Source organism: Lolium perenne, chromosome 5, assembly GCF_019359855.2.
Source record: "Lolium perenne isolate Kyuss_39 chromosome 5, Kyuss_2.0, whole genome shotgun sequence".
NCBI lineage: Eukaryota > Viridiplantae > Streptophyta > Magnoliopsida > Poales > Poaceae > Lolium > Lolium perenne.
Genome location: NC_067248.2, coordinates 23,680,326 through 23,749,957, shown reverse-complemented (window position 1 = coordinate 23,749,957; position 69,632 = coordinate 23,680,326). Strand labels below are relative to the sequence as shown.

At 46.2% G+C, this 69,632-nt stretch overlaps 7 protein-coding genes across 10 annotated transcripts; 5 read left to right on the top strand and 2 right to left on the bottom strand.

Moving 5' to 3' along the window:
• The first annotated feature begins 10,596 nt into the window (after positions 1-10,596).
• On the top strand, positions 10,597-14,038 carry LOC127298769 (uncharacterized). The gene is made up of 6 exons (XM_051328619.2): positions 10,597-10,924; positions 11,055-11,120; positions 11,961-12,111; positions 12,202-12,294; positions 12,366-12,429; positions 13,258-14,038. Exons 1-6 carry the CDS (start codon positions 10,707-10,709, stop codon positions 13,851-13,853), a joined length of 1,188 nt encoding a protein of 395 aa, XP_051184579.1. The 5' UTR covers positions 10,597-10,706; the 3' UTR covers positions 13,854-14,038.
• Positions 14,039-16,444: 2,406 nt separating this feature from the next.
• Positions 16,445-18,677, bottom strand: LOC127298770 (putative F-box/FBD/LRR-repeat protein At5g44950). Of its 2 annotated transcripts, none has more exons than XM_071819759.1 (3): positions 17,940-18,677; positions 17,373-17,507; positions 16,445-17,270 (listed from the first exon to the last, which is right to left on the bottom strand). In XM_071819759.1, exons 1-3 carry the CDS (start codon positions 18,579-18,581, stop codon positions 16,869-16,871), a joined length of 1,179 nt encoding a protein of 392 aa, XP_071675860.1. In that variant the 5' UTR covers positions 18,582-18,677; the 3' UTR covers positions 16,445-16,868. The 2 variants fall into 2 exon arrangements, with proteins under 2 accessions (XP_071675860.1, XP_051184580.1); XM_051328620.2 differs by having other exon boundaries at positions 17,610-18,676.
• A 6,576-nt stretch (positions 18,678-25,253) lies between these two features.
• LOC139831428 (F-box/FBD/LRR-repeat protein At2g04230-like) lies at positions 25,254-26,129 on the top strand. Its single transcript, XM_071820702.1, has one exon. It carries the CDS (start codon positions 25,326-25,328, stop codon positions 26,127-26,129), a length of 804 nt encoding a protein of 267 aa, XP_071676803.1. The 5' UTR covers positions 25,254-25,325.
• A 3,387-nt stretch (positions 26,130-29,516) lies between these two features.
• On the top strand, positions 29,517-30,813 carry LOC127298771 (F-box/FBD/LRR-repeat protein At2g04230). 2 transcript variants are annotated; one of them, XR_007850128.2, is made up of 3 exons: positions 29,517-30,263; positions 30,470-30,572; positions 30,673-30,807. XR_007850128.2 is itself a non-coding variant. In XM_051328621.2 (3 exons), exons 1-3 carry the CDS (start codon positions 29,616-29,618, stop codon positions 30,684-30,686), a joined length of 678 nt encoding a protein of 225 aa, XP_051184581.2. In that variant the 5' UTR covers positions 29,517-29,615; the 3' UTR covers positions 30,687-30,813. The 2 variants fall into 2 exon arrangements, 1 of the variants encoding a protein (XP_051184581.2); XM_051328621.2 differs by having other exon boundaries at positions 30,470-30,485; positions 30,673-30,813.
• A 9,044-nt stretch (positions 30,814-39,857) lies between these two features.
• Positions 39,858-48,095, top strand: LOC127298772 (protein NETWORKED 1D). 2 transcript variants are annotated; one of them, XM_051328622.2, is made up of 6 exons: positions 39,858-40,108; positions 41,505-41,730; positions 42,851-43,201; positions 43,282-44,603; positions 44,695-46,464; positions 46,783-48,095. In XM_051328622.2, the coding sequence occupies exons 2-6, from the start codon at positions 41,625-41,627 to the stop codon at positions 47,863-47,865; spliced, it is 4,632 nt and encodes a 1,543-aa protein (XP_051184582.1). In that variant the 5' UTR covers positions 39,858-40,108; positions 41,505-41,624; the 3' UTR covers positions 47,866-48,095. The 2 variants fall into 2 exon arrangements, with proteins under 2 accessions (XP_051184582.1, XP_051184583.1); XM_051328623.2 differs by lacking the exon at positions 39,858-40,108 and adding an exon at positions 40,412-40,547.
• A 641-nt stretch (positions 48,096-48,736) lies between these two features.
• LOC127303170 (aspartic proteinase nepenthesin-1-like) lies at positions 48,737-50,138 on the bottom strand. Its single transcript, XM_051333934.1, has 3 exons — positions 49,951-50,138; positions 49,619-49,898; positions 48,737-49,267 (listed from the first exon to the last, which is right to left on the bottom strand). The coding sequence occupies exons 1-3, from the start codon at positions 50,136-50,138 to the stop codon at positions 48,737-48,739; spliced, it is 999 nt and encodes a 332-aa protein (XP_051189894.1).
• A 346-nt stretch (positions 50,139-50,484) lies between these two features.
• Positions 50,485-51,266, top strand: LOC139831427 (uncharacterized). The gene is made up of 2 exons (XM_071820701.1): positions 50,485-50,941; positions 51,181-51,266. Exons 1-2 carry the CDS (start codon positions 50,485-50,487, stop codon positions 51,264-51,266), a joined length of 543 nt encoding a protein of 180 aa, XP_071676802.1.
• Positions 51,267-69,632: the final 18,366 nt, after the last annotated feature.

Below are 69,632 nucleotides of genomic sequence, written 5' to 3'. Positions count from 1 at the left end.
CTTTCTTAAGAGTTTCAAAAGCTTCCTTACAATCATCATCAAAAACAAATGGTACATCTTTTTGAAGAAGATTAGTAAGAGGCTTTGAAATCTTGGAGAAATCTTTAATAAATCTCCTATAAAACCCAGCATGACCAAGAACACTACGAATACCTTTAACATCCCTCGGATAGGGCATCTTCTCAATTGCTTCAACTTTAGCTCTATCAACTTCAATACCTCTCTCAGAAATTTTATGTCCCAATACAATTCCTTCATTAACCATAAAGTGGCATTTCTCCCAATTAAGAACAAGGTTAGTTTCTTCACATCTCTCGCAAAACTTTATCAAGGTTTCGCAAACAACTATCAAAAGAATTCCCATAGACGGAAAAATCATCCATGAATACCTCTACAATACTTTCACAAAAACCATGAAAAATAGCAGACATGCATCTTTGAAAAGTAGCAGGAGCATTACATAAACCAAAAGGCATGCGTCTATAAGCATAAGTTCCATATGGACAAGTAAAAGTGGTTTTCTCTTGATCTTTAGCTTTAACAACAATTTGTGAAAATCCAGAATAACCATCAAGAAAGCAAAAATGAGTATTTTTAGACAATCTTTCTAGCATTTGATCAATAAATGGTAAAGGGTAATGATCTTTCTTAGTAACTTTATTAACTTTTCGAAAATCAATGCACATTCTATACCCTACAACTACTCTTTGAGGGATGAGCTCATCATTATCATTAGGCACAACAGTCATTCCTCCTTTCTTGGGAACGCAATGCACAGGACTAACCCATCTACTATCAGCAATAGGATATATAATACCAGCTTCAAGAAGTCGTAATACCTCATTTCTTACCACTTCCTTCATCTTCGGAATTAGACGACGCTGATGTTCAACAACAGGCTTTGCATCATCTTCCATATTAATAGCATGTTGGCAAATAGAAGGAGAAATCCCCTTCAAATCATCAAGAGTGTAGCCAATAGCTCCTCGGTGCTTCTTCAATATTTCCAATAACCTTTCTTCCTCAATCTCTGAAAGCTTAGAACTAATAATAACATGATATATTTTCTTATCATCAATATGAGCATATTTAAGATTATCAGGCAAAGGCTTTAAATCAAAAACAGGATCTTCCTTTGGTGGAGGTGTTGTACCCAAATCTTCCACCGGTAAATCATGCTTGAGAATAGGTTGGCGAAGAAAAATTTCCTCAAGCTCATATCTTTATTTCATAAAAACTTCACTCTCGCTATCCTCCAAATGTTGCTGCAAAGGATTATTAGGAACAAGAACAATAGATGCACATTGCTCCATTTTAAAATCATTACTAGGCAAGTCAGCTTTATAAGGAGTTTTAGTAAATTTAGAGAAATTAAACTCATAAGATTCACCAGCAAATTTAGTCAAAATTTTCTCTTTCTTGCAATCTATAATAGCTCCACAAGTATTTAGAAAAGGTCTACCAAAGATAATAGGACAATAATCGCTAGCAGCAGAACCAAGTACCAAAAAGTCAGCAGGATATTTAATCTTACCGCATAAAACTTCCACATCTCGAACAATACCAATTGGAGAAATAGTTTCTCTATTAGCCAGCTGAATAACCACATCAATATCTTCAAGTTCACAAGAATCAATTTCGTGCATGATCTCCGTGTAAAGCTCATACGGAATAGCACTAACACTTGCACCAATATCACATAATCCATAATAGCAATGATCACCAATTCTAACAGATAGCATAGGAACACTAGCTTGTTTGGGTTTATTAGGATGTGAAACAATATTAGAAGCATCTTCACAGAAAATAATATGACCATCCTCCACATTTTCAGTCACAAGATCTTTAATTATTGCAACAGTAGGTTCAACTTTTATTTGTTCTTCGTGTTCTACAGGTTTTCTTTTCACTTTTATGAACCGCACTATTTATAACAGAGTACTCCTTCATTTTAGCAGGGAAAGGAGTTTTTTCAATATAAGCTTCAGGAATAATATGATCAGCTTCAACTACAACACATTTATTAATAGATGAATCAATTTTATCTTTATACGGTTCATGATACTTATCAAAATTCTTCTTTGGCAATTCATAATGAGAGGCAAAAGCTTTATAAAGATTTGCAACAACTTGAGAATCAAGACCATATATAGCACTCATATTATGAAATTTATCAGTATCCATAAAAGCTTCAATGCATTTATAATCATAAATTATACCTGATTCTCTATCCTTGTCGTTCTCCCATCCTTCAGTATTTTCTTGGATCCGATCAAGAAGGTCCCTTTTAAACTCTTCTTTGTTGCGTGTAAATGATCCAGAACAAGAAGTATCCAGCAAGGTCTTGTCTTGAAAAGAAAGTCTTGCATAGAAATTATCAATAATAACATTACCAGGAAGCTCATGAATGGGGCATTTGAGCATTAAAGACTTCAATCTCCCCCAAGCTTGGGCAATACTCTCTCCATCATGAGGCCAAAAATTATATATGCGATTCCGATCCTTATGAATTTCACTTGGAGGATAGAACTTAGAATAAAACCGGGGCACAATATCATTCCATTCAAGAGAATCCCCATTATCCAGTAATTTATACCAATGCGCCGCTTTACCAGACAGCGATAAAGAGAATAGTTTCTTCCTCACTTCATCCATAGAAATACCTGCACATTTGAATAACCCGCATAATTCATGCAAAAACAGTAAATGATCACCGGGATGGACAGTTCCATCCCCTTCATAGCGGTTATCCATAACACGTTCAATAATTTTCGTAGGTATTTTATATGGTATCACTTCCTCACCTGGCGCCTCATCTACTACCGTTGCAGTAGTAGTAGATTTCCCAAATAAAAATTGAAGAGAAGATCTCTCCATGATGACTTATGGCAGCAGGCAGAAATAAAATCAGCACAACAGTAAAGGTTTTCCTTACCAATTCCACTTACCAATAGCGCTTCACTCCCCGGCAACGGCGCCTTAAAAATAGTCTTGATGACCCACAAGTATAGGGGGTGTATCGTAGTATCTTCGATAAGTAAGAATGTCGATCCCAACGAGGAGCAGAAGGTGTTGACAAGCAGTTTCGATGAAGGATTCACTGTAAATGCTCACAGACAAGTATTCAGGGGGATTTGATGTAACAATTGAATAAAGTACGAGTAAGTAAAGTGCGAGAGTATCAATTGCAGCGAGTGGCCCAATCCTTTTTAGCACAAAGGACAAGCCGGTTTGTTTACTTATAATTACCAAACGTTCTCGAGGACACACGGGATTTTAGTCTAGTGCTTTCGCTACATACGGCTAAATAATCTTCATTGTTATGATAAGTGTTGTGTGGGTGAACCTATGCTAATGTACCGCCCTTCCTAGGACTAATACATACTTGTGATTATACCCCTTGCAAGCATCCGCAACTACAAGAAAGTAATTAAGAATAAATCTAACCACAGCCTTAAACTCTGAGATCCTCGCGATCCCTCCCGCATCGATATACCAACGGGGTTCTGTGTTTCTGTCACTCCGGCAACCCCGCAATTAGCAAACGAATACAAGATGCATTCCCCTAGGCCCATAAATGGTGAAGTGTCATGTAGTCGACGTTCACATGACACCACTAGAAGAATAACACCACAACTTAAATATCACACCATTGAATATTACTCAACCATAATTCACTACTAACATTTAGACTTCACCCATGTCCTCAAGAACTAAACGAACTACTCACGAGACATCATATGGAACATGATCAGAGGTGATATGATGATGAATAACAATCTGAACATAAACTTGGTTCAATGGTTTCACTCAATAGCATCAACAACAAGTAGAGATCGATACCGGGAGAGTTTCCCCTATCAAACAATCAAGATCAAACCCAAATTGCTACAGCGGTGACGGTGTCCAGCGGTGATGACGGCGGTGATGATGGTGGAGATGATGATGATGGTGATGGCGATGATGTCCAGCTCGATGACGGTGACGATGGCATCGATTTCCCCCTCCCGGAGGGAATTTCCCCGGCGGATTCCTGCCCGCCGGAGAGCTCTTTTCTCTCTGGTGTTCTCCGCCCCGCAGAGGCGGTTGTAACTCTTCGCGAGGTACCCTCTCGTGGCTTAGGTTTTCGGGACGAAGGATTTCGCGAAGAAAAGGAGGCGAAAGGGGTCGTGGGCCCCCCCAAACCACATGGCGGCGCGGCCAGGGCATGGGCCGCGCCGCCCTAGGGTGTGGGCCCACCCTGGGTCCTCCTGGCCCCTCCTTCTGGCTTCCTTCGTCATCTTGAAAAATAGGATTTTTGGTATAATTTCCTCCCACAGTTGATCTTCCGAAATATTGCGTTCTGACGGTGCTTTTTCCAGCAGAATCCTGGCTCCGATGCTTGATCCTCCAATAATGATGAAACATGCAAAATAGATGAAATAACATAAGTATTGTGTCCCAATATGAAATATATCAATGAATAACAGCAAATTATGATATAAAATAGTGATGCAAATTGGACGTATCAGCTGCCCATTGATATAACCTCGCAAGTACAGGGCCTTCAGATGTCTGTAGCTTCTTTCTCGTGGCTTCTCAAAGATAACTGGCCGTGGGCCGCAGTCAAGTTGTGCCACGGGTGCCTCGTCCAATCCTGGAGCACTAAACTCCGTCGGAAGGATGAACACCATGTTTGTGCCAGCCGATGTTTCATCATCGGCTTTCCTTTGCTTGGGGCGCCACTCCATTTTTTGTGGTCGACCCTCTTCATCCAGGGTTCGTTGAATTTTCGCGGTCAGATCAGGCCGCGCCTTCCTTAGCGTGTGCAGGTATAACCTTTCGGCTTCCTCCAGGCCACGCAGTCGCTGAACCCTACGCTTTTGGGAACGGCTGAGTCCATCAGGGTACCACCTTGGCCGGTGGTACCTGTCTTCTTCTTCATCATCGTCTTCCAAATCCTCGAGATCTTCCACCCGAGGGGACTCAGTGTGCTTGTTCCGAGGCGGGAGAGGCCCTAGACGTTTGAATACGGACACGTTAGCTGCATCCTTTCTCTTCTGTCTACATTCTGGGCAGTTGCCGATTGTAGGCAATCGGCTCATTCCTGAATCCCAGCAGTGTCTGAAGAAGGGGCAGTCTCAGTGCCTATCCTCGTCGTCTTGCTCCCTTGACTTTTCCTTGGCGTGGCGCTCATATCTCTCCTCGTCGCGATCATGCCGACGACGTCTCCTGGCGTCCCTAGCCAGACGATCTCTTTCATCATCGTCGTTGGGTCGTCGGCGTTGGTCATATTGACTCACATACTTGTTGAGGAGGTGATCAGAGAGAGGCCGTTGATATCTCACGTTCCTCACTTCTCCCTCTGTGATGTAGCGCTTGCCATCGTGACGGAGCCGATCGCGTGGAACGGCTTCCTCTGTATCCTTGCTACGAGAGCAGCTGCCCTCGTCTCCGTCCTTACCAGAGTGGTGTCCAGGTCCTACCATGTTGATGTTGAACGAGAATCCTGGCTGGCACCCTCCAGGGTAAGTGCACTCCACCATGTTAACGGCGGGGAAGGGGTGAGTGTCGACTTTCATGGCGTATCGGTTGAAAATTAGACGTCCTTGTTCTATCACCATTTGGATCTGCCGACGCCACACCCTGCCGTTGGTGGTATGGGAGAACGAGTTATGCCATTTGCAGAATGGCTGTCCGTACCGCTCCCGTACCGTGGGGATTTGGACCCCTACAGGTATCTTCAGCAGCTACACCTGGAGTAAGAGGTCGAAGATTTGCTCAGTTTTAGTCACGTCAAAATCAAACCCTCTCGGGCGGACCTGGTGGCTTAACCCATTTGCAGGGACACCGGGGTTGCTCCCCGAGTCCATTCAGCCACTGCTACCTCTTGATCTCCCGCAGAGCCTTCGTCTTCATCTCGCCTCAATCGGGACTACCGCACGCTTGAATTTGTCCTGGTACAAGTCCGGGTGGCGCTGTTCATATAACGACGCTTTCGAACCATGTGCGCCATGAAGGGTAGTCCGCTTAGGAGGCCATATCCTTGATTGGTGATGCAAGGCCCACCACCGCCAACTCGATCGCTTCTTTTTCAGTCACACGAGCCGAATAACATCGGTTCCTAACAAGTCCGAAGCGCTGGACCTATTCTCGCTACGCTTTCTCCACGCTTCGACGTACTTGTGCTAGGTCGGCAATGCCGGCCTCGGAAGCTCTCGAGTGATACCGCATGTGGAATCGCTCTTCCAACCGCTTCCACGTCCGGATTGAGTCTGGTGGCAGCGATGTGTACCACCCGAAAGCCGATCCTGTGAGGGACTGTGCGAAGAACCTCACACGCAGTTCATCTGCTGCTGAGATCGTGCCCAGCTGTGCCAAATATCGGCTCATGTGCTCGATGGAGCTGGAACCATCTGATCCATTAAACTTGGAGAAATCAGGGAGCCGATATTTGGGTGGTAGCGGGATCAACTCGTACTCGTTGGGGTACGGCTTGGAATAGCCGATTGTCCTCCTTTTCGGCACCATGCCGAACTGGTCTCTCAGGATGGTATTGATCTGATCCGCCGTGTCGCCGGCAGGAGTCGAACTCAAGATTCGCCGTGAGTGGCATACTTAGCTAGCCATGCTTGCTTTTCCATCTCTCGAGCCAACCGGCAGGAGCTGAGCTCTGGAGGTTTGTCGGAGTGGCATACTTAGCTAGCCACGTCTCGCTTCTCAAGATCCGTCGTTGAAGTTCCTCCGCTTTCCGGAAGTCCCCGGTTGCGATCCGGTTTGTGAGCGCCTGCCATCGCAGCCGGGCACGTATGTGCACGTGTAACCGTGAGGGATCTCCTTAGGCGCCTCATGCAAGAACTGGTAGTCGCTAGGGTCACCACCGATCTTGTAGACGACGTATGCCGGTGAATTCGGCACCTCTGGTGCTGCCAACGCGAATGGCAGCGGTGGACGGGACTGGAGTGGCATCTCTCCTTGGTAAGTCCCGAGAGCTGGTCCTGACGGAGAGTACTGATACGTCTCCGACGTATCGATAATTTCTTATGTTCCATGCCACATTATTGATGTTATCTACATGTTTTATGCACACTTTATGTCATATTCGTGCATTTTCTGGAACTAACCTATTAACAAGATGCCGAAGTGCCGATTCTTTGTCATTGTTTTTGGTTTCAGAAATCCTAGTAACGAAATATTCTCGGAATTGGACGAAATCAACGCCTGTGGTCCTATTTTGCCACGAAGCTTCCGTAAGTCCGAAGATGAGACGAAGTGGGGCCACGAGGTGGCCACACCCTAGGCGGCGCGGCCCCCTTGGCCGCGCGGCCCTGTGGTGTGGGGCCCTCGTGCCGCCTCCTGACCTGCCCTTCCGCCTACTTAAAGCCTCCGTTGCGAAACCCCCAGTACCGAGAGCCACGATACGGAAAACCTTCCAGAGACGCCGCCGCCGCCGATCCCATCTCGGGGGATCCAGGAGATCGCCTCCGGCACCCTGCCGGAGAGGGGAATCATCTCCCGGAGGACTCTACGCCGCCATGGTCGCCTCCGGAGTGATGTGTGAGTAGTCTACCCCTGGACTATGGGTCCATAGCAGTAGCTAGATGGTTGTCTTCTCCCCATTGTGCTATCATTGTCGGATCTTGTGAGCTGCCTAACATGATCAAGATCATCTATCTGTAATTCTATATGTTGCGTTTGTTGGGATCCGATGAATAGAGAATACTTGTTATGTTGATTATCAAAGTTATGTCTATGTGTTGTTTATGATCTTGCATGCTCTCCGTTACTAGTAGATGCTCTGGCCAAGTAGATGCTTGTAACTCCAAGAGGGAGTATTTATGCTCGATAGTGGGTTCATGCCTCCATTGATATCTCGGGACAATGATGAAAGTTCTAAGGTTGTGGATGTGCTGTTGCCACTAGGGATAAAACATTAGTGCTATGTTCAAGGATGTAGTTACTAGTTACATTACGCGCAATACTTAATGCAATTGTCTCGTTGTTAGCAACTTAATACTGGAGGGGGTTCAGATGATAACCTGAAGGTGGACTTTTTAGGCATAGATGCATGCTGGATGGCGGTCTATGTACTTTATCGTAATGCCCAATTAAATCTCACTATACTCATCATGATATGTATGTGCATGGTCATGCCCTCTCTATTTGTCAATTGCCCAACTGTAATTTGTTCACCCAACATGCTGTTTATCTTATGGGAGAGACACCTCTAGTGAACTGTGGACTCCGGTCCAATTCTCTATACTGAAATACAATCTCTCGCAATCGTTGTTCTCGTTTTTTCTGCAAACAATCATCTTCCACACAATACGGTTAATCCTTTGTTACAGCAAGCCGGTGAGATTGACAACCTCACTGTTTCGTTGGGGCAAAGTACTTTGGTTGTGTTGTGCAGGTTCCATGTTGGCGCCGGAATCTCTGGTGTTCCATCGCACTACATCCCGCCGCCATCAACCTTCAACGTGCTTCTTGACTCCTACTGGTTCGATTAAACCTTGGTTTCTTACTGAGGGAAACTTGCCGCTGTGCGCATCACACCTTCCTCTTGGGGTTCCCAACGGACGTGTCAACCACACGCATCAAGTACTGATGCCTCATGATTTTCTGGATCACCCGAAGAGCGACACGCTCCAAAGTGTTCACCAGGCTCTCAGAATGGCGGTGCAGCGAGTGAGCTACCATGTAGTTAATCTCCTGACGCAGGGACCTGGTGCGTTCTTCTGACGGGGCGGACAGGTCCACTCCATCGAGCGCGCCTTCAGGTGAGAACCCTTTCCACCTGATGCCATGTGAGCGGGTTCTGTGAAAAGAGCCGATGAGGTCGACTTCGAGGATTGCTTTGACCTCGTCATACTTCTTCTTGAGCTCCCCGGTCAGATCCTCGTACGTGACTGGGGTGCCGTCCGCCATCTCAGATGTAGATGGCGATGCGGTTGATGTCGAAGACTGTCCCACCGGGCGTGCCAGAATGTGTTGCGGTCAGAAACCCACCGGCGAGCAGCGACGGGCAACACAAGAGAGCGGGAGGCTCCCAGGATCGCGCCGGCCCCGGTCCCTCCGAGCGACGGCCCGCAAAGACTCGGCACGCACGTCCGATGCCGGTGCAGGCGTGCCACCTGACCTATACCTGGTCAGGAAGGTGATGGAGATGCCTCGCTTAGTTTCCTGCATGGCATACACGTAAACATTAAATACGAGCCTCGATCGGCTCTCAGGTTGTCCTGTGAATCGGCTCAAAGAGCCGATCCACCCATGATTCGCACGAGGTGTACGAATATATGGTGGTCCTGCTTGATCAAAATAAAGCTAAAACGATCTACTACGATTTAGGGTTTTCACCACATAATCGGAACATCCTACTCGTGATTGAGCCTCGCGGCCACGCACGGTGCTCGTAAACCGACCCTAGGCAAGGCCTAAAAACCAACACGAGGTTGATCCCCGGAACATCCTGTCTAGGGTTAGCAAACTACACCCTACGCGCCACTGGATCCTTCAATCCGTTTGTAAGGCCTAACTATGCAGATATTAAACTAATCCTTGAAGAACAAGTAGCAACCATAACGGATCGGATCTACTAAATAATGATCAATCAGGGTGCCGCCCTTACACCTAAGATAGGTGTAAGGGCGGCTAGATGTCTAAGGGTTGCACGACGATAGCATATGATACGATGAACAATACTAACCCTAACACATCTAAGATAACTACGTTGCTCGCCATCAAAAAGGCTTCAGTACGAGCAACGCATGAATAGCGAATAAACTTGTACTGCCTAGATCGCAAGATGCGATCTAGGCAGCATGATGCTTACCCGGAAGAAACCCTCGAGACAAGGGAGTTGGCGATGCGTCTAGATTGGTTTGTGGTGAACGTGATTGTTGTTTATTTCATAAACCCTAGATACATATTTATAGTCCGTAGACTTTCTAACGTGGGAATAATCCCAACCGTGCACGAGGCAAACTCTAACTAACCGACACGTATCCTACTATATTACAGATACACGGGCAAACTAGCCCAAACTTTGCATATAAGGCCGATTCACGTATATTCTTCCATGTATATTCTTCAAGTCCATCTTGATCGCGGCCCACCTCTGACTCGGTCAAATTCTGGTGATAACAGTTTGCAAACACTAGAGGCTAAAATGCAAAACTTTTGTCGTTGCTGGTGTGGTGCGTCGGATTTTGATGTAATGGTGCGTAGGGCAACCGATTTTCAGGCCATGTTCGGCCGACCGACCATCAACGTGCTCTAATATGTTGCCTTGAATAGGAAGTATGGCTCCACATCATTGACTACACGCATTTCGAAAATTTATATACCTTCTTTAATTCGATTCAAAATACAAATTGCCGTCAATCACTGGCAAAAAAACCAAATTCATGCTGGCCTCATGTGGTACAAACTTGTCGTAGAAAACCAGAAGCAATCCGATTCCCCTGAAGAATTTTTTTATCAGAAGCAAATCGAGAGCAAAAGAGGGCCCACCGATCTGGACCCTCCACCGTCCCTGTCCCGAATCGTAAAGCAGTCCACGCGCCGTCCGATCCACCCTCTTCTCGCCTCTCGCTCTCCAATCCCACTCCGCCTCGTGCACTCCTCCCTCCACCCTCTCTCCTCTCCCCTCGACCGCCACCACGGCGAATCCGCCGCCGCCGCTCCCACCTCCGGCGCCGATCGGGCGGCCGCCGTCGCCCATCCCGATGCCCTCCTCCGAGGAGCCCCCGAACCCGCCGCCCCCGCTCGAGCCGTCCGGATCGGAGGCCCCCCCCGACGACCCCGTCCCCCCGCCGCCCGCCCTCCCAACCCCGGTCACCGAAGCCGCGGCGCCCGCCTCCGTACCCCTACCCCCACCTGCCGCGGTGTGGACGGCCGTGTCGCCGCCGGCCGAGGCCAACGGGAACTCCGACAGGAAGAAAAAGTCGGTGACCCCCCCTTTTCGGCAAAGTTTTGGCTTTGGCCCCCCGATTCCCTATTTCGGCTCGTTGCGTGCTGGGTATTGCCTCTGTGATTTCTCCCGCTTAACACTTTTTCGTGCGTGTGTTTGTCAGGCGGAGGGCGGACGACGGCGATGGGTGCAGGACGTGCAGCTGCAAGAAGTCCAGGTGCCTCAAGCTGTAAGTGCACACTCGTTTTCCACTGTCTCGTTAATAATGGCGAATGGTTCGTGTACCTCATTGTACAAGGCGAGAATTTAGAGACACCTGAGAATTTAGAGACGCCAGGGAATTTCCAGTACAGCGTCTAATTGTTTGTGTGTGGCTCTGTGTCTATGATGCGGTTGCCATTTTGATTAAGCACTGAGTGAAGTTTTACACCTGCAATGAGTCTGCTGCTGTTTTGTAGCAACTCTAGATTCGGTAGCCGAACTTTTCTTATGCACGATGGGAAAAAAAAAACCCAATATAGTGAATTTGAGACTGCCCTGTTATCATAATTGTGCAGTTCTATTTGAGCATGTTTACCAGCTTTATTTGAAACATGCCTAGAACTTTTTTTTTCTGCTGAAACAAGCCCAGAACTTTATTTCAACGTGTTGAGTTCTTGAGTGTTCTATGGTGAAAGTAGTGAGGGGAAATCGTTCACCTATACTTATTACTACTGCAATGGCACACACTTGAATCACAATTCAGATGAGCAGATTGGTTGTGATTTCCGGTCGAGCTGTAGATAGCCAGCATATTAGTGCCATGTAATGCTACCCAAGTACCCAGCACTGCGCCCCATGGAGGGAACCAAATTTGGGCAGGGGATAGGGGCGCATGGAAAACAGGGGGTAACGCTGATTTTTTGCACGCATCGATGCACCCAGCCATCCCAACCCACCCTGCACACCCAGACATACACCCTACCTGCCTAACCATGCTCATGCTGCACACAACCTGATTTCTGATTTCTTACTGCCAAATTCAATTTTCATTTTGTTTGTAATGATCAGTCGCTTTATGTTGTGGCAGTTACTGTGTGTGTTTTGCTTCGGGATCACATTGCTCTGAATTATGTGGATGTGAGCCATGTTACAACAAGCCTGTTCATGGCGTTCCACGGAATGCACCAGGCTTGCCTTTGCAGGTTGTTCGACCAGCAGAGGTTGGCCAAGATACAGCGGTATAAATCTTGTTCAAACACGACCCTGTAAATGCCTTAAGTATTTTCTCGTTCTGTTTATGATGGTCCTGCTATTTTTATTCTCTCTAGGAACAACTTATAAGATCTCCGATGGACATTTTTAGGAGAAAATGCACGTGCAAAAAGTCAAGCTGTCTTAAGAAATACTGTGACTGCTATCAGGTTTGTATCCAACTCTATCCTGTTAGTTTTCTCTTGTCTCAGCTCGTGACTAGTTTCTTCTCTATTTGAAGGGAGGAGCAGGATGCTCCATCAACTGTAAATGTGATGATTGTAAAAACCCGTATGGGAGAAAAGGTAAGGTTAAACTGATGTGAACTCTTGGAATTAGTGAACTGCTGAATTGCAATGTTAAAGTCAGTGTTGTGAAAAGACATTTACGCATCCTTGTTTATATTTTAAATTGGCCGGAAAACATTTTTTTGCCCCAATCATTTAAAATTAATTGAAAAAGACATACATTGTTTTTTTTTCTTTTATCAGCTATGCTCTACATTATAGTCTACTTGCAAATATGTGCCTATATGGTACATATTGGGGACAGCAGTACACAATATTATAAATTTTTTTTTTCACAATATTATAAATTAGTTATGCTAGTAATACTCCATCCGTCCCAAAATAACTTGCTCAACTTTGCCTAGATAGATTAGTAGAAATAAACTATATTTCAGTGACTAAATGGGATAAATAGATGTTTAGCAGGCAAACAGTCGATTTTTTAGATTATGTGTCCAGTTAGACATCTGGCAGCATTGACAACCCTCTCAGTAACCTTGCAAAAAAAAACTCTGAATATATGGTGTTAAGAGTTAAGTGGTGTTCTTTTGACTTCAAAGAGTTGAAGTGGGTAGGTGATCTCTGGTTACAGGTACTCTGGAATGCTTTCTGGTTTCAGGGCCCTCTAGAATAAGCTTGCTTTATGCTGCATATTTATATTTTGATATATTGGAATTTGCTTGATGGGTTCTATCCTAATACTTATTTTCTTAAAGATGTTTGGCATAATATTTTGTATTTGTTCTTTCTCATGCTTGCTACCCCCCTGATCGTGATGCTGACTTAATCTCAAGTGTTCATTTAAATCTGTACCTAAAATCAACATTTTCTGTTCATGTTCTGCAGTTGGTGTTATTATGGATAGTCAAAGTATTCTTGCCACACCTGCAGCGAATGAAAGGAATGGAACGGAACTTGACTCAAGTGATGATGATGACGATGAAGATGATTATTACATGAATCGCCCACTGTCACCTATCCCCCCATCTCCAGTATCCAGAGAGTCTTCATTCCAACAGGATACTCTGGTGGGCGTGGAAGTTCATACTATGAACGGGCACCTGTACCCGAAACCGCTGACCCAGGTGCGGCCAGAGTCATGGCCGCTCTCCAGGAGGCCCGCTGAGGAATCACGGGGAGAGCAATGGCGGTTCTCGAGGAGGCCCAGTGAGGACGGGACATCTGACATCATGGATGGACACACTAACCACTCCAAGTTTCAGAGAGAGAACAACAACAAGCAGCCGGAGAGCCATGTTGACAACAGGTACAGCATCACGCGGTGCATCGAGGTGATGAATGGCATGGCGGAGCTGTCGCCGGTTGAGAAGTCGCTCGCACCGGACGTCTTCTTGGACGCAAGCAGCAGGGAGATTTTCCTCTCGCTGAGTGTAGATATCCGGACCATGTGGCTGAAGCGCAAGATGAGGAGCCTCGTGTAGTAGAGAGATAGTAGCACCACAGCGATTTTTCTCCGGCGTACAACCTAAAATAAGTATGCAATTGTACTGTAGATATATGGCTAGTCTTGTTATGAGTTATTATTGATGTATCTAGCACTTGACTGATTTATTATGCTGAAGCTATATTGGTGCCCATTCTGTTTACAGCAATATGTTCATAGTGATCTCGAGCTAGAAACTAAGTTTACCATGCCAGATTTTTGTTCAAGGTTCTCATGTGACCTGGAAATACACCTATGTTTCCCATCTCTTCAGGCTATGTTTTGAAGATCAAGTCAGTTCTAGTCTGGCAAAACTCAAAAAGCTAGTTTGTGATCACATTGACTTGTAACTTGTAAGCAAATATAATCTATTATCAGGCATCTTTAATAGAACAGATTTTCTTTAGGAATTTGTAAAGCAAAATAGTTGGTTCCGTGAAGTTGTACTCCCTTTGTTTCTAAAAAATCTTAGCAACCATACGGATGAATCTATAGCTGAAACTTGTTGGGAGTGATGTTTTGGCAAATTAGAGTTTGTATGCTCCCTTTATTTTGAAATGCATGTTAGTCACATTTTGAAATGTCAAATAATTTGAAACAAAAAATTTGCACGTACATCTTCACGTGCTACACGCTCACAAAGTCGTTTCATGAAAAATCGACTTGTCGTGTGGCGTGTGTAAAAAGGACAAATTCGGTGCTAAAACAATGACTTGTCATAAGATAAATTTTCTTTTTTTCACGTAGACTACTAAAAAATATCATTTTTCATGAAACTTGACAAGCACACATATATTATGGAGATGCACATGTAAATTTTTTTGTCAAAATATTTTAACACTTGGAAATATGTTTTTATGGTAGAGGGATCATACGCACCCAGGAGTTGAATTGGTTTCTGAAACATATCTATATACCTTCGTATCTAGACATTAGTTGGGCCCTTTTTAAGGATCCCAGGGAGTAGTATTCTGAAATATTCCAATGCCACAACAACCCTGACAGAATCACCGCCAGACACCCCACACATCTATGCGGCCCCCCTCCCTTGCTCGGCTGGCTCCCCAAACAGTGGGTCCCTTTGATTGAGGCAAACCCTAGCCTCTCCTCTATGCTCCATGGAGGTGGAGGCGGGAGTCCTAGTTCGAAGAGGCGCATATTGGTGTCACTCGGGGACGTTGAAGATGGAGGAGCTATAGACCGCATGAGCAACCTCCCCGACGATGTCCTCGGCGACATCATATCCTTGCTCCTCACCGTTGGCGACCACACCCAAGCTTGGCGTCTCGGTGCGCCGCCTCTTACGTTCCACCCCTCTTAACCTCGATTGACGTCGCCTCGTCAAGTATGAGGACGACTTCGCTCTTGTCGTATCACGCATCCTTTCCTCCTACCAAGGCCCTGACAAACGCTTCTGCATCTGCCACCCCAATGGAGGGGGCAGCAACAGAGCAACTATGGACACTTGGCTCTGCTCCCCCACTCTGGATAACCTACAAGAGCTCGATGTATGGTAGAATGAAGCATGGTACGACCAACACCATCTGTTGTCGACATCCACACTCCCGCTTTTCGATCACCCTCCGTGTTGTCACAGTGGGAGGATGCAACCTCTCCAACAACACTGTCCAAGCACTTCACTTCATTTTTTTAATAACCGTGACCTGGTTGATAGTATTGTTCAAGTTTGTGGTATCCATTTTCTTTTCTTGCGTTTAGAGTCAAAATTGTGAAGGTCTTTAGCATTCATCTGAGATAGGTGAATGAAGAGAAATTGTGACATGCATGGATATGCAAATACTCTCTTGCTATGCAAAGGGTTTTGCCAGTACATAAATACTAGCATGATAAAATTAAAGGATGAAATTGCACAAATCACTCACTATTATTATTGTTCGGTTTGCACAAACTAATCAATTTATGTTTCATTTACACAAACCACTAACTATACATGCAATCTGTTGCACAAAGATCTGAATCTAGGATTTAACTGTTTGACAACAAATTTGATGGCCAAGGCCCACATGATAGGGATGATGTGGCGTTCAGGTGTCGCCAAATTTCGGCATAATCTTACAAACATGATAACAGAAGATCTGAATTGTTTCAAACTCTTTCAGACCTTTCATATATTTTTAAAATGTTTAAGAAAGAGTCCAGTTCATGATACATGGACACCACATCATCACTAACATGTGGGCCCTGGGCGTCAGATTTGTTGTTAAGCAGCACAATCCCATATTTTAATATTTATGCAACGAATTACACATATAGTTGATGTTTTACGCAAAAAAAACATGTACATATGAGTAATTTGTGCAACGAAGAACGTAATAGTGAGCAGCCCCTGTTCGAACAACTTGCAAACGCAAGCCTGGGGTATTCCGTGGAACACCATGAATGGGCTTGTTGAGCGTGGCTCACACCCACATAATTCAGAACAGTGTGACCTAGAAGCAAAACACACATGATAACTACCACAACATAAAGCAACTGATCATAACAGAAACTTGGGTTCAGCATTAAGAAACCATAAATCAGAGGGATGGAGAGGCACAGCGACCTAGTCCTAAAAATAACATCAGTACATTGGCTTACTAATTGACTCCACTGCCGTACAAGTTTACAATGTTCCAACCTCGGCAGTACATCATCAGCAGGCAACAAAATTGACAGACAAATTATACATTCCACGGACAAGGGCGAATTACATCATCAGCAGGCAACAAAATTAACACTGACGGCGAATGAAACAGGGGAACCTGCTTGGTCATGCAATTGGGCAAGGGGGATTGTTGCATGACGGGTATTACCTTGATCCGACGAGTTTCATACACCAAATGTAGTGACACCAAAACTCAGAACCACCAATTCGGGTACCCTTATCTTCATTTTCTCATCAAATAAGTCCCCATCAGCACAGGTTGGTTTCAACAGAACTAGCATCATGAATAGCATGTTTAACTGCCATAAGGTTCCAAAAAACTTAACCAAGCTACAAACATGAGAAGTACTAACAGTTACCACAAAGCATAAAGTTGGTATCTGCTTTTGGAGGCTGGGTCCTTTCAAAGGGATCAGCTGGATCCAAATCATGGACACTAGGATCCAAGGAGATATTGTGATACGACCAATCTGATGTGAAACGAAGCCGTGCTCCTCTTGAGGCCCTGGTATCCACCTGAAGCATCTCACGTTGTTGTGCAAAAAAAGCCGCATTGTAATCTTTGCCATCAACCTCAATGGTCATTAACTCTAGCACTCTAGCATTTAGTAGAAAGAATTTGGCAAAGTCAACATGTGACTTGATGCCCCGATAACGTCGCCAAACAACTGTCTTCAGACGGATGTTGAGAGATCTTATAAGATTCTGGTGTTTACGACGCCACGGGTTGGGTTTTCCTGGTCCAGTCGACTAAAAATGAACATAGACAAATAAAAAACAATCATTTTAAAGCGGCAAATCAATCAAAAGAGCAGTGAATAGTATGAACTAACATCACAGATGAATAGTCACCTGAATGTACAGCTTTTCCAAGCACGGAAAGCATCTCATCAAGTCAATAACAGCGTCCAGACTAAGTGCTTCCATATCAACAGCTAAAATCTTGACAGTGCGCACCGTTGTTGTGAAGCTATCAACACGAAATCCCTTCATTAAGCATGAAAGATAACATTAGGCCATATATAAGTGCTGGTACTATGTAATCCATCAGCGCAAAGAAATGCAGCTAATTGGAAAGGGCACAGCTACCTGAATAACTGCGGAGTCAAACACGAGCCTGGAACTAGAACCAGAAGAAAGGTAGCCTAAGGTCTCTAATTTGGGCGCAGAGATTACAGATATATGCAGGAACCCACACGAACCAAGTTGGAGCAAGCTTTTTAGAGAAGGGGCATTCTCAATAACAAGTTCCGGAAATTCGAGCCCTTTCTGATAACGAAAACCTTCCACGCCTATGCTTCGAAGGCTACTGGAGTTGATTCGGACACAATGGAAGCCGGTGCTAGCATAAATCAGCAAGCACTCCAGAGCAGGGCAAGCAGCAATCAGGGTGTGCAGTGAGGTTTCGGAGATGCTGACCCGTTTCAGCGCGAGCTTCTGAAGCTTGGGGAAGTGAAGCGCTTGGACGGTGCTGTCGGTAAGGTGGCATTCTCCGATGGTGGCAACATGGAGGGTGTCAGAGAAGCGGAAGGCAGCCGCCGGCAGTGGCTGCGGCGTTGCCGGTGGAAATGGTAAGTAAAACATGAAGCTGCACAGCTCAAGCTCCTGTAGGTTGTCCAGGGCGGGAGACCGGAGCCAGGCTTCGGCTCGGTCGCCGTGGAGATGGTACACGGGCGCGCAGAAGCGGCGGCCGGGGCCCTGGTGGGCGGCGAGGATGCGCGATATGATGGCGTCTCGGGCATCCTCGTGGAATGGGTACGGAGTGCAGTGGACGTTGAGAGGGGCGGAGCGCCAGAGGCGGCGCCACCGGGAGGCAAGGACCTGGGTGCGCGCGCCTTCCTTGGTGGGGAGGAGGGAGATGATTTCCCCGAGGACGGCGTCGGGGAGGTCGCTGATTCGGTCGCTGCCGCCTCCTTCAGCTCCGGGCAGCGGCGGCGGCGGCTCCTGGTCCCCCGCCGTAGGTCCCGGACCGCGCCCTTCTGAAGCCGCCCCCACCTCGAGCGAGCCCAGCCCGGCGGACTTCCTCTTCCTCGAGCATCGGCCGCCCGCCTCCATCTCCATCGCCGGCTGGGTCAGACGGCCGCCGCCAGGAGGAGGCTAGCCGGGTAAGGTCTGTGGCGGCGTTGCTGGAGCGGAGACGAGGTCGAGGACCAAATGCCAGCACGGCCCAGTACTGTAGCACGCTCTAGAAACGTTAGTGGGTCCCGCACGTCAGAAGAGCTTCACTCTCCTTCCTCTCCTTCGCCAAATTTTTTTTTTTTTTGAACAGGAGAGGTCCCGAAGGACCTAGAGCTTCATTATCAGCGGTGGAGTTACAATTACACAAAGGGTCTTGAAGAAAAAGAAAATTATAAACCGACCCAGACTTTTTGCACTAAGGCCCTTTGACCAGCGAAGGAAAACGCGATCAAGGCTAGCTCCAAGACTACCACCGTCGAGCTCGTCGGAGCCAATCTCCACGCCGCCGGAGACGAAACCACTTGGGGCATGGAGACGGGAGCAAACTCCGACGGTGCTGATGAGCCTCCGTCTAGATGATTGGAGGTTGAAGAAGACCTGCAGACGACGAACAAGCGCCGACGCAGGATGGAGGGGCCGCCCTACGGCCAAAAAAGACGGCGACAATGGCGCCGTATAGATCCTCCAAGGGTGGAGGGGCCGCCCTTCGGCCATCAGACACGGCGACAGCGGCGCCATGAGGAACCTCCGACGAGAAGCCTGCAAACTCCCCTGCTGCGGATGCAGCGAGCAGACACGTACAGTACGCGCCTCAACCTCACCTCCGCCACCACCACGATGACGAGAGAGGAGGGAGCCACCGCTGCAACGGCTGCCGCCAGATCCACCCGATCTCCACACCGTCGATGCCGTAGATGAAGCCCAGTAGAGCTTCTCCCCCTCGCCTCCACGGCCGTCCAGGAGAAGCTCCACCGAGCTGCAACCCTCAACCCACCGCCCCTCCTCCTCGCCGCCATGGCCGGCCAGGAGGAGCTCCATGTCGAGGATCTCGTGCATCTTGCTGCGGTAGACGACCAAAACTTTATTGAAGGCGCCGCCAGCTCCGACCGGAGGAGCAGAAGCAGCAGAGAGGGGCACCCTAAGTAGCTCCGGATCTGGCCGCCATAGACCCGAGCTCTGCTCCAACTACCGGGCATAGAGCCCAAAACTAACCTAACCCTAGACCTATCTACTCCGGCGCCCCTCCTAGCCCATCTCCGGCCAGCTAATCCGGAGGAGAGGGCATCGGAGAGGCCCGTGCGGCGGCGGAGGCCACTCAGGAACTGTTCACTCTTGAGAGCTCAGAAGGGGCGAAATGAGCCGGCCTTCGGCCTCCTTCGCCAATTGATCACCAATGGTTCGGCAGTGGGGGAAATCCAACTCAGCTAACGGATGCATATAAATTCATTGTATGAAAATATATTTTATTGTGTTAAAAAAATTTAAAATATATTTTAAAATTAAAGGATAAACTAGTTGGAAAAAGATAGTTCTATATCTGCAACTTAGAAAACTGGAGTGCAATACCCTATACTACTCATAATTCAGTTAATCGAAGAAAGGAGTGAAAATTTTAGAGAATAAGGTGAGAAACAAAGAAAGAGATTAGCCCCATATCTACAATGCAGTCGCTCTCCAATTTGCGGAAATTGCACAAATCACTCAAGCTTCAGCGGTACAGATCTTGCTGTAACACGACCCTGTTGTTTTAGCCTTGTAGCAGCGATAAGTTCATCATTATCTCTAGCTACAAATGAAGATCTTCATGCTACTAGGTTCACGCATCCTCTGCATGTCTTTCTTCTGGATGTGGCATCTGTTTGTGAATGCAAGAACCATTGATTGTACAGTTTAATGGCAGTGATCAATGATTAAACCCTAAACTGCAATCTTGGTCCGAGCTGCATTGATCATGTGCCCTGGAAATACACCCACAGTACCCCACAAATGAACTGCAACAGCTGAGAACCTTGCTCCCTAGCCCAAAGAGACAAACCTGGGGGAGGCTGGGCCAGTCGTTGGCGCCATGGAGCAGAGCCCCAGCCCCCAGATGGGTTGCCGCTTGCCGGCGCCGAACAAGACCAACCCCGGCAGCGATGGACCGTTGTCCAGCAGGGCTTGTCATTTACATTGTCCAGCAGGTTCTTCGGGGGCGTATTTTGGCCTGAGGTTTTTCTTTTGGGAGGGAAAATTTTGGTGAGGCTAGCGACCTCACCGAAATCCTGGTGTCCCGGTGGTGCCACCTCTGACGTTTCGCCCCTCTTAACCTCGATTGACGTCGCCTCGTCACGCCTCGTCAAGTATGAGGATGACTTCACTCGTGTCGTATCACACATCCTTTCCTCCCACCAAGGCCCTAGCTAACGTTTCTACATCCCCGCCCCCCAAGAAGGGGCATCAACGGAGCATCTATGGACACATGGTTCCGCTAAGACTTTTTCACATAAAGCAGTTCCGCTTCCCCACCTTGGATAGCCTACAAGAGCTCGGTGTATGGTACACCAATGTATGGTACGACCAACACCATATGTTGTCGGCATCCATGCTTCGCTTTTGGACCACCCTATGTCATTATCGGAGGATGCAACCTCTCCAACAACACCGCTCAAACACTTCACTTCATTTTTTAATTTAATAACCGTGACCTGGTTGATAGTATTGATAGTATTGGTCAAGTCCAGTGAACTGAAGTTTCTGTTTAGTTTTTCTAGGTGTATGTGTGTAACGGTTGAGGGCTCCTCCGAGGCGGACACCGTCGCATCGCCGGCCGTGGTGGCTGGGCGGCGCCACCGCAAGACTCTTGCCCCGGGTGAGCTGAAAGGGATCTCGGCCGCGCCGTCGGTAGGCATGTCCAACCCGTTTGAGGTGCTCGTCGAAGACGCGTTCGTGTCGTCCGATGAGTCATGTGCCTCCGAAGTTCCGTATGAGGCGGCCATAGAGGTGATTGGTTCGCCAAGGGCACCGGAGTGGTCTACGGTTGCTCGGAGGGGGAGGAGATCGAACGAGGAACTGGCGGCTGACTTTTGGTCGGAGATTGGGTTCCCTACTCCGGCGTCTAGGTTTTGGTAGAACCCCTCGCCGTCGGCGAGCTCAGGTACGACCGGTGTTGTTTCTGTGTGGGCGGCCATCGTCGGAAGGAGAGTCGCCGATGGTTGATGTGCACGTCACCTCGGCTGCGGCGGGCAAGTCATCGGCGTCCCACAGAGTTCAGCTCGTGATGGGTCCTGGCGCGGGCCCTGTCCGCCTAGGAGGCGATCTCCTCCGGCTGTGATGGTCCAATTCCTGGAGAGAGCATCAAGGTCGCCAGATGCGGGGGAGTCAACGGCGGCGTCCGCCGGTCGGACTCTCGTTCAAACGGGCGGAGCGCGTTTGGAGGCAGGATTAGAGCAGCGCTTGCATGGCGGTGGGCCCGACAAATTTTTCTCTTGGACTGGGTTGGGCTTCGTTATGCGCTTCCTTTGGAAGGAACCTGCCCATCGATCTGCACCTCCATCCATCGACTCCGTCGCCACCCCTGGCTTGTCTGCTGCGACGACGAGTTCTCTGCCTCCACGCGAGCCGTCGACAGCTCCCACGCCATCCATATCCCCGCCACCTTCGTCCTCCTCTGCTCCTCGGGAGGGGTCCATCGGTCGTTTGGAGTCGTGGCCGGGTTCATCTCCGTCATCGGCTGCTAGGGCTTCCTCACCGTCCCAATCGCTTATGTGTTCTTCGTCGCCGTCTTCTCCGCAACTCCTCAAGAACGAGTGGAGACCGTTACGCCGCCCCTCTTTCACAGAGGTCGCGGCGAGGTTGCCGTCTCCGATGGCTGGGCGACCCGACCCCCGCCTGGGCAGCCGCCTCCCCGTGGCTTTGGACCGGGCTCGGCCGGAGCCGGGGGGGGGGGGGGGGGTCGGCCGTGCCTGGCACTACTCCACCGATCAGGCCTCCATTTCTGCAGTGTGGCGTTGCTGCTCAGGGTCCCCCATAGCCGCCACCTTTCGCATATGGTCAAGGAGGGTTTCAGAATTTCATCCCGCCTAGCCAGCAGCAGGGGTGGTGTCGTGGGGACAGATGTTGCAAATGGAGAGTCACCCTCAAATGTATCAATACCCTTTTGTTCATTCGGGTTACCCGCAGCAGAATCAGTTCGAGCCGCAGTTCCAACCTCAGTTGTCTGCTCAGCCACCGGAAGTGGTTCAGCCACGTGATTACCACCTTTAGTTGGCCGGGGCTGCTTTACCTGTTCAGTCTCGGGGTCAGACGTCGGCACCCTCTTTGGGAGAGGGAGGTGATACTTCCAAAGGCATAGGTAAACCTAAGAAGGGAACTTGATGTTGGAAGTGTTCCGACAGCTCGCAAGCGGCTAAAGATTGCAAGATCAAGTACTATTGCTATATTCGTGATTAAAATGCTCATCCGACAGCTTGTTGCCCTGTTCTTAGAGCATCTCCACTCGTCTCCCCGACGAGGCCCCCGAGCGATGTTTTTCCCATCCGGACGGCGAAATTTGGCCCAGTCGCGCCCCCGGTTCCTCGTTTTCGTCCGGATTTGGCCCTTCATCCATCCGGCGAGCCCAGCCATCCCCGGCCCCCCCGGGGATCTATCGGGGACTCCGGACGAGTGAAAAGCGGGGAAGGGCCCGATCTGTCGGCGACTCGACACACAAACCCCACCGCCACCTCGCTCAAAATCTCCCCCACCCCTCGTATCTCTCTCGCCGCCGGCACCACCCCGCCGGCTTGTTGCCCAGATTCCGCCGTCCCTCCTTCTCCACCTGCCTATATTCCGCCGTCTTTCGACGAAGGCCTATCTGGCTGCTCCTCCACCGGCCTATTTTCTGACTTTGGCCTACTCCTCGTCGCTCGCGGCTCGGGTTGCCTCGACCACGCCCGTCAGGTGTTCGTCCATTTGCCTCGCCGGCCATGGACTCGGACGAAGAGGAGGAGCAGATGTTTGTCGAGCTTATGCGAGAAGAGATGGCAGCCGCCGCCCAAGACGAGGAGCACATGATGATCCTCGGTTGCTTGTCAAGCATGTACGCCGGACTGGCAACTGGTCGACGTGGTGGGTCGGCACCAGGTCGCCGGGTGTGCAAGCCGAGACAGCGAATGGAGGGCTACTGCATGTTGTACGCCGACTACTTCGCCGACAATCCATTGCACGGTGAGAGTGTTTTCCGGCGTCGTTTCAGGATGAGCAGAAAGCTATTTCTGCAAATTGTGTATGCCATCCGAGACTTTGGCCCCTACTTCAGATGCAAGGCGGATTGCACTGGTTTGGTTGGATTTTCATCACTGCAGAAGTGCATAGTGGCTATGAGGATGCTGGCGTATGGAGCTCCCGGTGATGGTGCAGATGACTATCTTCGGATGGCGGAGTCCACCGCCCTTGATTGTTTCTACCGGTTCTGCAGGGCCGTCATAGCAGTGTTCGGGGACTATTACTTGAGATCACCCACTGTCGAAGACACTCATAGGATCCTTGCAACAAATGAAGCTAGGGGTTTTCCAGGGATGTTTGGAAGCATTGACTGCATGCATTGGCAATGCAAGAACTGTCCGTTTGCGTGGCAGAGAATGTACAAGGGTCACAAAAAAGGCTGCACTGTGATACTTGAAGCAGTGGCTACCCATGATCTCTGGATTTGGCACTCTTTCTTTGGTATGCCTGGATCCAACAATGACATCAACGTCCTAAACTGCTCCCCGATCTTTTCCAAGCTTGTTGAGGGTCATGCTCCCCCGGTGGACTATGTGATCAATGGTCAGCACTACAACAAAGGATACTACCTTGCAGACGGTATCTATCCAAAGTGGGCAACATTTGTGAAGACTATCTCGAAACCTAGCACCCCCAAACTTTGCGAGTTTGTCAAGAAACAAGAAACTTGCCGAAAAGACGTCGAGCGTGCATTTGGTGTCCTCTAGCAGAGATTTGCTGTCGTCCGGTTCCCCGCTATGACTTGGTCCAAAGATCAGATGTGGGAGGTGATGAACTGTTGTGTGTGCCTACACAATATGATTATTGAAAATGAGCGAAAACATCCGGTTCCTCTGGCTGAGCAATAAGGACCATATGAGAGAGAGGGTCCTCTTGCACAGCCTAATCACCAGGTGCCGACATCATGGGCCATCTTCATTGCTATGCGCCAGGAGATTCGAGACTCTACAATGCATCAACAACTGCAAGATGATCTGGTGGAGCACATATGGGCGCTCCGAGGCAACGTCAACGCCGACGCCAACTAGTCTGTCTTAATTTGTTTCAAAACTTGTGAAATTGTGTGCTTCATTTGTTTCAGCACTTGTTAAACATTGTACTGATTATTTCAGCAATTTTCTGACTCTTGTTGGCCGAATTTGTTAAATTTTATGTCCAATTTGTTTGAAATATGTCAAATGGTCGAGGTTGGGGGTTTTCTGCCGGGGGACGGCTGGAACTTGACGCTCCCCAGGCCAAAAATTTTCCAATCCGGACGAAACTTTCGCCGAATTTGAGTATGGGAAGCGCCAACGAGTGGAGATGCTCAGACAAACAACTCAATTTATGTGTCTTTTGCATAAACCACTAACTACACATGCAATCTGTTGCACAAAGGTCCGAATCTAGGACTAAACTGTTTGACAACAAATCTGATGGTCAGGACCCACATGACAGTGATGATGTGGCATCCACGTGTGCGACCCACTAACGTTTCTGGAGCATGCTACAGTACTGGTCCGGGCTGGGCTTCCATTTGGTTTCATCACTTTGTGCTCGTCTCCGCTCCAGCAACGCCGCCGACCCTAGCCTCCTCCTGGCGGCGGCCGTCTGACCCGGCCGGCGATGGAGATGGAGGCGGCCGGCCGATGCTCGAGGAAGAGGAAGTCCGCTGAGCTGGGCTCGCCCGAGGTGGGGGCGGCTTCAGAAGGGCGCGGTCCGGGACCTACGGCGGGGGACCAGGTGCCGCCGCCGCCGCCGCCGCTGCCCGGAGCCGAAGGAGGCGGCAGCGACCGAATCAGCGACCTCCCCGACGCCGTCCTCGGGGAAATCATCTCCCTCCTCCCCACCAAGGAAGGCGCGCGCACCCAGGTCCTCGCCTCCCGGTGGCGCCGCCTCTGGCGCTCCGCCCCCCTCAACCTCGACTGCCGTCCGTACCTATTCGACAAGGATGCCCGCGACGCCATCATATCGCGCATCCTCGCCATCCACCAGGGCCCCGGCCGCCGCTTCTGCGCGCCCGTGTACCATCTCCACGGCCACCGAGCCGAAGCCTGGCTCCGGTCTCCCGCCCTCGACAACCTCCACGAGCTTGAGCTGTGCAGCTACCACCCTCGCTTTCCGTTTCCACCGGAAACGCAGCATCCACCGCCGGCGGCCGCCTTCCGCTTCTCTGACACGCTCCGTGTTGCCACCATCGGAGAATGCCACCTTACCGACAGCACCGTCCAAGCTCTTCTCTTCCCCAAGCTTCAGAAGCTCGCGCTGAAACGGGTCAGCATCTCCGAAACCTCACTGCACACCCTGATTGCTGCTTGCCCTGCTCTGGAGTGCTTGCTGATTCATGATAGCACCGGCTTCCGTTGTGTCCGAATCAACTCCAGTAGCATTCGAAGCATGGGCACCCTGCTCTCGACCATGTCTGCATAGTTCACGAACCGTAGGGTGACACACTTAAGGTTTGATGTCGTTTTAAGTAGATATGGAATATGGAATGGAGTTCGAATGTTGTTCGGAGTCTCGGATGGGATCTGAGATATCACGAGGAGGTTCGGAATAGTCCGGAGAATAAGATTCATATATGGGAAGTCATTTTCCGGGGTTCGGAAAAAGTCCGGTGTTTTGACTGGAGCTTCTAGAAGGTTTTGGAAGGACCGGAATAGTCCGGAATATTGTGGAAGGTTCCGGAAGTGTCCGGGACGACCCGGGCTGTCTAAGGAAGTTCGGAGGGTTACATAATAGGTGTATCCATGTTTTCCTTAAGGGTTAAGAAGTTTCCCCTAAGGCAGATTCGGATTTGGCAAAAGAGTCCTAGTTCTAGTAGGTTTTGGCTGACAGAAACCTACCGGAACTCTCCCAAACTTTTGGGGCAGGTCTTGGACGATACAAGGACCTTTTCTACCTATAAAAGGAGGGCAAGGGGAGCCCCAAGATGTGCACAAGTCACAGCCCTAGCTCCCCCTCTCCCAAACCTTAGCTACTCCCTCCTCCTTCTTCTCCCGCAGCGCTCACGGCGAAGCCCTGCCGGAGATCTCCACCACCACCGTCACCACGCCGTCGTGCTGGCGGGATTTCGAGGAGGATCTACTACATCCTCTGCCCGCTGGAACGGGGAGAAGGACGTCGTCATCAACACTGAACGTGTGACCGAGTACGGAGGTGCTGCCCGACTGTGGCACCATCAAGATCTTCTACGCGCTTTTGAAAGCGGCAAGTGATCGACTACAGCAACAACGAGATCTAATCTCGTAGGCTTTGGAAATCTTCGAGGGTTAGTCTCATGATCTTCTTATTGCTACCATCTTCTAGATTGGATCTTCGCTTGTTATTCGTTCTTGCGGTAGGAAATTTTTTGTTTTCTATGCTACGAATTCCATCAGTGGTATCAGAGCCGTGTCTATGCATAGATTGGTTGCACGAGTAGAACACAATGGTTTTTTGGGCATTGATGCTTTTGTTGTTTTTGGTTAGTGTACTTTGCATCTTGTGGGATGGTGGGATGAAGCGGCCCGGGCTAACTTTACATGACCGCGTCTCATGAGACTTGCTCCACACTTGATGTCGGGGGGATGACCCCCGGTATGCCAAAGGCTTGGCAAACTAGCCTTGTCTAGGCAGTTGTTGTACCGGTTTAGAGATTATTTCGGATGGCAAAGACAACTACGTGGCTAACTGAAACTATACCGGTATCCCAGAAGGGGTATACCGAAATAGGCTAAGAAGATACCGGGAGTACCGGGACGGGCTACACAGTAGAACGTCGACAAGCTGGTCAAAGATTCTCTCAAGAGCTAGAGGACAAAGATGAGCGAAGAACTTTAGCTTTAATCAAAGCTCTGAGGCCAAAGCAGAAGATGACGTAAAAGGTACCGGAGGATGTCAGCGTTCCTGATTAAAGACATACCGGCATCACCGGCTGCCAAAGAGGCTTCGTAAAGTAGTTTGTCTAGTCAAAGATGCCATTAGGGTTTCTTCCCTTGTAAGCCACCCTCTCCCCTATATAAGGAGAGGGAGCACACCCCTGCGGGGGACGATGAGATGCTAGAAGGTTCATGAGTTAGTAGATCGATTCAATCAAGAGAGAGCTTGTACTGTGCTTCTTCAACCTCTGGCCAAGGCCAAGTTCATCAATAAGATACCGGTATTCCATCCGAATTCCATCCTCGTGTTACCAAAACCCTCCCCTGAAGCTGGCGCAATCCTGCTTGACGCCGACTACTTCATCGATGACGCGACTCATTCGCCGAAGGAATTTCGATGCCGGTTTAGGATGAACAAGGAGTTGTTCTTGAAGATTGTCCACGACGTCAGGGAGTACGACAAGTACTTCATGGCCAAGCAAGATTGCACAGGTTTGTGGGCTTCACCTCAGTTCAGAAGTGCACTGCTGCAATGCGCTGTCTTGCATACGGAGCTCCTCCAGATACAGCCAATGACTACCTACGGATGGCAGAGTCGATATGTACAGAGACTCTCTACAGGTTCTGCCGAGCCGTCATAGCGGTGTTTGGTAAAGACTATTTAAGAGCACCAAGAGAAGATGATACAACTCGGATCCCGCAGAAGAATGCAGCAAGAGGGTTTTCTGAGATGCTCGGAAGCATTGACTGTATGCATTGGGGCTGGAAGAATTGCCCTTTTGCTTGGCAGGGGATCTACAAGGGACATACTGGTGAGTGCAGTGTCATTCATGAGGCAGTGGCAGACCATGAGCTTTGGATTTGGCATGCATTTTTTGGCATGGCAGGAACAAACAATGATATCAACATGATGCAGCGCTCTCCGGTGTTTGTCAGGCTAGCTGAGGGACAAGCTCCTGCCGTGAACTTTGAGGTAAATAGCCACGCAAACAACAAGGGGTACTATCTAGCTGATGGTATCTACTCGACGTATCCTATATTTGTGAAGACAATTCCCTCTCCATCGAACGAGATGGAAGCCTATTTTGCAACATGCCAGGAAGCAGCACACAAGGATGTTGAGCGTGCTTTTGGGGTGCTTCAGCAGCGTTTCGTCATTGTTAGGTACCCTGCTCTCACTTAGTTTGACGCACAGATGTGGGAGGTGATGAACGCCTGTGTGATCATCCATAACATGATCATTGAGAGCGAGCGCGAGGATGATCATCTATTTGATTATCAAGGGCCACTAGCTGAGGTAAAGCATGTACCCCAAGAATTTGCTACTTTTCTTTATATGCACAATGAAATTCGAGATGCAGGTGTCCATGCACAGCTGAAGGCGGATCTAGTTGCGCATTTGTGGGCGAGGAGAGGAGCAGCCAACAATCCATGATTTTATTTCTATTTGTTTGCCTCTATGAATAATTTAAGAACTATTTGTTTGTTGGGTTGTATGAATAATTGAAGTACTATTTATTTGATTGACTGTATGAATAATTTAATTATATTTGTTTGATTGATTGTATGAATAATTTAAATTTATTTGTGTGATTGTAAAATAAAATGTGATTGGTATGTTGTTTCAAAATATTGTAAAAAAAATTTGGGGGCCGCCGTTTGGGAGGCGTCAGTGTGTGAGCAGCCTCCCCCAAATGAAGGATGCACTGCCGGCGTCCCCAAACGGAGGTGCCGGCGCTCCTGCCGACGGCTATTTGGGAGCTACCGGTGGAGATGTTCTAAGTTGCAGATATAGAACTAAATTTTTCAACTAGTTTATCATTTAATTTTAAAAATTTATTTTTGATAAATGGATAAAATCAAAAGCGGTAGCCAAGCAAGCAGCCAAATCCGAAACATTGGTGATCAATTGGCGAAAGAGACGAAGCAGAGTGAAGCTCTTCTGACGTGCGGGACCCATTTGGTTTCATCACTTTGTGCTCGTCTCCCCTCCAGCAACGCCGCCCCAGACAGACCCTAGCCTCCTCCTGGCGGCGGCCGTCTGACCCGGCCGGCGATGGAGATGGAGGCGGCCGGCCGATGCTCGAGGAAGAGGAAGTCCGCTGAGCTGGGCTCGCCCGAGGTGGGGGCGGCTTCAGAAGGGCGCGGTCCGGGACCTACGGCGGGGAACCAGGTGCCGCCGCCGCCGCCGCCGCTGCCCGGAGCGGAAGGAGGCTGCAGCGACCGAATCAGCGACCTCCCCGACGCCGTCCTCGGGGAAATCATCTCCCTTCTCCCCACCAAGGAAGGCGCGCGCACCCAGGTCCTCGCCTCCCGGTGGCGCCGCCTCTGGCGCTCCGCCCCCCTCAACCTCGACTGCCGTCCGTACCTATTCGACAAGGATGCCCGCGACGCCATCATATCGCGCATCCTCGCCATCCACCAGGGCCCCGGCCGCCGCTTCTGCGCGCCCGTGTACCATCTCCACGGCCACCGAGCCGAAGCCTGGCTCCGGTCTCCCGCCCTCGACAACCTCCACGAGCTTGAGCTGTGCAGCTACCACCCTCGCTTTCCGTTTCCACCGGAAACGCAGCATCCACCGCCGGCGGCCGCCTTCCGCTTCTCTGACACGCTCCGTGTTGCCACCATCGGAGAATGCCACCTTACCGACAGCACCGTCCAAGCGCTTCTCTTCCCCAAGCTTCAGAAGCTCGCGCTGAAACGGGTCAGCATCTCCGAAACCTCACTGCACACCCTGATTGCTGCTTGCCCTGCTCTGGAGTGCTTGCTGATTTATGATAGCAATGGCTTCCGTTGTGTCCGAATCAACTCTAGTAGCATTCGAAGCATCGCTGTGGAACAGAGAGGGCTCGAACTTGTTGTTGACAATGCGCCTTCTCTAAAAAGCTTGCTCCAACTTGGTTCGTGTAGGTTCCTGCATATATCGGTAATCTCTGCGCCTAAATTGGAGACATTAGGCTGCCTTTCCTTTTGTTCCAGTTCCAGACTCGTGTTTAACTCCACAGTTTTTCAGGTAGCTGTGCCCTTTCCACTCAGCTGCATTTCTTTGCGCTGATGGATTACATAGTACCAGCACTTATATGGCCTAATGATATCTTTCATGCTTCATGAAGGGATTCAAAGTTGATAGCTTTACAACAGCGGTGCACACTGTCAAGATCTTAGCGGTTGATATGAATGCTCTCAGTCTGGATCTTGTTATTGACTTGATGAGATGCTTTCCATGCTTGGAAAAGCTGTACATTCAGGTGACTATTCATCTATGATGTTTGTTCATAGTATTCACTGCTCTTTTGATTGATTTACTGCTTTGAAATGATTGGTTTTTTGTTTGTCTATGTTCATTTTCTGTCGAATGGACCAGGGAAACCCAACTTGTGGCGTCGTAAACACCAGAATCTTATAAGATCTCTCGACATCCGTCTGAAGACAGTTGTTTGGCGGTATTATCGGGGCATCAAGTCACATGTTGACTTTGCCACATTCTTTCTACTAAATGCTAGAGTGCTAGAGTTAATGACCTTTGAAGTTCATAACAAAGATTACAATGATGCGTTTTTTGCACAACAACGTGAGATGCTTCAGGTGGATAGCAGGGCCTCGAGAGGTGCACGGCTTTGTTTCACATCGGATTGGTCTTGGTCTTACTACAGCAAGCTGGATTCTAGTGTCCATGATATGGATCTAGCTGATCCCTTTGAAAGGAGTCATCCTTTGAAAGCAGATACCACCTTTGTGCTTTGTGGTGCCTAGCTTGGTTAAGTTTGTAGTATTACCTTGGAACCTTATGGAAGTTAAACAAGCTATTCATGATGTTAGTTCTGTTGAAACCAACCTGTGCTGATGTGCACTTATTTGAAACCCGTTTTCAGATCAAGGTATTATTGGCGTGCCAAGTCTTATCTGTCATTTGTTTTCTCCCTTGCCCGGTGGCATGCTTTGTGTGGGATGTGGTTAGTTGCGCGTTGGGAATGTTGTGTGGTGTCTCCAGTTTGCGTCGACTATTTGCAGCCTGCTGGGACCTCATTAAGCAAGGGATTATTTTGTGTCTCTGGCATAGATGGTTCTGATGTTGAACTGCTTTGATCAAGCACCGGCACTGGCTGCCGCCCAACCGATCTGCTGACCAAGCAGGCTCCTTGTCTTCTTTCATTTGCTGTCAGAATCCCTAAACTGCATAATTTGTTTTTCAATTTTGTTTTGTGCTGATGGTGTAAATGCCGAGGTTGGAACATTGTAAATTGATCAGCAGTGGTGTATCTTGTGTCTGTCTTAATTTCTTCTGGAAGGGAAATCTGTCTCTGGAATGCAAGAGACATTGGTTAATGGCAATGCTCAATGATTGAACGCTAAACTGCAATCCTGATGGAAGCTGCTGCATTGAGCATGTGCTCTGGAAAGAAATACACCTACAGTGGCACAAGTGAATTGCAACAGCTGAGGTGCACATGAGAGGGAGGTCCTTGCTCCCTAGCCCAAAGAGACAAACCTGGGAACGTGTGAGCCATGGAGCAGAGGGGAGCACCAGGTGGGGTGCCGGCGCCGAACGGGACCAAATCCCGAACTGATTGGCTGTCACCATGAACCATTGTCTGGCAGAAATGTGTTTCAGACAATCACTTGTGCACAGGTACCTCGTGCTTTTTCTTCCTTAATTACCATGCCTTATCATCTTCATCGTCGGTTACTGGTCGACTTTCCGTTTTCTATTCCCGTGGCTAACAAAGCACTAGTGAAATTTTGTAAAACAAAAAAAGGTCCTGTGTTCCAAACACGGCCCGAGTTTTCAGAACTGAGTTACTAAAATCGAGCTTATTATCACGACCTGTTCGTGCTCTTTTAGTGATTTTCCACGTCATGCATTTGCACACGTTATGAGGAATTTGTTGACAGGCATAGTATGAGGAGAATCATATGATCTGACAGTCCAACACTTCCACCCTCTTTTTTAGTGTGCTGTTGACAGGGACCTGGTGGCCCGAAAGTCTGCACCCTTTTGTGGTCTAAGCCGACATTTCGATTTGGAGTTGCAGAAACCAGGATGTTGTTTCTCTCCCCATCTTCAGATTTTCTTGCCTTTAACTGAATTTTCTTCAACATGATAATGTCATCTCCAAAAAAGGGCTCTCGTACGTTAAAGGTTTATAATAAACCACACTATTAATCAAGGCTCATGAGTGCCATTAATTAGATGCTATACAAGTTGCACACCTTGCAACGTGGGCAGATGCTTGCAAAAGTACAAGCACAGGCAATGGTTTTCAGGGGAGCAAGCATGACATTTGCACTAGCCAGAATCTCAGAAACTGCATTTGGTGTTGCATGTACTATGATCTTGTCAGAATAATAACCATGTAAATGAATTTCTTTTCCCGTCAGCAATTCGCCAAAAAGAAAAACGTTCAGGTGCCACTGATGTCTGGCCCGCAGACAGTGGGTCCATCACAAGTAGGCTCTTGTCAGTGCGTGGGCCATCCTTTTGTTGAAAGCAAGGGGAACTGGTGTTTCCGGCCGGCTTGTGCGCCACACTCTCGGCCATCATTAGGGCTTTCTACCCTTCTCACTAGCAATTTGCTTCCCTAATGCTAAGTGAAACATGACCTAATAGCATGTGAATTGGGAGCATAGAGATTAATCTCCATTTTGAGGCTAACAGTGGAAACAGAAGTTCATGTGTTCTAAACGAGCCATAATGTTCACCGTGTTTGTCCTGATGAAAGTTCGAAAGGCACAAAGATCATCCATAGGCAGCCAGTGAACGATGATGTGCACCTTTCATGTGCACATCCGAAAAGAAGATCACGAAGGAGATCACAGAAGCTGCTATGTACATGTATGCTAAGCTAAAGCTCCATTGATTGATTAAGCGAGATACATGAGATGGAGCAACGTTTGGGAGGAAAAGGGAGATCCACACGTCGATCTCCCTTTCTTTTTTGGTTGCTCACATCACATGGTGAGGTGCCGATAATTATGAAGAGAGCATGCATATGCGTGCATGCTTGCCACCATTGTAAAGCCACGATTTGTATATATATTCGTGTCATGTTGCAGGCCTAATTATAGGTGAACGTACACATGGTTGAGATAAATATATGGGTTTCTTCCCTGCCTTTTCTTCAAAAGAGATGCCTAATTGGCATATATAGTAGTGTGTCTACGTACTATAAAGAATCGAATAATTACAAGAAAATTGAGATATATGGTACGCCCGAGTTTGTTTTACGCTTTCACTTGTAACCAATCGACTTGTCTTTCCTTGTGACAAGTCGACTAGGGGTCTTGTTTTTTCTACACGGTTAACTATTTTTGGTGTGGAAAAATCGGTACTTTTTTTTCTTTACAGTTGCACAATTAATCTAAACCAATTGTACATTTAAAAAGCATATGAAACCATTGCAGCTTTAATGTTCAACTATATTGCTTTGTTCTTTTATTTGTATATTTGTTTATTTAAAAAAAATGGTCGATTGCACTTTATACATGCAAAGCATTTGCAAAGAAATTTATTACACAAAACTACAATATGTTTCGATATTTTTTTAAACAACTAGTTGCACATTTGGAACATGCAGAACTTGTAATTTTTGTAATATGCAAATAATTTTTTGTTAGTGATTTTTTTGTTCCCTAGCTTGCATTTTACTTTTCATTGATTTTTACTTTGGTTGATTGAGACTGTGTGTTTCATTGATTTAATGCACTAGTTATTTTCTGTGTCACTAAACTTATTTATTTGTGCTTTTTATTGGGATGTCAAAAATTCCAATCAATTGTAATCTAATTCCAGTCAACGGAATCAGCCAAAACCTTGCTTTGTTCAACCTTTTTCTCGAATCACTTTGGTGTAATCAAACTTCAGCATTTTTATTATCTATATCCTAAATAACAAAAACAAATGATGTTGTAGAAATAGACATGGTTTTCAAAATACAACAAGCTACAAATTTTATATAAATATGTTAGTTTGATTTTTTTGAAACTATCATAAACATTCATGGCAGGTAATACTTATATTATGTTTCTTTTGACCAAACATAATATTCTTTATATCTGTCAACAATTAAGTTAGGTGTATTAGGTTCTGGTTCTCCACAATGTATCTATTTTTCAAATATAGGCATAAATATGTGGCGAGTACATTTTATTTTGACCACATGGTATTTACCAAATGGCAGGGTCCAGATTTAAATTTCATTTCACTTTATAAGTAACAAACTCATGGCATGCTACATGTACAATTGCATGATCCAGCCAGTTCATCAAAAAGGCTGATATGATATAGTAGACTAGGCCATTACATTCACCACCTCCCCTCACGTCTAATTTGGTGGCCTTTCTTTTAGAGCACGGGCCTTGATATGGATCACTAGATCTTTTTAACGAGGCTACACATATTTTTTAGTACTATTTTGTCCAGAATTTGAATCCGTGACTTTGTAGGTCTTATACCATGTAAAATTGCATGATCTAGCTAATTCAACTAAAAGACCTATCTAATGGAATAGACTAGGAAATTATATATGAAAAAATATGTATTCAAAGTCTCCTAGATTGCATTTTTTTGGGTAGAACTTGCACTAAAGAGGGTAATATGTGACACAAATGGACAACTACAAGGTAAAAAGTGGAATTTACTCTAAAAGTTATTTCCTTCAGAGTTCTTGAGCTAACAATGACTGTAAAAATAAATTCGGTATAATATGTTTTTTGAAACAGATTTAGCACAATATTTGTTCCTTAAGGTGCTGTATCCATGACAACAACCTATGTCTTCCAGAAAAATTGGCAACAACCTATGCTATGCCTAAACCTAATTTGCTTTGTGCTGCTAGATTTCAAGAGGGACAAACAAATGATAGACCTGTAGATAGCTATCTCTGTTTTAGTAGGGACATTTAGATAGCTAAGCTAGTTCCTCTTCACCTAACCACATGCATCCAGGCATGGCTAAGCTAGCTCTAGATTGTTTGACACAGTAAGTACATGTGTGTTTTGCAACGAAAAGCAATGGAAACGTTACAATTCTATTTACATGTTAGGCTATTACCACCCATCAATGCAAGCCATTTGGAATGAGAAAGTTGTTGGCCCTAGCTGGTAGGAGTAGAACTTGCATGGGGACGAAGAAGACCAGAGGGTTGCATTGCAATGCATCCACTATTCCACGGGACAGCCAGCTATGTGTACATCAATGATCTTGAGTGCATGCACTGGATGCATGACATGGGAGGTTCTTTCCAGTGTATCAATATCAGCGTGGGCTCATCGATGATTTTGTACTTGCACACGCACATGCACTATCTTGTGGTACCCTTGCCTTTGCTCCACAAAGAGGGAGATGATCCTGAATTCCTGATCCGCCGAGAATCCAGATCGAGTGCATGATCTTTGGAAAATAAATACTCATGAAAAGTTCCAAAAAAATTACTCTATGTCCGCGTAAGTTCCTATGTATAATTCTCTGGTATCGACCTGCATGGATATATACAAAGAAAAATAAATGCTAGAAAAAAAAACAAAAAATGAGGTAAAATTTACTCATGCTGATGAACTCATGCATGAACAAAGTACAGTGCAACTGGTTTAATTTAGAAGCCTAATGAGTGGCTTTTAGGTAAATGCTATGACTTTGACGGTGCACCCAAGAAACACTTAGGTTAGCTTAGCTAGCTCTCAGCAAAGTCAAGCCGACAGTCCCCAATTGAAGCAATCTCCACCTAGCTAGTTTTTGTTCCAGATTAGGACTGAAGCGCACAGTGTAATTAAGACCATGCAATCCATCCTCTTACGTGTCTATAATTTCCAGTCATGTAAAATGCACAAAAACTGTCATTCCATAGTCAACACTATTTTTTCTTCCAGACTCATTGTGAATTTTCGGACAGAATTATATTCCTGTTTTCCTGAGTGTGCTATTTACATTTAAAACCAAGTAAGTATTTTTTCCAAATATTTTTTTGGATTTGCATGGACCAGAATGCTAAATTAAAGTATCCACATGCATCCACTCTCAGCAAGGAATATATAAATTCCGTACCCTTTATTAGTTTTAAAAACTCTTCATCATGATTTAAAACTTACCAACTCTTGAACGTGCACCGCTAGCTGCATCAATTTAATCACAAACCAGAGGAATCTGAGAATAGTGTCTCGCTCTATCATATCGATCATGTGCTGTGCAACACTCCTCACAAGCTCGCACCCATCATTTTCCCGGTGACACACCAGGGTAATTTAAGGTGCTTAAACACACCAATTACATGCACCTTTTGTGATGTGCAAATATGTTCTCACTAGCCAAGGAAAATAGAAGTTTGTATTTTGGACACATAAAAATGGAAAAACTTATGGCTATATTTGATATAGTGCAATACTTAATGAAATTAATGACAAAATGGTCATAGTGCGTATTGTTCGTATCTGGGCATATGTATCCAGAGCATATGTATCCATAGAGAATAAATATATACCTTTCGTATGAAAAAAGTAATGTATGCACAACCTTTTCTCAAAAGAAAATGTCATCACTTGCATTATAACAATTTTTTCCTCACCCGGTTTTTTAAATTTCTGGACACCTCTCAAATGGTCATACCTTTTACTCATTATTTAAATGCATTATATTTATAATAACTTAAAGTACACATTTTTTTTTTGTTAAGATTTAGTAACCGAGTCCATATGTACCTAGGCTCTGTATAGCATCGGGCAATTTTGTTGTTTAATTTTAGTGGTGTGCATCGGTAGCTATAGAAGTGAACCAGTCCCCATCCCACACACTATATATATAGCAGAGTTGAGATAAAAACTATGGTGTTACCTAGGTGTACATCAACGTAACATAATAGTTATAGACGTAGTACCATTGTTAATTAAGTCTAACTAATTAAGGGTACAATCATAAGTGATCAAAACGTGGAAGCCATATTTTATAGTGGTGGTACTTATGCTATGCAAACCACCTCTATTGCTCAGTTTGTGGTTGTTAAATTGTGTTGTTTACTTTTTTATAACTTGTGGTTGAAAACCAGCCATAAAAGTGAGCAATACGGGTCAAATAAGCACTAAATAGACATAAATCTAGGTAGGCGAAAGGATTATAGTTGTCCACGACAATGCTAAACACAATCCGAGTAATGTACTACATGATCTCTATCAATAATTTATATTTAATAAGAGAAAGCTGCTGAAAATAGTCACTACATAATTATACTACCTCCGTTTCAAGGAATAATGCGTCCTCGTTTTACGTGTTTTTTGTTTGATCAAAAATTACTTAAATATATAAACACTCTTTGTATGAAATTAGTATCATTAAAAAGTTCTTTTCAATACGAATCCAACGATACTAATTACACATAATATAATCAAGATTTTCTTACTCAATTTTTATGATCAAAGTTCATCTTGGAATACGTATGGGCCTTATTCCTTGAAACAGAGGTAGTATTGATTAGATCAGCACTTTGAGATTATCTACCTATGTAAAAGCAAAATTACACTGGCAGCGCAATGGGTCAGCCAATGATGCTCTATCTGAACCACATTCCAAGCACTACCCCCTTGGGAACTCTTGACTACGAAACGCAAAAATAACTGAGATAAGAAAGGAGAAAACAACACAAAATTAGCTCTGTGGTATAGTGGTGGTCCAGTGACAGTGTAGAATGGAAGGTGCCTTTTCCTAGAAAAACAAAAACAATGCAAGGGTAGACAACAACCATAACTGTGTGTGGCCAAATCAGCAAAAAAGAAGACAAAAGAGGACAGCAAGACCAATGTACTACTCCGTGTAATTGTTTAATTACTTCACTATTATCTTTTTTCTAGCGATAGTTTTTTTTCTTCTAATGCTAGCACTATCATGCCTTCCTCCGCTACTACACTACTACTAGCACTCATGCTTATTATAAAAATGATCCCCTAAGAATGATTAGGACTGGTTGTTAGGTGCACAATCTCCCTCCCACCACTAACCAGTCAGTAAATAACTCCCCAATTACCTGGAAGAACATGGCATCTGGTCATCATGCAGTCCATGTAACTGCATATACAAAATATAACTAAAACGGCCACAGTTTTCCACTACCAGTCAGGAACATGATCGAGAACTGCCTTTGAAAATACAATAATATTGTATTATGAAAACAAAATACAAACTATGCTCATAAAAATTAAGTCATACCCTATAATACAACTATATTTGTTGACAAAGGTATGTGTGCCTCCAAATTGGCTTAGTAGAATCATTTAACCTTTGAGAGACTGTCCAGGCAAGCCATCGGTTTAATTAGGTGTTGAATTAGACACTACAATGTCCTAGATGACTTAAGCCAAAGCAGTTTGAAAATTTAGAATTACAAGCTAGACAATCTCTTAATTACTATGAGAAACCAATTGGATGAGGCGTCTAAGAATTATGCCGCTAAACCAATGCTTGTTATACAATTCTTCTTGACATCAATGGTGTACATTTTCTTTATATACTGCTACAGTTTTCGTTAGTTTGTGGCGTTGAAACATTGTATCAATCCACTTGACTTCACATAAATGGTCTATGTGTTATGTGAAGCTTTTCATGGGGCCAAGACGGTCATGATTAGATAACAACAACAATAATCCTGTTTACATTGAAATTTAATGGCCACTTGAGAAACCAGGACATGGTACACATGAGATGAATGCAATGCTACGACCATTGAGCTGCATCTACCGTCTTCGCTCTCTAAACAGTTCTATTTTGCATTGAAGAAAAAAGATTTACCGTTAGTAAAAGAAAAGACTACCATTCCCTCCCCTCCTCCTTTCTCTCTGTGAACAGTTCTATTTTGCACTGAAAAAAATGAGATGATGATTTTTACCGCCAACGTTCAGAAGCCAACGGATGCTGGTAGTATCCTCGCAAAAAATAGCCACAACGGTAATAAACAATGAGTAAATCCCCAGCAACAATGTAAAAAAATTCCACACTGCAGCCGCAGATGAAAATATTCCTCAAATCTTCTTTGACTGATCTCTGTCCTTGACTTCTCCACTGGGAATCAGTAAAAAAGTAATAAAAAAAGTAACAAAGTGGGTAGATAACATGTGTGGCAGAACAGCACAGATACAAACACTGTTCCTGACATCCTGTTCTACCAAAATAAACAAAATTGCTCCCCTAAAAAATGTTCCAGCAGTACTCTACTCAGTAATGTGCCCTAATCTTTGTCCTCACCTCTAATTTATCACAAATGTTATGAGTAAGCAAACAATTAATATGCCCATGACTGGCCCTGCTTTCCTCCAGTCCTCCCCACACCTCTGTCCTCCATGATTGCCTTCACTCCTGAGCTCCAAGAAACAAACACACTCTCTCTTCTCTTCTCTCCTCACACTCCCTCTCTCCTCGGGTGTACGGCGCTCTCCATGTGTAGGATGACGATGATGGCCTAGGGGGTGGGTGTGTGGTGGGATGGGGAGCAGCAGCTGGATCTCTTCCCTGGGTTCGCGCTCGCGGCTGCGCTGAAAGATCCATCCTTCCCTCAAGATCCTCTCCTGCTCAAGGTAACACTCGCTTGATTTGGGCGCCGCGTGATTTTAGGCGACGTGAATGTCGAGATTGTGCCGGAAAATGGCTGCATTCCTTCTTTGTTCTTTTCCTCGTTGCTTCTGTGCGCTGTTCTTGCTATTGTTAGCTGGTAGGCTCTGCTGCCTGCCGTTTCCGTTTCTTGGCCAGGCCATTTTGCTTCCCGTGTCCCTCGTGTTCCTGCCTCCTAAAAAGATCTTTCTTCCCCTAGATAAGATAACAATCTCTGCCCAGAACATACCAGCCCACTGCCCATCTTTTCCTCCCCCAAAAAAACTGTGGTTTCGGTCACTGGGGTTGTTGCTTCAGGATGCAAATGTCTTTTTCGCTCTTGGTGGCCTGCGCCAGGATGTGACGCGAGGATCTTGCTTCCCTTCTGCCTCTTTAGGAAACGCGGCGATTTCTCCTTCCTTCTTGGTAATTTCCTGGACCCCATCTTGCGGCGATTTCTCCTTCTTTCCTTTCATGGCCGCAGCAAATGGCGCTGCTGATTTGGTTTCGTTCGTCCCAGAAATTGCCCCGTTTTACGCGGCTTGAATTGATGTAATTTCCCCTGTTTGCGGCGGCGGCGTGGGTTTCTTGCTGCATTTCTCCTTTCTGTTGGCAATATATATGTCCCTGTTTGTGTTGGTTGGCTTCTCTTGTCACCGCCCTACCCTCCTCTTCTTCCTTTCCTCACCCATTCTTGCATTTTTACCTTCAATTCAAAGGATTTTTTCCTTCGCTTTTCATTGGATTCTTGAGGTCAGGCTTCTGATGATTCTTGTTCTTCTTCTTTGTCCAGTTTTTGTTTCGCTTCTTCCTCTCTTGTTCAGTAGCAGTGTTCTGATAATTTCCATGACCCCTTCCCTTTTCTTAATCTTTTTCTCTGACATTGATTTCAATCGACAACCCAGTAGAAACGGTAGGAGATGCTTCAGTTTGTGTCTAGTCTCAGCTGAATTTGGTAACTGAGATTGCAATCTGGGAGAAATCTTCTGCAAATTTTCACCTCCTCCTCTCCAAGCGCAGAATTAGTAATCTCATTAACGACCTTTCCCCATAGTTAGCGTAAAGATAACAACTTGACCGTTTCAGAAAGCTAATTATTAGGAAATAACTTAACGCGTTACCACCGTTTACCTAATCTTAATTTTTGACCGTTGTGTGTGCGCTACTGGTGGTCTTGGTTTGTTTCCGAGATGCCTATATATAGGACAATACAGTCACCCTCACCCTCTACTGCAACTTTCATCTCTAGAATCTTTCTTGGTTTCCTAGGGTAATTTGATGATCCATCTTTTTTTTTGCTGCGTTTTGATTTCGTTTCTACATCTGCCTGCGAAATTCCTGCATATACAAATGTTAATTTTCATCGTTTCTGATGTGCCGCAGGAAGTTCGCCTGCAGTAGATCTTCATGTAGGTTGGTTCCTTACTGAATTTCAGAACAAGTTCTCTGAACCCTGAAGAATCCAAGGAGTGCTATTCTGTTCTGCTCTCTTTGGTGGCTTTGATGGCGAGGAGGATGTCGCCGAACAATCCGATGCGCAAGTACTCGTGGTGGTGGGATAGTCATATCTGTCCTAAGAACTCCAAATGGCTCCAGGAAAACCTCTCAGGTAAGATATGTTTGGTCACTCTTGCCGTTTTATTAAGATCTTTTTAAAGTGTTTTATTAAGATCTTCGTATACATTGTTTGGAAAGCATCAGCCAAACGCAATAGTTGGCACTAATATTAGCATTAGTCCTCTACCCATTCAAGTTTGAAATAATTGTGTTGTGGCATCATGGACATTACCCTCTGTCTTTTGCATTGATTGGTGTAACTGTTTTAAACCCAACCATTTTCTTCTATTAGCTTGTTAGCATTAGTTGCCATTGTCTTAGCAGTGTGTGGTGTATTTTCAAGGATGTGAATGTGCGGAATGCCTTGATGGTAAAGTACAGATTTAGTTGAAAGCTCTGCCTGTCATAATGTTTGGTACGGAAATAGCCCATGTCCCCATGTCTCTTGTTGAAAGTCAGTAAATTTATTGAGGAAAACACATGAACAAGTTCAATGCTTGTGGACAGTCTTTGTAAGGAGTCACATGTTGCTGTGTCGGATTAGGTTTCTTAGGCTGGTACATTGTAAATTCTTTTGTAAAATTACATAACTTCAAGTATAGCATTGTAAATTCTTTTGTAAAATTACATAACTCGAAGTATAAGTTAAATTAAAATACCAATCAGGAAATATGAACTTCAGCTAGATGGCATCATATTTTGACATTTGAGATTCACTATATTGGTATTCTAGAATTGGTTATTGATGAATCCTCAAGCCAATGGGCCATTGGCAATGGCTGGATGCTAGGTTGCACATATGATCCTACAAGGTGCATTTTGTCCCCTGATGATTAACCATCTGATGCTTCTCTCACATGGGATGCACTTCTACATGTTCTTATGCTGGCACCATATCACTGCAATTCCTTGCGCTAGTAATTTTGATGTTTGGATCTATTTCAGTACTTTCTGCAACACTTAGCTGAGTTACTTTCTGAGTGCCTTGCTGTATTTATGTGAGATCATAAGATGTTTCTGCTGATTTTGGTCAACTTGTGTACATCATTTCTGGACTTTCTGAAGTTCGGTGCAGGAAATCTGTAAAATACCAAAGTCTCTGATATGTGTAATAAGTCAGGAAAACTATGTCTCCTTACTGAACCAGTGTTGATTAATTTGTATTTACACAGATACGGATAGCAAAATCAAAGTTATGATCAAGATCATTGATGAGGATGCTGACTCGTTCGCAAGAAGAGCAGAAATGTACTACAAAAGGCGCCCGGAGCTGATGTCCTTGCTTGAGGAATTATACCGTGCTTACCGAGCTTTAGCTGAAAGATATGATCATGCAGCTGGGGAGCTCCGACAGGCTCATAAAAAAATGGCAGAAGTATTTCCCGACGAGTATCTGATAGATTTGGATGATGACCTGCCATCTGAAACTGCATCGTCTGAAACTGACTCTGACAATCGTGGCGATATGACACCATTTTTCCGCTCTTTCATCAGCACTGGTGATTCGAAAAGGCGTAGCAGAGGTATGCTGTACAAACTCACTTCCTCTGTAAGTACACTATCCTAATACAAGTCAGATAAAACTAACACACTCGTATTGCAGATGACCAGGACCATGAGAAGCTACAGAAAGAAATTTCAAGCTTGTCACAGGAAAATCAAGACCTTAAGAAGAAGATTTCGTCAGTGTTAGAAAAGAGTGAAAGCGCTGAATCGGAAGTTCTTTGCCTGAAGAAGGCCCTTGCTCAACAAGAATCGGAGAGGGAAGCTGCGGTTTCACAGTGCCAGCAGTCAGGTGACAGGTTACAGAACCTCAAGTCTGAAATATCACATACCCAGGAGGAATTCAAGAGGCTGAAAGAGGAGATGCAAAACGGGCTGCAGAATTTAAGTGCTGCAGAGGAACAGTGCCTTCTGCTTGAGAGGGCTAACCAGGGTTTGCATTTGGAGCTAGATAAACTGAAGTGTGCTTCAAAAGAGAAGCATGAAGAGCTTAATGAGAAACACATCGAGTTGGAAAAGCTTAGCATCTCTATACAAGAAGAGCAACTCAAAAGCATGCAAGCGGAAATGGCACGGCTGTCTTTAGAGAAGCAACTGGCACAAGTACAGGAGAAGCTAAGACTTTTGTCTCTTGAAAAGCATGGCGAAACAAACAAGTTTAAGGACATTGAAGCAAGCAAACTTATGCTTCATAACGAATTGGAGAAGATTCGTGAAGAGAACCGCAAGCTGGATGATCAAAACCACTCCTCTAGATCTGTGATAATTCGCTTGCAGGATGAGATAATTTTCCTGAAGAATGCACAGCGGCGACTTGAGGAGGAGGTGTCTCGGCATGTGGAGGAAAAGAAAGTACTTCAGCATGAACTTTCAAACATAAAGAATGACAGGGGTGATGTCGAGAGGAAGCACTTTTCGATCAAGGAACAAATAGAAGTGGTTAATTTCAATGTGGAATCTCTCCAAGCACTGGCTCAAGAGATGAGGGATGGAAATGTTGAGCTAAAAGAGACCATCAAAAACCACGATGGTGTGAAAGCACTGTATGTTGAGAATCTGATGCAGCTAGAGAGAACATTGGAGAAAAATGCTCATTTGGAGAGATCTTTGTCAGCTGCTACTACTGAGGTTGCAGGACTGAGAGAGAACAAGCTTGCATTGGAAGAGTCTTGCAAGCACCTCAGCTCCAGGGTTAGTGGACACCAGTCTGAGCGTGCCATGTTCATTGCGCGGGTCGAGGGAATTTCTCATACCATGGAGAAGCTATCAGAGAAGAACGTGTTCTTGGAAAGTTTGTTATCTGAAAACAATTCTGAGGTTGAGAGCCATAGAAGGAAGCTGAAAGACATGGAAGAGTCTGCACAGGCACTCCGCAATCAGAATTCCCTACTTAGATCTGACAAGAGAACACTTGTGCACGAGGTACGATGCCTGAAATATTCATTACTTTGTTAATTCACTCAAGGTTAAAAATGATTTAACTTGATCCCTGGATTTTTTGATGTTGTCTCAGGTGGATAGCATCAATGGTGCTCTACTTGATTTGGAAACCCAGTATGCAGAGTTAGAAGGACGACACTTGGATCTCCAGCAGGAGAAAAGCAAGGTTCGTAATGAAGTAGTCAAGCTACAGGAACTGTTAAGGCTAGAGAAAGAGAAGAGCAAAGAACTCACCCACTCAGACAAGACTCAGTTCAGTGCAATACAGAAGCAGATAGCCCTACTGCTAGAAGATGGGCGGTGTAAGGAGAACCAGCTTCAAGAGGAAGAGCACAAGATTGTTGAATCTCAGATCGAGATTTTCGTCTTGCAGAGGTGCTTAGGTGACATGGCAGAAGCAAATTCTGATGTATCAGGGCAACTGCAGAAGCAACAAGAGTCGCACAAGGTTCTTGAGGAGAAGTTGGCCTTTTTGTCACAAAACAACCAGAAGCTTACTGAAGGGATTAGTTCTGTGATGGAAGTACTACAGTTTGATGAGAAATATGGATCCTTGGATCTGATGAAGCTTGACGTAGTTGTGCAGCTTATCTTGCATGAGATCAAGTGCTTGCTGAATACTATCTCTGATGCCCAGGATGTGAAGCAGAACCAGATCCTCGAGAAGTCGCTTGTTGTCACGCTTCTGGAGCATTTTGGGCGAGAGGTGGCAGATCTGAGGTCAGAAAGGAGTGTTCTGAGGCAAGAGTGGCAAGCGAAGAGCGAGGAGCTGCTACAACTTCAGAGTGAAAGGCATGACCTCGTAAAGACCAGCTGTGAGTTACGGAAGGACATGGAGGCCCGTAACCGCAAAGTGGATGAGATGAAATCCGAGTCCAAGTTCTTGGTTCGACAACTCTCCGAGCTGCAAGAGTCACGACAATCATTGCAAGCTGAGATTATTAAGCTGATAGAAGAGAACTCCTCACTGGCAGGCAAACTTTATGACTCAAGGGAGAAAGAGAAGTTGTTTGAAGACGATTTCAGTACTCTAATTGGTGAAGCAGTTAGGACAGATATCCTTGGTGTCATTTTCAGAAGCCTCCACGATGAGAGGACATCAGAATTGCAATGTTTGCACGATGATTTCGGGTCTCTCCATGCGGCAGGCAATGAGCTGTACCAGGAAATCAGACTGATGAACAAGAAGCTTGGAGATCTACAGCTTGAGAATAACTACCTTGAGAAGGAGCTCAGTAGAACTATAAGCATCTGTGATGGCTCTAGTCCAGAGACTGGTTCTGCAAGAAGACGTACTCTGCGAAGAGATACCAAGCTACTGAAATCTGGCAGGAAGAGCCAACAGGAGAGTGCGGTGAACATGGAACAGCGCAAAGAAGTCGACAATGCTGGCCTTGAAAAATCAAACGAAATGTTGAGGGAAGAGCTTCACAAGCTGCAGAGTGAAATGCAACTGCTTAGGAACAATGAGCAGCCAGTGATTGATGTGAGGTCTTGCGATGCAGAGATCTCGAAATTGCTGGCCAACATGCAAATCGCCACTGCCAATGCAGCTCTCTTCAAGGAGAAAGTCCTTGAGCTCATTGTAACATGTGAGAGTTGTGAGATAAGTGAAATAGTACAGAAGGAAGTGTTGAAGGAGGAGATCAGTCGGAGAAATTCGTACGTGGATGCACTGAAGGACAAGCTAAGTGCTGTTGAGATTGAGAACAGAAGGCTGAAGGTTGACCTGAATGGCGACTTCACAGTACTAGGCGCATTGCAAACTGAAGTCGATGCATTGGAGAGACAAACCCTGTCACTTGCCAAGGATTGCGTGCCATCGAGCAAACACAGGAAGGAGGTATACATACATCTAGGCATTATCTATCAATGCTCTCTATTTGCCTCTTCCCTGTTCATGTTGAAATATGATGACAGTTTATTTGAGTTTATTTTCGCTAAAACATATTTTTCCCTTAACTTCTTCAGTGCAGAATGAATGCCAATGTTTTCCTACTAGAAGGATCCATAATATCTACTAAAAAGGCATCCATCCATAATATATTTGAGATATCTGATGTTTGTGCTGTTAATAGTATGCCTTTATTAGTTTATTATACTCGCTGTATGTGATTTGATTTACTTGTGTGGGACTCACTTCACTTGCTGCTTTTTTTAGGAATTTCTGTTGTCACCTCAGCTCTCAAAGATTGCTGTGAGACCAAGTGATGACCAAAACTCACCTAAACTGGTAAAAGACATGGAGCTGCAGAAACTGCATGGAACGATCAAAGCACTCCAGAAGGTGGTTACAGACACTGGAGTTGTCCTCGAGCAAGAAAGGCTTGATTTCAGCAGCAATCTCCAGGACGCCAGGAAGCAGATTGAAATGCTCAAGCTCAAGGACATCTTGGACAGTGACGCTGGCGACGTGAACTACGAGCGGATGCTGAAGGACATTCAGCTTGACCTTGTCCAGACTCCCAGCCGCCGAGCCATCGGCTCACACCGCCTCAAGAAGAAGATCACAGCACAACCTGACGACAAGATGCTCGCGCTGTGGAGCGTGGTCAGGACGAGCAGCGGCAGCGGAAGGCACGATGACCTGCGGCCGCCACAGAGCGAGGCGGCATCCGAGAAGGACAAGGGTAAACGGTACTCTTCTGAGGTGATGCTGGTGAAGGATCTCGGTGTCGACAAGCAGGAGGAGGTACCAAGGCCCGTCGCCACAACGGAGCCGCACCGCGAGTGGAAGAAGAAGGTCATCGAGCGGCTCTCCTCGGACGCGCAGAGGCTGAGGGACCTCCAGTCCATCCTCCAGGAGCTGCGGGCAAGCGTGGAGGCGTCAGGGGAGAGCGAGCTGGAGAGCGTGAGGGCGCAGATGGTGGAGTCTGAGGAGGCCATCACGCAGCTGATCGATGCCAACGGCAAGCTGCTGTCGAAGGCTGAGGAGTTCACCTCCGCAGACGGGCTGGACGGCGGGAGCGTGGACCTCCGGAGCCGGAGCCAGCGCAAGATCCTGGAGCGGGTGCGGAAGATGTCGGAGAAGGTGGGGCGGCTGGAGATGGAGATGCAGAAGTTCCAGCAGGTGCTGCTGAAGCACGAGGAGGAGCGCGCCAGCCGGCGTGCCTCGAAGACGGTGCAGCGGCGGTCCAGGGTGCAGCTGGTGGAGTACCTCTACGGGAAGAGGCGTGGTGACGCCCCCCGCCGGACCAAGCGCGGGCCCTCCTGCTGCATGAGGGCAAAGGCCATGGACGACTGACTTCTTCCAGTTCTAGAAAGGCTTATTGTCAGTTTCTTTTACTACCTAGTTTTACTTCATCTTCAGAAAATGCAGCAAACATTGCTCCTGTTTAATTTTATGCTGCTGTTCTAGGTAAATAATTATGTGAACTGTCGATCTTTAGTTTCTTCGTTATATCAAGGATGTAAATGGTAGCCGTGGGGATTCGTGGTAAAGCTATATGATAAACTGTTAATTTCATCGTAAAATTTTCTGCTCGTCTGTAATTCTGACGCTGTGTTCCTCATTTCGGTTGGTCCAGTCCAGGTTCTTCGCGTACTATGTAGTAGTGTGGTAGTGATTGCTGCAGCTATAATATTTCGCCATGAAGTTGAAAATGTTTTTGCGATTCTGCCTGTGAATTTGGGATTATGATCCAGGTCGTTTGCACGATATAAACTTTGCTCCTTCAGGAACAGAGTGTTCTCGCATCTCTTGGCAGTTTAGTGTCTGGCTGGGTGCCAATAATTTCTTTAGGATGGCATCGTTATGCTCGGGCAGTAAAGTTTTTGTGCTTACAATGATACATTTCTGATTAGAAGAGCAAAGTACTCCGGTCATGCTTACTGTATTCCAAGGCAGATTGTGCAAGAAACGTATCTAGCTGTTGCTTATCTACCTCCTGAATCTTACATTCTTCGAAGTTGATGTGCAGACCAGTGGCGACATCGAATTTGTAGCTTGTAAGGATACAGCGCACATGAGAAGCTGGGCCAGAGGAGACTAGAACTTATATAGTGTAGTAAAACCCATCGGTTTATAAACTCTGAACACAAAATCAACATGCACAATTGTGCTTATGCTCATACAAATGGCAACAACAAAATCAACAGCACAATTGTGCTTATGCTTATATGCTTTGGTCCCCGAGCACCCACGCTACTAGAAGAGTGGCTATGATTGTCATGAGCGACACCTGTACCTGCGCCGGAGCACCCGCCGTGGCCATCTCAAACGTCAGCTGGCCGCCACCAGCGGCATAGATGTCGTAGGTCATGGCCCTGCCCGCCTGCAGCAGGCTCCCGAGGACGGACCCGCCCCTCGACGGCTGGATGGTGAGGCACGTCGTCCCGTCGGCGAGTTTGAAGAAGTAGTTCTCCACTGAGAGCTCCATCGCCGCGTCGGAACCGTCGAACACCAGCGAGATCGTGGGAATCTTGGCTTTGTCGAAGTCTTGCGTGAGGAAGCACAGGCGGGTGAGGTCGTCGGCGGCGAACGCCGGAGCCACGACCTGTGCCTTGATCCCGCTGACGAGCTCCCGCCTCAGGACGTTGTACGCGGCCTGTTCGAGGTAGGTGACAGGAAGGGTGGTGCTCAGGAACACCCCACCGGAGCCGTCTGCCCCGACGTCGAAGGTTCCCGCCGGGATGTCGGTGAGGAGCTGATTGTAATAAGAAGTCGTTTGGAAGCCAGACTTTTATTTTATTTGTAGCATTTTGAAATGAATACATGTATTCATTTTATTTACATTGTAATTTCAGAAATGGACACTAATTTGGTTGCCACAGAAATTATAAATGACAGTAGAATTCAATATTGAATTTGTAAATGGCTTCCATGAAGAAACGTGAATGACAGGTTTCAAGCTTGGTATTGCGATTATACATGGCATCATTTTGCTGGATTTCCTAAATGAAATGATAGTATAATTCTGTGGCAACCAAACAGCCCATCTATGAAATTTTAAAATGAATTCCAGGATTCCAGGCTCAAATGATGGATACGGAACGACCTCTAAGGGTTCCTTCCGGTTGGGCACGAGTAGCGGCGTGATGCGGCTGCCCTTAGCCATCGCGGTGTCGACGGCCTGGCCAATGCTCCATTTGAGGAAGCTTCCGTCTCCGGAGTTGTCGATAAAGTAGGAGAACCGGGAGATGTCGAGCTGCGACACGAGGGAGAGGGGGCTCCTGCTAAATCCGGCGAAGCCCGAGGCGCCTGCCACTGCCAGCCCCGGAAGCCTAATATCGCCACCGCAGCCGAACAGCATGTCCGGGAAGGGCGTGGTCCCGAAGCTGAACGTCTCATTCGCGAGGTAGCCAAAATGTGATGCCGGAGCCTACGAACCTTTCTGTGTACTCGCACCGGTCGCCGGCGCTGCGGCAAATGTTGTCGGGGCCGCGGATGAAATCCCGGCAAGACTTTTCGATGCAGGAGATCTTGTTGAAGGAGTCGGAGCCGGTGGACGGCTCATTCTCACCAACGCCTGCCTTGACAATCTCCCTATGTTTGCGATGGGACTCTTCCTCTTGCATGATGGGATCCACGCAAGGTTTGACTCCCATCGATCCAAGTTTTATTGGGAAGGCGCGGGACCGAAACGTAAATATCACATGGTCAATTGACCTACCGTCTGTCGCCCAAAATAAGTTGGGGGTCTAGGCCTCCTCAATACCAAGAAAATGAACCTCGCTCTTCTCCTCAAATGGGTTTGGAGGATCTATCAGGAGGAAGACAGCATCTGGGCCAAACTGATCAGAGCCAAATACCCAGACGCCGATGACATCTTCAGTGGATCGGGACATGGAGGATCGCAGTTCTGGAAGAGCCTGCACAGAGTGAAGCATCTATTCAAGGTAGGAGCTAAACACCTGGTGCGTGATGGGGGCTCGCACCAGTTTCTGGCAGGATTGGTGGATTGACACTATGCCCCTTAAGGACAAATTCCCTCTTCTCTTTGCTATTTGTGATGATGTGTCGATATCGCTGGCCTCGGCCCTTCAAGGGGAAGGACTTGGTATCCGGTTTCGTCGATCCTTGGATCAAGATGGGAACAGACAATGGAGGGAAATGGGCGCCTTAGTCGACGGTGTCCAGCTAAGTCAGGGTAAAGACCAGGTCCGCTGGCACCCGGAGAACTCAGGAAATTTCTCGGTTAAGTCTCTATACTTCAAGCTCTCACAAGGGGCGACGGTCGCGCACTTCAAAGACATGTGGGAGGCCAAGGTGCCGCTTAAGATCAAAATTTTCTCCTGGCAACTGGTCCTGGATAAGCTCCCCTCTAACCTGCAAATCGCAACTCGCCACGGCCCGTCTCTGGGCGGGTGTGCGCTCTGTGGTGCGCCCGAGGATGCTGCTCATATTTTTTTCACCTGCTCTACGGCTCAGAGACCAGCTAAGTTCCCACAGTTTCATGCTATTCTCGCTAGTTTCACGGGTTTTACTTGCCATATCCTCTGGGCCCTTTTTCTTGCCCAATCTTGGGCCCTCTGGACGATCCGCAACAAACTAACCATCGCGAGAAAAGTGATTTCTCATCCAGCTGACATTATCTTTAAAATTGTCATCTTTTTGCAGCTCTGGAGGCCCAAGTTCAAGGACAGGGCAAGGGAAGGTCTAAGGTGGATGGAGCGAGAGCTAAGGGAGCCTCTTCCGCGCTGTAGAACTGCATGCTCTAACCAATGCAACCAAAAGACCGATCTGATGGAAGAGATTAGGCAATGCATTTATACTTCAACACTCCCCCTCACGTGTGGCTCCCTCGGGCCTAAACGTGGACCGAAAGTGGGCTGCAATATTTTTATTTTATATTGCGCCAGCCGTGTCTTGAACTCAAGACCTCTTGGCTCTGATACCATGTAGAACTGCATGCTCTAACCAATGCAACCAAAAGACCGATCTGATGGAAGAGATTAGGCAATGCATTTATACTTCAACACGCGCGAGCTTTGGCGATGGGCGCCATCCTACTCTGTTTACCTGCGATAGATGTTTGTTTTTTTGCTTTACCTACCTTATTTGGCGAAGATGTATGCCGCATCATTGTCGTACTCGTAATCCTGTGTGATACCTTTGGCTTTATTAAGTTAAAGTTGGGCAATAAAGTTGCCTTTTATCTAAAAGGTGGGCGTATCCGCCGGTGTTTGCCTCACGCACGAGGACGAGGAGCAGGGATCGCACTGCGCCCATAGTTTTAAAAACCAGACCGGTGACCGAACCGGTGAGGTCGTCGGTCGTCTGGTTTTTTAAACATAAAGCAATATATTTTTACTTATAAATGCTACTCCCTCCGATTCATATTAATTGACTTCAATATGGATGTATCTAGAACTAAAATGTGTCTAGATACATCCATATTAGAGTCAATTAATATGAACCGGAGGGAGTACAATAAAATAAATAATCATGTATGGAAAAATTAATACTTATTATTTGACATAATCAATCACATAATGATATCAAAGAGTTGTCAACAACTGATCAACAATTTGCAAGTCCAAAACTGGAGATCCCAGCCGCGACCTAAGATCAACCAAAAAAATGTAGTTAGCCAACTAACCAGCTGCAATTGCCTGACGTACGCGGAGAGCCAAGTGCCCACAACAAATGTTGCTAGCTTGGATGCAGCGTCGGCAAGCAGCAAGTTAGCTAAGCAACAACCAAGTGATATCGTGTATACATCAAAGCTAGCAAAACATCCATAAAGAAAAATGGCAGCCGACGTTGCTAACTTGCATACAAGTATACTGTGTAGATACTGTACAAAAGGGACGGGTGTCTACTGTAAGCAAAAAGGAATTCTAGCTCAGCTGCTCTGCGTCGCTGCTCACTACATTTAATTTTTTACAACGCTAAAAATATACCATACATGATTAAGCAAAATACCACGATCTGCTCGTATTATGCAAAATACCATGCCGACTGTTAGCATTAAGCACGATCTGTGCATGTTCCGTCGGCAAGACGACATAGTGCATAGACGTAATCGGTTGGTGTACGGAGTAGTGTCCGTGCATGTCTTGTTTTGTAAACCGACTAGGACTAGTGCTCAAGCCTATACGTGTATATAAGTGCACCCAAGGCCTTGTAATCTTGTATCAAGTCAGAAGAAATAAAGCAAGCAACTACGAGGCTCGATATGAGCCTCTAGCAATCAAATCGATTTCACATGCGTGTGTTTCGTGAGCCAGCTCTACTAATTCGATCGATCTTAGTCGAGTCCAGCTTATTAGTACGTACGTGTATCGGCGACTTGGTGTGTGCTTGCTCGTCTCGCCGGAGCGTCGACTCGCCGGAGTTTTGCTAGTACACGTGTCTGCCGGAAAGTACTCGGCTGATCACGGTACAAGTAGGGACCAAGTCCAACAATTGGTATCAGAGCTTGAGGTTATTCGTCCGTGATTTTTTGGAAGTACTAGAAGATCATGACGATGATGAAGGAAGGCGATAACTCGGTATCGGCACCGGTGGTGGAGACAGTGGGGGCGGCTTTGTCCGCGCCTCGATCGCAAGGACTACGGGCTTTGGGCCCTCAACATGGAGGTGGCCATGGAAGCTGCAGAGATATGGGAGGCTGTCGATCCCGGCGGCAATGATTACGTCAAGGGAGGCACGAAGTACACGAAGGATCGCAAAGCATTAACGGCGATCTATTCCGTCGTGCCGAAGGACGTGATGCAGCACCTCGTCGGAAAGAAATCGGCGAAGGATGCGTGGGAGACGATCAAGACCTTGCACCAAGGTCATGCCCGCGTGAGGGAAGCGCATCTTCAAACTTTGACGAAAAGTTATGAAGATCTGAAGATGGAGGAAAGCGAGACGGTTGATCAGTTTGCCTCCCATTTCGTCACCCTCATCAACGCAATCACGGGTTATGGCGAGAGGTTGGATGAGGTCAAGAACGTCAGAAGGTTCTTGCGTGCCGCACCGGCGCGCTATATGCAGATTGTTACATCGATCGAACAGTGTATTGACCTGAATACACTGACGGTTGATGATCTCATCGGAAGATTCAAGGCCCACGACGAGAGAATCCGGCTTAGCTTCGATGACCCGGACCAGAGTGAGCACTTGATGCTCACGAAGCAGCAGTGGATGACTCTTTCGAAAGAAAAGCAAGGAGGGTCCACGAGCCGCAGCAACGGGAAGGAGAAGCAACGCCCGGCGAAAAAGTACATCGCCGAGCAGGAGGAAGATGATGAAGCTCCGCCACGGAGGAAGTTTGACATAAATAAAGTAAGGTGTCATAACTGCGGGAAGCTCAGTCACTTCAAGGCTGATTGCCAGAAAGCATCGAAGGATAGGGCTCTCCTGGCCGAGCAAGGAGATGATGGACCGATGATGTTGATGCTCGAGGTATGCGAGCAGAAGGACACGGAGGAGTTAGCTTCTCCAGCGCAAGCTCCAGAGATGGTGGACCACATGGATCAGCAGCGGAGTGTCCCGTTCCCATGTGAAGAAGCTTCGGAACTTGTTCATGGTGATCTATGCGTTGAAATATCACCTGCAACCCCGTCCGGCAATAAGTACTTCATGCTTGTGGTGGATGATTACCGTCAATACATGTGGATTGTGTTGCTGAAAAGTAAGGATCAAGCACTACAAGAATTCAAGAAGATCAAAGAAGCCGGAGAATTCAAAGCGTAGGTGAAGATAGAAGTCTTAAGCATAAATCAGGAGGGTGAGCTGCATCAAACCGTGGTGTCCATGGCACGGAACATGATGAAGAGTAAAGGTTTGCCAGGAAAATTTTGGGGTGAGGCAGTCAATACGGCTGTCTACTTGCTGAGCAGGGCGCCAACTAGGTGTGTAGCTGGTATAACGCCGTACGAAGCATGGTACGAATGGAAGCCCTCGGTTGATCATCTTCGCACTTTTGGGTGCGTGGCGCATGTCAAGACGGTGTCCGGCCATAATAGCAAATTGGTGAACCGGAGTACTCCAATGATCATGACTGGCTATGACGGCTCGAAGACGTATCATTTGTGCAATCCCTATACCAATAAGGTGGTTGTTACGAGCGATGTAGTCTTCGAGGAAGAAAAATCATGGAATTGGAGCTCCAACGAAACGGTACATCTGATCTCATATGAGAGTGTTGATTACGGTGGGCTTGAGCATGCAAACAATCGAGATCAACCAGATACCAGCATGAAGGGCTCGAGTGTACTGAGTCTAGACGGCACTGGTGTAGGTGCAGTTTCAGCTACTCAAGTTGCTACGTCGGTAGGATCTACGAGCAGGTCTGAAGTGCAAGACGTTGCCTCGTGTGATCTAAGCGTAACTAGGGGAGCTGGTCGAGGCTCACATGTTGTGCCAGGAAGCGCTGTACCTTGCAGCCCAGCAAGCAGGCCACGATGGCTAGAAGCAGGCGGACTAAAAGAAAGTGTGCTGCCAGGAGGTGGTTTAAATGAGAAGATATGATCAGAACGAACTACTTCACGTGAAGAAATAAAGAAAGGATATTGTGTTGGTGGTTCAACACCACCAAGTACCACACATGCTGACGGACCAAGCAGACCAGGAGGTACTCCACGTGAAGAGGGCATCGAATTGCCAGGAAGTGAAATAGGGCGACGCAGCCTAGATTCTGTGCCAGGAGGAAATCAACAAGAAGGCCAGGCACCGGAAAAAGCAACTCCGGTAGCTAGTGTGGCTTCAATTGCGGTTACACAAGTGACAGAAGAAACAACTACGGTGTCTCCTCCGACAGTACATGAAAGAGGACGACGATCAACTGCGAAACTTAGTCAGCTGGACTTTTCGAGAGCTGCCCCTGTGGCGTCTGACCCTTCGTGGTCGTACCTTCCTTGAGCGTCCCCTTCTCCTCTAGATCCGGCCTCTCTCCTCCCCATCTCCGGCGGCCACGGTGGCCGGCGGTGAGGGGGAGGGAGGTCCGGTGTACTCTAGGTAGGTTTTCTGGTAGTTTTAGCTTCTCTAATAAGCTAGATCTCCGGTTTGGATGCCTTCTTCTCCTCTGGTTTTCGTCCATGGTGGCCGGAATTGAAGAGTTGGGAGATGTCCAGGACGGCAGATCTGCCGTTTTGGGTGTGACTGGTGAGGTCCACGGTACCCCTGCTTCCCTGATGCTCCTCGGCGGCGGATCGGGTCAAGAGGGAGCTGGTGTCCTCGAAGTTGTGGCCAGGGCTGGGATTCTTGAGCAATGGTTTGGGATAAGCCAAGATGCAGTTCCTCATCTGGCCGCTGGCTCTCCTGCCAGTGGGTATTCTGCGGGGCTTCTTCCGCGTTGCATCCTCTCCCCTCGGTCAATGCCAAATGAAAAGCACTGGTGGTGGTCGACTTGTCATATAGCACCAAATCCTCCTCCCGAGACCGACGCCTCCAGTGATTCCCATGAGACACGTGAAAATTTTCTCCAGATTCTGGTGGGTTGCAACTGTATGAGCGCTTCCAGGTCGTGCAATCTCTATCTCCTCACCAAGGATTGGACTTCTATCTGCGACACTGCATGGTATGCTGTTGTTTCTCCTTTCACAAGTAATCAGTTCAGATTTAGGATTGCAGCAATTGGTAGCCCCATTTTTTTGTTGCTGCAAGCCTGGTACATGGTAGTTTGGAATGAGAAGCAGCGCACCATCATGGATCTGATTTTACTGAAGATTTATTTCAAGAAGATGAATTGCAAGATTATTACTCAGCCTTCTCCTATGAAAGTCAGATATGGTGATCTCCCGATTGCTCAAACCTATCACAAATATGAGGTGAGTGACAAGTTCAATCCTGCTGCTCATACAAGGCTGCTGCTTCATATTGATCGGTGTGCAAAAGCAAATCTGGAGATGGGTAATGCCTCTAAGCATGAGCAAGATTACATGTTCAGTTCTGGATGCACAAAGTTCTTCATGGCTGATGATCACCCTGTAGAAGGCACGGCCCCTCTGTTCGGGTTCTTTCACCAGAGGTGCACGACAACTCCTCTGTCGTTGATCCCCAGATTCAGCAGCAGGGGCCCCTCGAGACTGAGCTCGGTGATGGTTCTTAAAAATCTACAGCTCAGTTCACTTAAACCTCGAATGCATACGCCAGATAGACCGTCGGGAGAGCCACCCGCGGGGCATCAACTGGTATGGAGCATAAAAGAGGCCTTCGGAGATTGCATATGCAGCAATATCGAGTCTGTGTTGTCGACGGATAAACGATCGCTGTTTGGCTTCATAGGCAGTCTTCAGTGTCATCTACTTATGTTTAGATCATCCTTATGTTATTTTGTGCTTCTAGGCACTAGTATTCTCTGCTTGGCGCTCAGTCGTCATGTAATACTGTAACCTGGTTTGCAATGTTAATATATTTCCATGTTCAAAAAAAAAAAAAAAAAAACTGCGAAACTTTTTCGTAGTGTCTTGGATTTATATCCAATGAAGATCCTTCACACAAATGAATGTGTGGGAGGGAAAGCTCAAGCTCGGTGTTTACGAACCAAGGAAGAGGTGAAGACCGAAGACGCGGACAAGAATGGTAAGCGTCAAGCCATGGAGAAACCGGCGAAGGTAAAGTCGGTGACATGGAAGACACAAAGAGCGACGAAAGCAATGTCGATGATGATGGCCGAAACGGTGAAAGCATTACCGAGGGTAACACCTACGCAAAGTAAATGGCGTATTTGGGACCCTGGTCGAGATAAAATGCACGTCGTGCTTAGGGGGGGTGATTGTTAGCATTAAGCACGATCTGTGCATGTTCCGTCGGCAAGACATAGTGCATAGACGTAATCGGTTGGTGTACGGATCGAGTAGTGTCCGTGCAAGTCTTGTTTTGTAAACCGACTAGGACTAGTGCTCAAGCCTATACGTGTATATAAGTGCACCCAAGGCCTTGTAATCTTGTATCAAGTCAAAAGAAATAAAGCAAGTAACTACGAGGCTCGATATGAGCCTCTAGCAATCAAATCGATTTCACGTGCGTGTGTTTCGTGAGCCAGCTCTACTAATTCGATCGATCTTAGTCGAGTCCAGCTTATTAGTACGTACGTGTATCGGCGACTTGGTGTGTGCTTGCTCGTCTCGCCGGAGCGTCGACTCGCCGGAGTTTTGCTAGTACACGTGTCTGCCGGAAAGTACTCGGCTGATCACGGTACAAGTAGGGACCAAGTCCAACACCGACGTCTGCATGTCAAATTTCAAATGCAGTGCCCAGTCCAAAGCGGTTTTGGGCAGGACATGGGACCTGAATGTCAAATGCCATAGGGCTTTTCAAAATACATTGTCTTTGTTTTTTGATCAAATATAAAAACTTTGCCTCATCTATTATATACTAAAAGCAAAATACAAAGATCTAAAATAGAGACTCAAGGTTAATCTACATCATTAGAATTATTTTAGCTCTTAGATCTATAATTCAATGGCCAAGATTTAATAAATTTACGTAACATGTAGGAGCTTATATTTTGTGGTCATACATGATATGTCACGTTTTGATACGTATACATGCACCTTCCCGTGAAACAATACTAAAACCCAATCTTCCGTTTAGATGGAAAGATCTAAGCAGGCAAAAAAAAAAGCGTTTGATTCGCAGCTAAGGAAATCATGTTCATTATTGTGTAAAAAAGGAAATAGAAGGGCGGGGTACCTCTCGCTTGCTCAAGAAAAAAAGTGTGGTTCATCGTTAAGAAAAAAATATCCATTATTATATCAAAAGAAAAAGGAAATAGAGGGATGGGGCGCCCCTAGCTTGCTAACATCGGTGCGCCCATAATGATTGGCAATTTTCTTTTTCCTAGCTCCACTTTCTTTTTCTCGACAAATACAAATTCGTGGTAAAAAAATTGGGGAACACCAGGAGACGAAAGGCGAAAGGCGGAAGGAGGAACGATAGAGGGAGCAGTGGCCGAGGAGTATGAGGTTGACGCGTCAGCTCCTAGGGATAATTGGAAGCCGTCCTTAACAACATCGGTTTTGTTAGCAGCGCCGGACCGGGAGCACCACTGAACAGTCCAAGACTCCAGCCACTGTAGGCCACCACTACCTATGCTTCTATGCTCACTGGCACCCAAGATTAATGCGGTGAGCGCAAGCTCACGACGAACAACATGTATGTCCGCCTCCACTCCACCCGCTTAGAGACCGACGACCCAGTTCGCCATCCCCGTGGCGAGCGCAAGAAGGTAAGTTGACACTTCCAAGCAAGCGACCCTGCTGTCTTGCTCGAACTGCGCTAGAAAGCAAGTAGATAGAGGCACGGTTGAGCAGTTGATTCCCTTCCGTTAGGCGCATTGCAGAAGTAGACGCACGAGCATGCAGAGAAATTAGATCCATCCACGATCATCAGTGACGGTATGAAGCTGTGTTCTGGAATACGCTGGTAATAGAAGCACGCACAGACGGGGAGCACCACCGAACAGTCCAAGACTCCAGCCACTGTAGGACACCATTACCTAGGCTTCTATGCTCACTGGCGCACCCAAGATTAATGCGGTGATCGCAAGCTCACGGCGAACAACATGTATGTTCGCCTCCGCTCCACCTGCTTAGGGACCGACGACCCATTTCACCGTACCCGCAACGAGCGCAAGAAGGTAAGTCGACAATTCTTCCAATCAAGCGACCCTGCTGTCCTGCTCAAACTGATAGAGGCATGGTTGAGCAGTAGATTCCCTTCCATTAGGCACATTGCGGAAGTAGACGCACGAGCATGCGGAGAAATTAGATCATCCACGATCGCCAGTGACGGTATGAAGCTGTGTTCTGGAATGCGATGGTAACTGAAGCACACAGAAGCTCAGTTAAACCTCATATCCATGGCTTACAATAAAAGCTACAAACCGATGGCAATGGAAGCCACAACTTTGTTTTTTGTCGAACAAAAAACATTACGAGTATGAATAGAGTTTTCTCTACGGGTTTTGCGTTGTACAATATCTCCCGTCTGATACTTCCAAATGATCATGCTACAATCTTGAAGCTACCGATCTAGCTGCAATACCAGATGTTAACTGCAAGAATCTCACGAGGATGCTTATGGCTCCGGGAGATTATGGTCTAATCTGGTATACGAGAGATACCGCCACACAACTAAAGTGCCACGAATCGATGGAGCAACAAACCGGAGATGGGGTCGTCGCTAGACTGAGCGTGCTACGCAAGGCTCATCCTAGGCGGTTCATGGGTGGTAAAATGACGTGTCGAGTGGTTGAAGCTCGATGTCGTTGCTAGGTACATGTAGACTAACAGATCTCCTAGGTAGACTAACAGATCTCCTAGGTAAGATCATGGTTCATGGAGCTGCATCTTGGACGAGGTAGTACTGGTGAAAAAAAATGGTTGAATTGACAAATTATTTTGGAGGATAGAAGTACCAAGTGTTTGATATTTTGAAATATTATTTTTAACTTTATAATAGAGATACCTTTGAGAGAAGGGTAAATAAGGTAAAAGAGTTTTATCATGTAATAAAAGCATCTATCTATTGTATATTAAAAGCAAGATACGGAGGTCTAAAATAGAGACTCAATGTTAAGCCACATCATCAAAATTATTTTAGCTCTTAGATCAATTATTTAATGGCCAAGATTTAATAAATCTATCTATATCTATATCTATATCTATAATATACTAAAAGCAAAATACGAATGTCTAATAGAGTCACCACGTTAAGCCACATCATCTAAATTAATTTAACAGTTAGATCTAAAATTAGTGGCTATCATTTAATAAAATATTAATAGTCACGTAACACACTATAGGTCCATTTAACGCGTCACATTAACAACAAAAAGTAGAAAAAAATCAACGCTTCAATAAGAAAGGAAAAACAAAATGTCATATTTTTTTTCATACCAAACTTATCTATAGCTCAAAAGATTTAATGTAGATGGTTACGTACTAAAAGAAAAAAAAATGTGATATCTCCTTTGTCAATCATGTGAGATTTAATAGGGTCCACGTTCCTGTTCAAAAAAAGTTTGTTCACGTCAAATGGAGATAGACTCTGTAGGCATCTTTTTCTTCTTTTAATTCAATTCCAATTTCTCTTCATATTCGGTCAGGGGTAGCGTATATTTCATAGTGCATATACCATACCCCAACATGTTCTAACCATTCTCTACACACATATGGTGTGCATAAAAAAAAGGTCCAGCCAACCACGCTAAAATAAAAATACTCCTCTCCCCAATTCAAATTTTAAAAAATAAATGAAAGATGTAAACAACTAACGTAGTACTCATATAATATTGGGCATCTACTATACACTTGCATGAAAAAATAAGCAAGTAAACTTTAGATACAAACATCTAAGAATCTGATAAATTAGATTTGTTTAGGTGATGAAAGAAAAAATTCAATAATAAAATTTAATAAAGAAATTGCAATCTCATGTTAATTCAAATCACCAGAATTATTTAAACTATTAGATCTATAAATTACGGTTAGGATTTAGTGAAAGTATGCATAACTTTATTGTGATAGTCTATAACACCAATTTGCGTGTCAAAGAAAAATAAAACTAACATGTGCTCTAGGCCATCTTAGGAAATTTCTAGAAAATAAAACGCTTAAGTCGGAGTTCATGTCTAACAATCGTTTTGATGTCATAGGGAAAAAGCCCAGCGTGTGTTCTACCCAATCCCAAAGAATTATTATGGGTTTAAAATTGTAACTTTTGTACTATTCCAACAACTCCTCCAAAATGTTATATAAAAGGACAATAATAATTCCTAAAGCAACTAGACAGTCGGCAATTGGAATATATCTACTAGATAGTATGAACTATTCATATGTATACATGTGATTTTTACAACAAAAAAAACTCCAAGGCGACCAGTCTAATACACACAATTTGATGTTAGGAGCGTGGAAAAAAATAAAGTGTTATTTCAGTGGTAACAGCGTGCAAGAGCATATCTAGAATGCCCACACTAAATTTTAGTATTTTTTTCCTACGACTCTATTTACGAAATGGGATGCTATATCACGCTAAAACATCACAGAGTTAGTGCATTGTTTTTTTTCCAGCCTATTGGCGCAAAGTACCAAGTTTTCTTCCTTAAAAAGAACAAGCAATTGCTTTCTTTTTGTCATCGTGATGAACTGCAGTTTGATGGTTCTCCTTCTGAATCGAAAGACGACATCGCTATGCAATGATTCTTAACAAGTAATATATGCTATATTGTTGCTCTGTTGGGGCGTGTCAGTGTTAGGCTTATAGATAATTGAAAAAGTGAATTTTTGGACTATATTATTGCTGAAATCTATTATTTATAGTCTATATCTGATATGTTTTTAAACAACATTTACAATATACACACTACTTGATATAGTGTATAACATTCGGAGGAACCCACTATTACTTTAGATAGCTATATTTAAAGAATGGTTACGAGAGAGAAAAATAACTTACACATTAGCACGAGAAAATAAAGTCTATACAAATTCAAATATTTTTACACAAGGGAAAAATAATAGCATCGTGAAGGTCTATCTAACTTTTGGGGTAAGTATTATATAAAACTTTAATGTCCTATATAAAAATAGAAATACTTGACATGGTTTTCACATGATTAGCATACGAACAATATTGTTATACTATCGCCATAATCTTTGTAATATAAGCTAGGGGTGGCCCAGGCTGAATGTCTATGACTCCAAAATGCAAACTATATGAAACTGCATTTTATACGAAGCAAACCTATTGAATATGCACAACCTTATATTACAAGGGAAAAACATTATCACGAGAATATAGAATCCTTAAAATTTTCAATATTTTTACATAAGTTAAAATATCATTAACTATTTGGGATAGCAAGAATCTAAGTAACAAATTTAATGACAAGCTAGATGAGACGAGCGAAGGTGGCTATGAGAGATTTCCAAAGTATGTGCGAAGATAACTAAAATTTCTAAGTACAAAACATAGCTAAACATTACCGAGTTATTCCAATATACTAGAAACATGTTTGCCATCTTTCTAGGCATAATTGTGATCACATAATTGTTGTGGTGCTTACGTATATATAGTTACAGAAAAATAAGATCCATCAAATTCGCAGCTGGATTCTTTGTGTTTTTTGGAAGCTGATTTGATGTTTTATTGGCACTTGTATCCATTATATTATATCTAGCACATCTCTCTTTTCCAGTCTTATCGCGATCCTAATATATAATATGATAGATACAGTTGTGATTTTGTAAGTTTTGATGCATACATTCATTTAAGTTTTGATACATTTATGTGGTAATAGGCAGTGCCCTCGCATTTGCGAGGGCCACTATTCTAGTTTATTAATTAAAAAGAGAGTAATATCATTTTTTTAGGAAAAAAAGACGAAAAACTGTAACAACTAGGCCAAGCCCACACAAACAGCATAGACATGCACGCACACTGACAACCAAACCTAACATAGATCCGAACAAGGCCTGACCCGAACAACAGGATTGCGCCCACTTAAGCCAATACAAGAGACCGCGACGTGAACAAACAAACACTCAACCGCGTCGAGGGTATATATGCAGCAGCTAAGGTGGGCACTCTTCAATCAACTGCAGATCAGGGTATGTAGCAGCCAAGGTGGCGAGAAAATCCAAACCTCTTTAGCGACAAGAGCTCTAGTCACCATTGCCAATGGCTTACTTAGCAACCCATCACCAATAGGAACCACATGTATGCCAGACTCATGCGAGACAGAATGCATCATCAATAACACCACTCTTCTTAAAGTCAAGTGTCTAACTCCGCGAAGAAGCCACAACCGAGATCTCGTAAGAGGCGGACCTCAGTTCCTCGACGGAAGGAGGCCTAACCACACACCACACAACTCTAGGAGCCCACACAACTCATGTAGCTCTCGCGTGATTTGCAGAGCCAAGATAACATCTATGCGCTCGCGCATAGAGACAACCGAAATAGCATGTTGTGACGGCTGGCAGACTGGCACGAGGAGAGAAACAACAATAGAGATGTTCTTCCTCAACCACCGATGACTTCTGCTTAGCGAAGCCAAGCGGAAACGAAGCTTGCATCGTGGCGAGCTCCTGCCCACCAGAAGAACGTGCCTCTGTCGGCTCCAAAAAAAATCATCAACGTGTGCCAACAACAGCTTGAGACTTGCCACCTCCTCACGAAGGGGGCGAGATGCCTTCTCGGCGTGGTTAGGAACCAACTAAGCAAGCTCTATGCACATCAAGGCAAACTGGCACCAAAGGCAAGAGTTGAAACTGATGTTGACATTGAACTCCTCACAACACCTTCGAGAAAGCCTTGATGGCGAAATTACAGGCAACGACCAACGGCACACGACCTCCGCCCAACTGCAAAACGCCAAGGGACGACGAGGTCTAGCGGACAGGGAGCGGCTCCGCTGACAAAGAGCATGTGCGTCCGGAGAACGAACACGAGCATCCGGAGAGCGAGAACCGAGCGGAAGGAATAGCTGTGCTCTCATTGAAACCAAAGCTCATATGCATGAAGCAGTACATCGAGGAAGCTAATATATATGTCCAACCGGAGCCGACAACGACAAGCTCAATACAAGCAGTTTAATGCAACTTGTGGCGTTGGCTTCTTCAACTTGCTTATATTGGTTAATCATACTAGAGGCGTATTAGCGTATACATGATGACTCTTCTCCTCAGGTCAAGACAACCTAATTGACTTTTCAACAAAACTAAGGATCGGCTGTGTTCATCTGTATTGATGTATTGCCGCTCTTGGCGTCATGTGTTACAACGTAATCGCTGTTGATCGACTGTGTTTTTAGACAACGTCCTCGCTGACCCGAACAACGTCCTCGCTAATCTGTAATTTATTTTTTGTATTTTTTTCCACTAATTTTTCTAGTGCACATCTTTAACTTTAATGGGTGCGGCATAACGCCGCGTCAACATTCCTAGTTTCACATAAAGGATGAAACAATATAAGAGTTGATTTCAAAATGTATTGTACTAATTGTTTGTCTATAGATGATCAAACCTGGAAGTACTTGACCAGTAAAGTGCCAAAACATCCACTCCTTGGAAGCATATAGCATGGATGCAGTTTTAGCAAGATATGTGGATCCATTTCCCATGAATCACTACGGGAAAATCAGGCGCTGCCGTGCAGCGTTTCATTGCCGTGAGGCACTGCACGGCAAAGATTTCTTTGCCGTGTGGCGCGAGAGGGACGCACGGCAAAGAAATAAAGCACGGCAAAGTTTTATGGTGGCGCACGGCAAAGTATCGCCGCACGGCAAAGTTAGAAGTGCCTCACGGCAACGCGTCGGCGCACGGCAAAGCCCTCCAGAAGCGCACGGCAAAGAAGCCAGGACGGCAAAGATCCTTTGCCGTGCGTTGCATTCTTTGCCGTGGTGCTCCCTTTGCCGTGCGGCCAGGAATAGTGCACGGCAAAGCCTCCTTTGCCGTGCGTTGCATTCTTTGCCGTGCGCCAACAACCATTTAATTTGTTTTTCTAACTATTTTATTTCATCTAATACTTATATTTATTTTGTTAATTAGTTTTTCTTTTTGATGACTATTTATTAGACAATGTGAAATACAAAATTACTCTCCATGTTCATCCCCCCACATATATCAGGGTTCCGGTGCTCCGGCGGCCGTCCCCCTCCTTCCCCCCAAAACAGCGGGACGGCGGGTCTACCCCCGTAGATTTCTCCGCGCGAGGGTGCACAATGTACTTTTTCATTCTTTTAGGTTTGTTAGGGTTAGGTTTTAGGTCCAGTTGCAAGTTTTGGTGGCATTCGTGCTCCGGGGGTCATTCCCCCCTAAAAACGGCTGTCTGTGGGCCTCGGATGGTCTACCCCCTAGATTTCTCCACGCGATGTTCCACCAATATACCTTTTCATAGGTTTAGGTTTGTTTAGTCCATGGACATATTGAAAACCATGTGTGGCACCCTTTGGCACAGTCTAGCCCCCGATATACCCGTGGCGGGACACTTCACCGTACACGTCCAGGAATCTGTTAAGTGTTATCGCCCGAAGGTGAGGGATGTCAGACCGGGGATCCATGCCATGCACCATTTGGTGAATCACACCTTGCATCACACTTTGACACATAGAATAGGCCCACATGCAAGATTTGGTGGGGTTCCGGTGTTCGGCGGTCGTTCTCCCCTCCTCCCCCAAAACAATAAACGTGTGCCCCGGCGGGTCTACCCCCTAGATTTCTCCGCGCGAGGGTGCACCAATGTACATTTTCATTCTTTTAGGTTTGTTTAGGACATATACACATGGAGAACCAAGATTGGGACCCTTTGGCACATACACCCGCAGCTCGAGCCATTAGCACACGATCGACGGTGTGCCTGATCTACTGGTTAGGGTTCGGTGTAGGGTGAGGGCTAGGGTCTAGGGCTTAGGGGAGCTACTTTTGCACCATTACACCTTGCATCACACTTTGAAACATAGAATAGGTCCACATGCAAGGTTTGGTGGGGTTCCGGTGCTCCGGCGGTCGTTATCCCCCTCCTCCCCCCAAAACAGCGGAACATGTGCCCCGGTGGGTCTACCCCCTAGATTTCTCCGCGCGAGGGTGCACCAATGTAACTTTTCATTCTTTTAGGTTTGTTTAGTACATATACACATGGAGAACCAAGATTGGGACCCTTTGGCACATATACCCGCAGCTAGAGCCATTATCACACGATCGACGGTGTGCCTGATCTACTGGTTAGGGTTAGGTGTAGGGTTAGGGCTAGGGTTTAGGGGCTAGGGCTAGGGTTTAGGTTAAAGGGTAAGTATTTATGGTTAGGTATAGGTTTAGGGTTTAGGGTTAGGGTTAGGGTTTATGATGCGTGGTTCTGCAGCTCCGGCGTCGTGGTTTAGGGATTTAGAGGGGTTTAGGGCTCGAAGCCTCCCCAGTTTAGGGTTTAGGGTTTAGGGGAGCTACTTTTGCACCATTAGACCTTGCACCACACTTTGACACATATCATAGGTCCACATGAAAGGTTTGGTGGGGTTCCGGTGCTCCGGCGGTCGTTATCCCCCTCCTCCCCCAAAATAGCGGAACGTGTGCCCCGGCGGGTCTACCCCCTAGATTTCTCCGCGCGAGGGTGCACCAATGTAAATTTTCATTCTTTTAGGTTTGTTTAGTACATATACACATGGAGAACCAAGATTGGGACCCTTTGGCACATATACCCGCAGCTAGAGCCATTATCACACGATCGACGGTGTGCCTGATCTACTGGTTAGGGTTAGGTGTAGGGTTAGGGCTAGGGTTTAGGGGCTGGGGCTAGGGTTTAGGTTAAAGGGTAAGTATTTATGGTTAGGTATAGGTTTAGGGTTTAGGGTTAGGGTTAGGGTTTATGATGCATGGTTCTGCGACTCCGGCGTCGTGGTTTAGGGATTTAGAGGGGTTTAGGGCTCAAGCCTCCCGGTTAGGGTTTAGGGTTTAGGGGAGCTACTTTTGCACCATTAGACCTTGCATCACACTTTGACACATATCATAGGTCCACATGCAAGGTTTGGTGGGGTTCCGGTGCTCCGGCGGTCGTTATCCCCCTCCTCCCCAAAACAATGGAACGTGTGCCCGGCGGGTCTACCCCCTAGATTTCTCCGCGCGAGGGTGCACCAATGTAACTTTTCATTCTTTTAGGTTTGTTTAGTACATATACACATGGAGAACCAAGATTGGGACCCTTTGGCACATATACCCGCAGCTAGAGCCATTATCACACGATCGACGGTGTGCCTGATCTACTGGTTAGGGTTAGGTGTAGGGTTAGGGCTAGGGTTTAGGGGCTAGGGCTAGGGTTTAGGTTAAAGGGTAAGTATTTATGGTTAGGTATAGGTTTAGGGTTTAGGGTTAGGGTTAGGGTTTATGATGCATGGTTCTGCAGCTCCGGCGTCGTGGTTTAGGGATTTAGAGGGGTTTAGGGCTCGAAGCCTCCCCAGTTTAGGGTTTAGGGTTTAGGGGAGCTACTTTTGCACCATTAGACCTTGCACCACACTTTGACACATATCATAGGTCCACATGCAAGGTTTGGTGGGGTTCCGGTGCTCCGGCGGTCGTTATCCCCCTCCTCCCCCAAAATAGCTGAACGTGTGCCCCGGCGGGTCTACCCCCCTAGATTTCTCCGCGCAAGGGTGCACCAATGTAACTTTTCATTCTTTTAGGTTTGTTTAGTACATATACACATGGAGAACCAAGATTGGGACCCTTTGGCACATATACCCGCAGCTAGAGCCATTATCACACGATCGACGGTGTGCCTGATCTACTGGTTAGGGTTAGGTGTAGGGTTAGGGCTAGGGTTTAGGGGCTAGGGCTAGAGTTTAGGTTAAAGGGTAAGTATTTATGGTTAGGTATAGGTTTAGGGTTTAGGGTTATGGTTAGGGTTTGTGATGCATGGTTCTGCAGCTCCGGCGTCGTGGTTTAGGGATTTAGAGGGGTTTAGGGCTCGAAGCCTCCCCAGTTTAGGGTTTAGGGTTTAGGGGAGTGATACGTCTCCAACGTATCGATAATTTCTTATGTTCCATGCCACATTATTGATGGTATCTACATGTTTTATGCACACTTTATGTCATATTCGTGCATTTTCTGGAACTAACCTATTAACAAGATGCTGAAGTGCCAGTTCCTGTTTTCTGCTGTTTTTGGTTTCAGAAATCCTAGTAACGAAATATTCTCGGAATCGGACGAAATCAACGCCCAGGTTCCTATTTTTCCCGGAACCATCCAGAACACCCGAGAGCCGCCAGAGGGGAGCCCTGGGGGCCCCACACCACACCCTGGCGCGGCCAGAGGGGGGGGGCCGCGCCGCCCTATGGTGTGGGCCCCCCAGAAGCCCTCCTGCGCCGCCTCTTCGCCTATATAAAGCCTCCATCGCGAAAACCCTGATGCGTTCGACGAAACCCACAGAAACCTTCCAGAGCCGCCGCCATCGCGAAGCCAAGATCTGGGGGACAGGAGTCTCTATTCCGGCACGCCGCCGGAACGGGGAAGTGCCCCCGGAAGGCTTCTCCATCGACACCGCTGCCATCTCCACAGCCATCTTCATCACCGCTGCTGCTCCCATGAGGAGGGAGTAGTTCTCCATCGAGGCTCGGGGCTGTACCGGTAGCTATGTGGTTCATCTCTCTCCTATGTACTTCAATACAATAATCTCATGAGCTGCCTTACATGATTGAGATTCATATGATGATGCTTGTAATCTAGATGTCGTTATGCTAGTCAAGTGAATTTTACTTATGTGATCTCCGGAGACTCCTTGTCCCACGTGTGTAAAGGTGACAGTGTGTGCACCGTGTGGGTCTCTTAGGCTATATTTCACAGAATACTTATTCACTGATGAATGGCATAGTGAGGTGCTTATTTATATCTCTTTATGATTGCAATGTGTTTGTATCACAATTTATCTATGTGCTACTCTAGCAATGTTATTAAAGTAGTATATTCCTCCTGCACGATGTAATGGTGACAGTGTGTGCATCCGTGTTAGTACTTGGTTTATGCTATGATCATGATCTCTTGTAGATTGCGAAGTTAACTATTGCTATGATAGTATTGATGTGATCTATTCCTCCTACATATGCATGAAGGTGACAGTGTGCATGCTATGTTAGTACTTGGTTTAGTCTTTTGATCTATCTTACACTATAAGGTTACTAAAATATGAACATTAATTGTGGAGCTTGTTAACTCCGGCATTGAGGGTTCGTGTAATCCTACGCAATGTGTTCATCATCCAACAAAAGTGTAGAGTATGCATTTATCTATTCTGTTATGTGATCAATGTTGAGAGTGTCCACTAGTGAAAGTGTAATCCCTAGGCCTTGTTCCTAAATACTGCTATCGCTGCTTGTTTACTGTTTTACCGTGTTACTACTGCTGCAATACTACCACCATCAACTACACGCCCGCAAGCTATTTTCTGGCACCGTTGCTACTGCTCATATATATTCATACCACCTGTATTTCACTATCTCTTCGCCGAACTAGTGCACCTATTAGGTGTGTTGGGGACACAAGAGACTTCTTGCTTTGTGGTTGCAGGGTTGCATGAGAGGGATATCTTTGACCTCTTCCTCCCTGAGTTCGATAAACCTTGGGTGATCCACTTAAGGGAAAACT

Excerpts from the sequence above, each read along its gene's own strand:
- LOC127298769 (XM_051328619.2), top strand. The coding sequence starts at position 10,707 with ATGCCCTCCTCCGAGGAGCCCCCGAACCCGCCGCCCCCGCTCGAGCCG. Across the intron at positions 12,112-12,201 it reads AGGTTGGCCAAGATACAGCG|GAACAACTTATAAGATCTCC; the intron begins GTATAAATCTTG and ends TATTCTCTCTAG. Across the intron at positions 12,430-13,257 it reads AAACCCGTATGGGAGAAAAG|TTGGTGTTATTATGGATAGT; the intron begins GTAAGGTTAAAC and ends CATGTTCTGCAG.
- LOC127298770 (XM_051328620.2), bottom strand. The coding sequence starts at position 18,581 with ATGGAGATGGAGGCGGGCGGCCGATGCTCGAGGAAGAGGAAGTCCGCC. Across the intron at positions 17,508-17,609 it reads TTGACTCCGCAGTTATTCAG|GGATTTCGTGTTGATAGCTT; the intron begins GTAGCTGTGCCC and ends TGCTTAATGAAG. Across the intron at positions 17,271-17,372 it reads TGGAAAAGCTGTACATTCAG|TCGACTGGACCAGGAAAACC; the intron begins GTGACTATTCAT and ends GTTCATTTTTAG.
- LOC139831428 (XM_071820702.1), top strand. The coding sequence starts at position 25,326 with ATGGAGATGGAGGCGGCCGGCCGATGCTCGAGGAAGAGGAAGTCCGCT.
- LOC127298771 (XM_051328621.2), top strand. The coding sequence starts at position 29,616 with ATGGAGATGGAGGCGGCCGGCCGATGCTCGAGGAAGAGGAAGTCCGCT.
- LOC127298772 (XM_051328622.2), top strand. The coding sequence starts at position 41,625 with ATGGCGAGGAGGATGTCGCCGAACAATCCGATGCGCAAGTACTCGTGG. Across the intron at positions 41,731-42,850 it reads GCTCCAGGAAAACCTCTCAG|ATACGGATAGCAAAATCAAA; the intron begins GTAAGATATGTT and ends GTATTTACACAG. Across the intron at positions 43,202-43,281 it reads TTCGAAAAGGCGTAGCAGAG|ATGACCAGGACCATGAGAAG; the intron begins GTATGCTGTACA and ends CTCGTATTGCAG.
- LOC127303170 (XM_051333934.1), bottom strand. The coding sequence starts at position 50,138 with ATGCAAGAGGAAGAGTCCCATCGCAAACATAGGGAGATTGTCAAGGCA. Across the intron at positions 49,899-49,950 it reads CGGTGCGAGTACACAGAAAG|CTTCGGGACCACGCCCTTCC; the intron begins GTTCGTAGGCTC and ends TGAGACGTTCAG. Across the intron at positions 49,268-49,618 it reads ACCGGAAGGAACCCTTAGAG|CTCCTCACCGACATCCCGGC; the intron begins GTCGTTCCGTAT and ends TATTACAATCAG.
- LOC139831427 (XM_071820701.1), top strand. The coding sequence starts at position 50,485 with ATGGGGGCTCGCACCAGTTTCTGGCAGGATTGGTGGATTGACACTATG. Across the intron at positions 50,942-51,180 it reads GGGCGGGTGTGCGCTCTGTG|CTCTGGAGGCCCAAGTTCAA; the intron begins GTGCGCCCGAGG and ends ATCTTTTTGCAG.